General features: G+C 42.4%; 2 protein-coding genes across 6 annotated transcripts; one reads left to right on the top strand and one right to left on the bottom strand.

Moving 5' to 3' along the window:
* Positions 1-2,994: 2,994 nt before the first annotated feature.
* lins1 (lines homolog 1) lies at positions 2,995-13,033 on the bottom strand. Of its 2 annotated transcripts, none has more exons than XM_055660983.1 (7): positions 12,968-13,033; positions 11,832-12,263; positions 10,835-10,924; positions 10,119-10,260; positions 9,392-10,006; positions 6,860-7,052; positions 2,995-3,992 (listed from the first exon to the last, which is right to left on the bottom strand). In XM_055660983.1, exons 2-7 carry the CDS (start codon positions 12,216-12,218, stop codon positions 3,134-3,136), a joined length of 2,286 nt encoding a protein of 761 aa, XP_055516958.1. In that variant the 5' UTR covers positions 12,219-12,263; positions 12,968-13,033; the 3' UTR covers positions 2,995-3,133. The 2 variants fall into 2 exon arrangements, with proteins under 2 accessions (XP_055516958.1, XP_055516959.1); XM_055660984.1 differs by lacking the exon at positions 12,968-13,033 and adding an exon at positions 12,658-12,676.
* Positions 13,034-13,096: 63 nt separating this feature from the next.
* Positions 13,097-38,351, top strand: asb7 (ankyrin repeat and SOCS box containing 7). Of its 4 annotated transcripts, none has more exons than XM_055660986.1 (5): positions 13,118-13,388; positions 20,692-20,768; positions 21,167-21,437; positions 28,438-29,043; positions 34,631-38,351. In XM_055660986.1, the coding sequence occupies exons 3-5, from the start codon at positions 21,227-21,229 to the stop codon at positions 34,768-34,770; spliced, it is 957 nt and encodes a 318-aa protein (XP_055516961.1). In that variant the 5' UTR covers positions 13,118-13,388; positions 20,692-20,768; positions 21,167-21,226; the 3' UTR covers positions 34,771-38,351. The 4 variants fall into 4 exon arrangements, 3 of the variants coding, with proteins under 3 accessions (XP_055516960.1, XP_055516961.1, XP_055516962.1); XM_055660987.1 differs by lacking the exon at positions 20,692-20,768 and adding an exon at positions 15,604-15,668; XM_055660985.1 differs by lacking the exon at positions 20,692-20,768 and having other exon boundaries at positions 13,097-13,388.
* Positions 38,352-56,953: the final 18,602 nt, after the last annotated feature.

The following is a 56,953-nucleotide window of genomic DNA, read 5'->3' as shown; positions in this document are numbered from 1 at the left end:
AATGTAAGTCTACAGGTGAGTCAGAAACAGCGCACATTCCTTGTATGTATACATACTTGGTTCTGTCCAAGTAAACCTTCACGCCACCCATGGGTCCAACGCAGTCTTATGATTCCAACCTACAGACAAAGCAGCTCAATTTCAAGATTCAATTTAATTGTCATTTGGACCCCTTGAGGTCCAAACGAAATGCCGTTTCTGCAGCCATATATTACAAACAAATAGACCCCAGACACAACATAATTTACATAAACATCCATCACATCGCTGTGATGGAAGGCCAAAAAAACGTATCTCTCCACTGCACTGGTTCAGTTTATTGTCACGTGTAATGAGATGCAATGAAAAGCTTTTGTTGTGTGCTAACCAGTCAGCAGAAAGACAAGACATGATTACAATCGAGCATGAACGAAGCAGCCACTACAAATGGGAGGCACTTTGTTGGAACTGCGTGTTTTATTGAGATCTTGGAGTACCACCGCTTCATCAGCCACTGCTGTAAGTTGGGTGCCTTCCATCAGATAGTTTGCAGGTAGCTACACCTATTCCATGTGCCTTATTAAGCAGAGTTATCGCCCACAGAACGTACAAACGCCACAGTATCTGTGGCTGCTAAACTTATTAGGCACAGTTGGTTCCCTTAGATAGCAGAACAGCAAAGAGAGTTTAGTCATGATGTGGGCTGGGGGCAGAGATGGTGATGCAGACATTCTTAATCCAGTGTCTGGAAAGACAGGCTGGACCTGGCATTCCAGGACTTCATACATTGTGGATGGGAACCTAGGTATTCCTGAGAGAAACAATGGGAAGGCAGACATTCCCAAGGCTGAGGCTGGAAACACAGACATTCCCACGCTGGAAACACAGACATTCCCAAGGCTGGGAACATGGACATTCCCAAGGCTGGGAACATGGGACATTCCCAAGGCTGGGAACATGGGACATTCCCAAGGCTGGGAACACAAACATTGCCAAGGCCAAGATTAGGAGCAGAGATTCGACGGGCTTAGTTAAGTGACACAGCCATTTCTGGGGCTGAGATTGGATTCCTGGAGCTGATCTTGGGCACATGGCTTTTTTGGGACTGACTTTGGGAACACAACCATCCCCAAGGTTGGCACAGGTGTTGGTGGGGCCAAGACTAAATTCCTGGATGGAGTTTAGGAACAGAAGCAGAGAGGTTGGTGAGATTGCAAGCTCTGGCCCAACCCCACTCTGATATCCATGACAAAGCAGAAAATGCTGTTGCAGTACTCTCACTTCCTGATTTATATATTTACTTTCTGAGTTCCAATATCCACTTTGCTTAATGTTTGACTTTCTTATCTGCTCTTATGTTGAATTTTTTTACGTGCTTGTTGCTTTTCCCCAACTATTTTAGGTACACAATAATTAATCACCATGACAACTAAATGAAGCAGTGCCTCATGTTTTGATTAAAGAGAGATTAATTTCTGAATCAGTTCCAGATATTTTCTTGATGGCTTTACATAATATGTTTGTTCTAAACTGTTGTGTGATATTTAAAATCACCCATTACTAGTTGCATTCATAGATTCACATAGCATAGAAACAGGCCCTTCGGCCCAACTTGCCCATGCCAACCAAGATGCTCCATCTACACTAGTCCCTCCCGCTCACATTCGACCCTCCAAACCTTTCCTATCCATGCACCTGTCCAAATGTCTTCAATGTTATTATATCTGGACCAGGGCGCCTGCTCATTTTAAACTCTCTAAACTTCTCTTTCTGCTCTTTTTAAACTCTCTGTGCCTCTTCTCCCAACCCTTTTAATCTCCAATACTAAAATGAAAAAATCTGTTGTAAAAATAATTAATTTGCAGTTAATTATACTTAAAGAGAGCATTAGATTAAGAGGAATTTATAATCTGCACAAGATCAGGACAATGAAAACATTGAAAAAAATAGAAAAGATAACTTAGCAAAAAGTACAGACATATAATGTAAAAGCCTCTACAGATGTAATAAAAATAGATCAGCAAAGATATCAATGCCTTTGAAACTGAGAGAGGAAGAGGTATCAAGTGGTATAAGGACATTGTTAAAAAGTTAATTAAATATTTTGTATTTGTTTTCACCTTAAAGGGAATCGAGTAAAAAATATACGGGGGTTCTCAAAAGGCATTATCATAAGGTCATGTGATAGGAGCAGAATAAGGCCATTTGGCCCATTAAGTCTCTGCCATTCAATCATGGCTGATCTATCTCTCCCTCAGAACCCCATTCTCCTGCCTTCTCCCCATACAATACAATACCTTTTATTTGTCATTTGAACCTCACATGAGGTTCAAACGAAATTTGGTTTCTGCGGCCATACAAGAAAAGAACCAAGACACACACCAACACAATTCACACAAACATCCATCAGTGAGTCTCTTCCTCACTGTGATGGAAGGCAAAGTCTTGTCTCTCCCCTGCTCTCCATTCCTCTCCCGAAGTCGAGGTCAAAGCCCCCGAATTTAACCCCTGCATTCTATAAGGGTGGTCACTGGAGGAGATTCTGTGAGACAGGATATCTCTGTATTAACGAAGGCAAGGGACTGATCATCCAGGTACAGGAACAGCTTCTTCCCTACAGCCATCACGCTATTAAACACTACAACCTCAAATAAGCTCTGCACCACATAGACTATTATTATTGCACTACTGTTTGTTTTATGTGTGTACATATGTGTGCGTGTATGTGTGTGTGTGTGTATGTATATATGTTAGTGTACTTGTGAGTTTGTGTGTATATATATCCACACTGAACATTTTTTTCTCTCTCGTTTATTATATTGTTTACAGTGTACTATGTTTCCATATTGTGTAGTGCTGCAGCAAGTAAGAATGTCATTGTTGTGTCTAGGACTCTCTTGACTGTCGTGGGTAGTCAGCATGTGTGTGTGTGTGCGTGTGCGTGTGCCATCAGATTCTCATGAATTGATTTGAGATTTTTGACCACCATGACACATTATGTTTTGAGACTGTAAACAATTTAATAAAGGGTGAATTTATTAATTTGCTCCCAAAACTAGATAAAACACAAACACAATGCAATATGGTACAAATATTACAGAACCTTTTGACAAGTGTGCAGTTTCGTGATATAAAAGGCAAGTTTTTGCAGGGATTAAAGACTGTTGCCTGAATCATGTGTGATATTTCCTTCATTGATGGCAATGCTGAGCTTGCATTGGTTGCATGTCTCAATATCCAACAGCAGTTTTAGCAGCGGCGTTGCATTGTATGGAAACAGACCCCTTCCTTGCAATCGCCCAATGGTTTTCCTCAACTCACGCAAACACCCCATGAATTTCTTCAACATTCCTTCCAAGGATAATTCCATTTCTGGATTCTTTTCACAACTATATGTATTTACATTTTTGATGTTCCCCATTGTTTGTGCCTTCTGCAGCACTATCTTATCGGCTGTTCCGGTGTTACTCATTTCAACATCACCTTTACTGCCAATATTCAAGCAGGTGGTCTCCCCGTCATCACTATCAGAGTTGTCCGAGGTGTTATAATCCACCAGCCTCAGTAACTGGGTCATTTTACTGTTCACCACGAGGTCAGGATCACAGCTGGAGCCAGGCTCTTCCTTGGGTGGAGAAGGCCATGGTATCTGAGGGCTCACAAATGTGTTTCTTGAACCTTCGTCAAGAGTTTCACTGTCTCGCTCGATCTTAGCAGTGAAAACATGGTTCTTGCAAACTTCATTATCATGTGGTGGACAAAATGGTTCTGAGGAAGCATCAAACTGAGCACAAATGCAACAGAAGGATTGCCAGTCCTTCCGGAGTAGACGCAAATATTTCACCAAGTACTTCAGGAAACAAGTTTCACAGGAAATCAGAAAATCCAGCAAGACATGATGATCAAACGCTAAACTCTTCAACAACAGCAGGAAGATACAATGTGGATTGAACCATTGTCCATGGGCTTCTTGAGAGGTTGCTGCATTTTCCTGAGCATCTGTTTCCAAAAATCTGGAGAGAGAAAAGGGATATGAAATCCTTCAAATAAATTACTGCATAGTTCAAACTTTCCAATCATATTTCAGTTATCAAAATATGATAAACATTAGTGATTGGAATCGTGGTCTGAATGGTGGAACACTGGTGGTCCATAATGGTGGAGTATAGATCATTTGGGTTTATGATGATACTGCATTATTAAAAGCACTTTCACTAACTCAGAAATAAAAATAGCAAATGCTCAGCAGGTCAGGATAGGCTGATGGAAATTGCACCAGCCAATCTGTTACATGTGGCTGAAGGGTTGGAAAGCCTGGACCAGGGGAACTCCATCCTGTCTAAGAAGAGAAGGAGAGATGCAGCGGTGCAAGCAGGGGGTTTGGCAACTCTGCTAGAGGGAAATCCAAGGTTCAGGAAGACCTGCGTGGATTGTCTCATCACTGGACCAACATATAAGTCAAGTTGATTAGATTAGATCCTTTATTTGTCATTCAGATCTTTCGGTCTGAACGAAATGTCGTTGCCTGCAGCCATACAAATAATAATAAACAACAAAACACACAATAAACACAAATTAACATCCACCACAGTGAGTTCACCAGGCACCTCCTCACTGTGATGGGAGGCAAAAGTCTTAAAGTTACTGTCTCTTCCCTCCTCATTCTCCCTCTGCGCTGAGGCGATATGTTGTTACCCCACCAGGCGATGGTAGTCAGTCCCGCGGCTCAACCGAGCTCCGTGAACGGGCCGATTCAAGCTCCGCGGCCCAGGGTGGTCGAAGCTGCCGCCCTCCAGTCCAGAGGATGCAGCTGTTGCCGCGGGAGCTCCGGAAAACAGGCACCAACCTGTGACCTGCGAGCTCCCGACGATGTCGTCCACTGGCCCGCGGCCGAGCCCCGGATTCAGATCGTTGCCGCCTCAGTCACCGGAGCACCATCTCAGCCCCGAGCCGGGCCGCCCTCACAGGAGCACCGTCTCGGCCCCGAGTTGTGCCGCTGCCACTGGAACGCCGCCGCAGCTCGAAGATGGACAGCCTCGCGTTGTAAGTCCTGGCTGACTCTGCTTCCAGAGCCTCGAGGTCGGTTGCAGTTGGAGGCCACCAGCTCCGCCATTAGGCCTCAGCGCAGACGGAGGCAGAGAAGGGGGGATACGACAGAAAAAGTCGCTTTCCCCTGAAGGGAGAGACAGAAAACCATGTTTTAGCCCCCCCCCCCCCCCCACACATAACACAACCTAATAACTAAAATTTGATTAAAACAAGACAACAACAAAAACAACAACAAAAAAAGTAAAGACAGACGGACTGCAGATGAGCCACAGCCGTTCAACAGCGCCGCCACTTCCGGAGTCAACTTTATTTGTCATATACAAGATGTACAGTGAAATGAAAGTTGCAATGCCTGCGGGATTGTGCAAAACAACAGAACAGAACAGAACCAGTATTTACATTAAAAAAAAGACACAACAGTAAGATGGAGACAAAGGAAATGGGAGAATGGGATGGATCCTTGTAGGAGTAAGGTTGGGAGGAAGTATAATTAAGATAGCTGTGTGTTTGTAGGTTGTAATGGATGTTTGTGGCTAATGTGTTCCTTGAAAGGAAGAATAAACCACTTTCACAAACTCAGAGCTTCATACTGCAGAGTTGCAAAGGAATTGCTGCCCTATCTATGAAAATAAATTATCCATGACCAGCACACAGCATGCAGGTACAGCAGGCAGTGAAGCTAATGGCATGTTGCCCTTCATAACAGGAGGAGTTGAGTATAGGAGCAAAGAGGTCCATCTGCAATTGTACAGACCACACCTGAAGTATTGTGTGAAGTTTTGGTCTCCAAATTTGAGGAAGGACATTCTTGCTATTGAGGTAGGTTCATGAGGTTAAGTCCCGGGATGGCGGGACTGACATATGATGAAAGAATGGGTCGACTGGGCTTGTATTCACTGAAATTTAGAAGGATGAGAGGATATCTTATAGAGACATATAAAATTCTTTAAGGATTGGACAGGCTAGATGCAGAAAAAAAAGTTCCCGATGTTGGGGGAGTCAAGAACCCGGGGTCACAGTTTAAGAATAAGGGGTAGGTCATTTAGGACTGAGATGAGGAAAAACTTCTTCACCCGGATAGTTGTGAATCTGTGGAATTCTCTGCCGCAGAAGGCAGTTGAGGCCACTTTACTAGATGTTTTCAAGAGAGAGTTAGATTTAGCTCTTAGGGCTAAAGGAATCAAGGGATATGGGGAAAAAGCAGGAATCAGGATACTGATTGGGGATGATCAGCCATGATCATGTTGAATGGCGGTGCTGGCTCTAAGGGCCAAATGGCCTACTCCTGCACCTATTTTTCCATGTTTCTATGAGAGAATTTCATATTGAATATATGGGGAAGTAAATTGTCCAAAACTAGGGCATTAAGGTCCAAACAATAATTTGGGTTTGGGTTGGGCTGGAAGGAAAACATGTATGGATTACTGCTGCTCCTTTTTCTTAGCTTTTGAAATCATTAGTAGAGAAGCACGTGGACTTGGCTAAAGTCATTGGGCAACTGCAATAAGAGAATAATGACTGATGATGGTAAACATTTACAAACAGACATGTTTTCATAATATGGTTGTCACTAACATGACTGGTATTTAATGTCAAAGTCAAAGCCTCCCCATATGTGCAGCGTGACACTTACTCTGGGGAAGGACCCATTCTGCAGTTAGTTACAGTGAACACAACATCGAAGCAGCGTGTCCATGGGTGCCTGACATTCCGCAGCAGACGGACATCCGGCTTAATACACCAACACAACACAACTTTCAGTCAATGAGGGGAATAATAAACTGATAACGTTTGAGTTTGCAGTGTGGTTAACACAAGAGGAGATACCAACCCTCGGCAGTGTGTATAGATGGTTAGTAGTGCACTGGCAACCTCTACTAGATCATCATCCTGCTCCACAAAGACAAAAGAAACCCAGGCACATGGATGAGGCAGCTGCTGGAACTGTGCACAGCCCTGGAGATGCATCTTCAGAAACAGCATCAGCTGAGACAGACATGATTGGAGTTCATTCTTCAGGCAGCCTGGAAACATCAAGGTATACTTACTACTACTTCAAATCCTGCCATGTTACATTACAGAGATCTGTAAAATAAATGCAATGTTTCTTGGGCGACTATACTAAATTAAAGAATGAAGAAGGCAAGATGATCCATAGTTGTAAGGATTTGAGTATCTGGTTTCAACCTTTGTACAGCAATCTAATACACTGCAGTTGCAGGTATGTCAGACAAACTTTTACTGTTTAGACAGACACAGCGCAGAAACAGACCCTTTGGCCCACCGAGTCTGTGCCAACCAGCGATCCCCGCACACTAACACTATCCTACACACACTAGGGACAATTTTACCAAAGCCAATTATCCTACAACCTGTACATCTTTGGAGTGTGAGGGGAAACTGGAGCACCCGGAGAAAACCCACGCAGGCGACGGGGAGAAGGTACAACCCTGGGTCTCAGGCACTGTAAGACAGCAACTCTACCACTGTGACACTCCTACTTCACGGGTTGATACTTGGGATAAAGGTGTTATTATATGGAGAAAGGTTGAATTGGCTGGAATTATACCCAAGAAGTTTAGGAGAATGAGTGATGATTTCATTGAAACATTAAAAATTCTGATGGGCAGTGGCGGCAGATATGAAGAGCATAGTTACAGAACAAAATAAATAAGATGACAAGAAAATTGTGAACCCTTGAACTTCTGTACCGTAGAGTTGTACAAAGACGGGGTAAATGAGTATGGCATAATCATACAGACACATTTTTATTAAAAACAATGGAGCGGCTACTCATTCGTCTCCTGAGACCACAAGTCCAGCACGCACTCGACCCACTACAGTTTGTATACCAGGAGAACATTGGGGTGGATGTCGCAGTCCTCTACATGCTGCACCGGATCTACTCCTTTTTGGACAAACCCGGTGGCTATGTGAGGATTATGTTCTTCGACTTCTCAAGTGCGTTCAACACCATCCAACCCCTGATTCTGAATGACAAGCTTAAGAAGATGGGGGTGGATTCCACATTTATCTCCTGGATATACGACTACCTGACGGGTCGACCACAGTTTGTCAAGCTGGGGGACAGTGTCTCTGGCACAGTGGTGTGTAATGTTGGTGCCCCACAGGGAACGGTTCTGGCCCCGTTCCTCTTCACCCTGTATACAGCAGACTTTAACTATAAGTCTGACATATGCCACGTACAGAAATATTCAGATGATACAGCGATTGTGGCATGTGTAAGGAACGGGCAGGAGGAGGAATACAGGAACTTGACCAGTTCCTTTTGTGCCTGGAGTGAAGAGAACTGTCTCATCCTGAACACAACTAAGACTAAAGAGATGGTGGTTAACTTTGGCAGGTCCAAGCTCCCCCTTCAGCCGGTCAACGCTGCTGGGGCTGACATTGAGGTGGTGCAGACATATAAATACCTTGGAGTGCACCTTGATAACAAACTGGACTGGTCTGTCAACTCTGACTCTCTCTACAAAAAAGGCCAGAGCAGACTCTTGTTCCTCAGAAGGCTCAAATCCTTCAATGTGTGTAATGACATGCTGCACATGTTTTACAACACTGTGGTTGCAAGTGTTATTTTCTACGCTGTTGGCTGCTGGGGCAACAGCATTAGTGCAAAAAACAACAAGAAGCTGGTCAAACTGGTTAAACGAGCTAGCTCAGTGCTGGAGGGGAGAGTAGACTCTGGGATGGATGTGCTTGAGAGGCGTATGAGGCACAAGGTGCAGGTCATCCTGAAAAACCCCGGGCATCCCCTCCATGTAATTCTGGAGAGTCAAAAGAGCACTCGGAACAACAACCGGCTCCTCTCCCTGCCCTGTAGAACGGAGCGGTTCAGGAGATCTTTCACCCCTGCAGCCATTAGATTTTATAATTCGGACCGCTAGGCTGTAGGGGGATGCATTTTTGCAATTTTTAATTGTTAATTATTGGTCTTTTTAAGTATTTATTGCTCTCAGGTCGTGTCCACAGTGTATTCTATGTATTTTCTGTCTGCGTTCGTTTTGAATCTGTGGGTTTGTTGGTTGGGGGCTTCTGGACATCTGAATTTCCCTGAGGGGATCAATAAAGTATTTATTATTATTATTATTATTATTATTATTATTATTATTATTAATACCTGTAGTGACTGCTGATTGTTTGCTGTAGCAGTGTGGTCCAACTCAGTGATTTAAAATAATTTCCCTTATTGCAACTCTCTCAAGTTTCCTGAAGCCTTCATATTATCTCTAAATTACAATTACCTTTTTTTCATTTACTCTGTAATAATGTCAGACATCAGCACACAGCAAATGATATACTTAAAGTTTCCAAGTAATTTAAAGAATAAGAAGTAATGTATTACCTTTATCTTTCACTGCGTCCATTGTATTCTTCAGATTAATCTCCATGGCTTTGATTAATATAAGGCTTACAGTCCTCAACATTACCATGTCTGGACCAGGAGTATTATTTTCTACATCGAGTATCTCACTGCCTCCAAAGAGACATGGCCTGGGATTCACAGGAATCCGCTTTAACCACCCCAAACTCACAGCCTGTAGCAACGTGAAAGATACCTCCAGTAAGTCACCGTGTAAGTGGCTATCTTGCTGAGGACTTGCATGGCAGGGATTGCAGGCATCATCACTTGCCTGGCCAAGCATACACATTTTAAGCAGCAAAATCAGCTTCTTCTTAATGAAGTATTGAGCAGAGGAAGTGACAAAATCAAGTACTAGTGGGGTATGCAGATATAATGTCTTTAGGCAAGACAGGTTTAGTTCCAGATGGTTTTGAATCCCAACCATAACTTCAAGCAAATGTACAACAGCAAGCTGGCTGATTGTGGCAACACTTTCATCATCAGGTTGTGTAAAATCTCCACTTGTTTGGCTGCCACCACGACATGAGGAAAAGGTGAAGAGATACAGGTTATGGAGTGCTGTATCCATCGGGATGAGCAGCTTCTGTAAAGTACCTAGGAGAATGAAAACATTTCAGAGACTATAGTGAAGACCGTGCATTGCCCTAAACATAACACATATAATTTACTGGGTTGATTTTTTGTATTGCCACAAGGATTTACTAACCTGTCTTGTCCTGAGATTTCCCCTTCAAGATGTCTTTGACTATCACTGTAACAGTTTGGACCCAATGAGCTGATTGCTGACTTCCAGGCTCTTTGGACAGAATGTCCAGGCAGCTGTTCATCCAACTATCAATGGGCAGCTTCTAAAAGTATTACAAATGAACCCTATTGTTAATATTTACTAGCATAATAAACCTAAACCTAAACAGCATGGTGGACACATTCTCAGGCTGCATTGTTGCACCGTTCCTACTTAATTTAAGATAGCGAAAGATAGGCCTGCCTACGTTGCCATGTAATGTTCCATTCTGATGGACCTTGCTGCTCCACCTAGCCCTACATTAAAAAACCTCCTGCTGTAACATCCCTTACACCACAAATCCACCAGGCTATAAGCGACGTTTCAGGTCGAGACCACTTCTTCAGTTCAACAAAACACTCGGAAACTATACATAGAAACCCAAGTCAGTATTTCAGATCATAAATTATTCAAGTAATGACAATATAATACATAATATTTAAAAGAACTGTGTTCAGTCTGAAACGTTGCCTATTCTTTCACTCCATAGATGCTGTCTTACCCGTTGAGTTTTTCCAGCATTTTTGTCGACATTCGATTTTTCCAGCATCTACAGTTCTTTCTTAAACATGTATATCAAGGTGATGTGCAATTCAACCATGTCTTATAGCAAAATGCTCCTGTCATTATAAACTCACCGTAAATAAAATCTGAACCAGAATCAAAGATGCAATACATTTCATTGCCATGTGAGACAACAACTTATCTTGGCAGCCAAACAAGAGAGCCTAGGGAAAGAATATATCAGAATTTAGATTATTCCAAGAATGCAATAATAAAAAAATGTGCAAATCTATAGCACAATTCACTTTTTACATTATTTTGACACTTTTTCTGTTTTCATTCTTGATTAATTCTTAATTCATAACCTAATTAATTTTCAACGGAATTATCTTTTCATTTAAAATCTCTCATGCTTCTACGATCCTTAACTGGGCCCAATCTTCTTGCAAGGATTTAGATTGATGATTGTAAATAAAATAAAGGGAGCAGCTTTTTAATAAAGGACAAACTTCAGGCATATGATAGTGAAGATAGAGATTCAAACAGCTGGAGATAACATCTCTGGAGAGAAGGAATGAGTGACTTTTTGATTCGAGACCCTTCTTCAGGTTAACAAAACACTCAGAAACTATACATAGAAACTGGTCAGCATTTCAGATCATAAATTATTCAAGTAATTACAATTATAATACATAATATTTAAAAGTACTGTATTCAGCTCTGGCCTCCATACTACAAGGAGAAAGTGCAGGAAGATTTATAAGCAGAATTGAAATGGTGTAGCTATCTACAAAGACTGAACAGCCTGTCACCCTTAAGAAAAGGTATCAAGTATAATGCACTGGAAATCTTTAAGATCAAGGTGTTTTATGATAGCTGGAGAGATATTGGCAAATCCAAAATTAGGGGCAGTGAATATAAGAAAGTAACCGATGAGTTCAGGAGAAATGTGGCCTTTTATTTATGACGCTTAGAAAATCAAACAAGATGTGATGAAGGTTGAAATAGCATTTAAGCAGAAACTAAACAGTCACAGGATAAAGGAGCTTTATTGTAATTAATTTGACCGAAAGCCTTATTTCTGTGCTACAAAGAGAAAGAGATCAATATTAAGTATCGATCAACACTCACCAATTTAGGTATAATTTCCATATCTTCTAATAGTATTGTTATGGTCTTCAAATACGTTTCTCTGACATCTTCTCTTGGTATTTCAGAATACAGCTTGGAACTCAGCAGGTGAATCATGTTCATTTGAAGCAACAACATTTCATTCTGACCTTCAGTTGTTGATGAATGGTGATCTAGTAGCGTGCCATGACTGTCTACAGACACTGAGTCCCCATGGAAATTATATACCTGGTTACTTTTCTTAATTTCTATGGAAAAGATGGAGTCTTTCTCACACACATCAGGATAAAGGAACACTGCTAGTTCATGACTGCTTTTACTGGGCTTTTCTCCAGCCAACATCTCACTGTAGAATTGACGGTGGTATATCAGGCATTTCTCCATCATTCTTTATCATTGGAGGACCATCGCAAAATAGGATTCAATCTGGAACTATGAACAGAAAAGATAAAGGAAGTGTAACATCAAAACAAACAAGAGTATTGATGATGTAGGAGGTCATTGATTAGACTTGTTATTTCTGATTTACTTGTGATAAAGAGTCAAGAGTCAGGAGTGTTTTATTGTCCTATGTCCCAGATAGAACAATGAGATTCTTACTTGCTGCAGCCCAACAGAATATGTAATCATAATAAATAATATGATAAACGAGACAGAGAAAAACCCAGAGATTGAAATAATATGTATGTTTGTTACATCATTTGACAACACAAAGATAGAGGTAAAACAAATGTGGTCCATGCTGACCGATATGCCCCATCTCCACTAGTCCCACCTGCCCACGTTTGGCCAACATCTCCCTAAACAACCTGTGCTGTGCGTGTACCTGGCTGCAGCACTGACTTGGTGTTTGGCTCCAGATCCCAGCGCCTGCAGTTGCTTGTGTCTCCCCATTTGACAACCTCATCACCTCCCTCATCACCCCTCACCCTCCCCGTCTATCCCCCCTCATCTCCCTTCCACCCTTCCCCCCATCCCCCCCTCTCCATCCCCCCCCTCACCTCCCTCCCTCCCCCCATCACCCCTCCCCTCATCACCAATCTCCCCCCCCCCTGCCCTCATCACCCTCCATCAACCCCCTCACCTCACCCCCCCTCTCCCTCCCCTCCCCCCGCCTCACGGACGCGCGCACTCACCTTCCCGCCGCCGCTCTCCCGGAACAGCGCATGCGTGGCCCTGGCCGGGTGGCGCATGCGCAGGGCAGGCGGGGCGGGTGGCGCATGCGTGGTCCTGGCCGGGTGGCGCATGCGCGGTGGGCCTGTCATGGCTCCGCAGCAACAGGTTGCCCAGGATATCGCTGTAGCCGCCGTCACCGCCGCTGCCCGCCCGCCCGCTAGGGCCCAGCACAGCCCAGCCCAGGCCTCGCCTCGCCACCACACCACGGCCTAGTCTAGTCTAGGCCAGGTCAGGCCAGCCCAGGCCTCGCTGCCAGCCGCGCCGCGCTGGACCAGGACCAGGACCAGGACCAGGGCCGGGGCGAGGAGCGGCGCCGGTGCGGACTGTGGACATGGTGCGGGGCGGCGCGGCGCGGCGGGGAGGCCGGCCCACTGCAGGAATGTGAGTGTGGGGTGGAGGCTCTGTCGCTGTGTGTGTCTGTCTGGGTGGGTGTGTGTCTGTCTGGGTGTGTGTGTGTCTGTCTGTCTGTCTGGGTGTGTGTCTGTCTGGGGTGTGTGTGTCTGTGTGTGTGTGTCTGTCTGGGTGTGTGTCTGGGTGTGTGTGCGTGTGTGCGTGTCTGTGCGTGTGTGTGCGTGAGCGTGTGTGTCTGTCTGGGTGTGTGTGTGTGTGGGTGTGTGTCTGTCTGTTTGTGTGTCTGTCTGGGTGTGTGTCTGTCTGTCTGGGTGTGTGTCTGTCTGTCTGGGTGTGTGTCTGTCTGTCTGGGTGTGTGTCTGTCTGTCTGGGTGTGTGTCTGTCTGTCTGAGTGTGTGTGTGTCTGTCTGGGTGTGTCTGTCTGGGTGTCTGTCTGTCTGTGTGTCTGTCTGCTTGTCTGTCTGTCTGTCTGTGTGTGTGTGTCTGTCTGGGTGTGTCTGTGTCTGTCTGTGTGTGTGTCTGTTTGGGTGTGTGTCTGTCTGTCTGGGTGTGTGTCTGTCTGTCTGGGTGTGTGTCCGTGTCTGGGTGTGTGGGTGGCAGGGGGACCCGCTCATCCGCCGCAACGTGGAGAGGGAGGGCAGCCGCACCTGGGAGGCCTTGTCCCTGTCCCCCTGCCTTACCTTCCCCCCCCCCCCCTGTGTTTCACCCTCACCCCTGGCCCTTCTCTAACCATTGCTGTCACTCAGACAATGTTCCCTTCACTCTTTTTTTAAATCAACCCCATGTTCCTGTTTGAGTGCAAGGTTATCTTCAGAATCAGTGATAAAATAACTAATTTTGAATAATCAGGTAAAGCTGCACTTTCAAACAAAAATAGTACTGGTATCCATGATCAGTGGAGTACATCATGAGAATCAATCTGGGACCTTTTACTGCTGTCTGCATCAATGCTTTGGTTATGAATGTAGGCAGTATGATTAGTAAACTTGCAGATAAGTGTGATGATAGGAGGGAAGTTTTGGGCTGCAGTATTTTGATGATCAATTAGTAAGATGGGCAGAGCAATGACAAATGGAATTTAATTCTGATAAGTAATGCATTTGGGGGTAAAGGATTACACAATAAAGGGTTTTATGGTTAAATTAAAATTAATGTTTATTATTGTCACGTACTGAAGTGCAGTGAAAGGTTTTGTTTTGTATGATATCAAATCAGATAATACTGTACATATTACAATCAAATCAAACATGTACAAAGATAGAGCAAAGGGGAAGATACAGAGTGCAGAATATGGTTTTCAGCATTGTAGCGCTTCAGTTCCATAGACAAAGCCCAATGTCTGCAATGGGGTAGAGGTGAATCAGACTGTACCCTAGCTTGTGTTCAGAAGCCTACAGTGGAAGAAGCTGTTCCTGAGTCTGGCGCTTTCAAGCTTCTGTACCTTCTGCCAGATGGGAGCAAGAAGAAGGCATGATTGGGGTGGGATGAGTCTTTGATTATGTTGACTGCTTTTCCGAGGCAGTGTGAATTGTGGATGAAGTCAACGGCAAGAGGTCTGGTCTGTGATGATGGGTTACATGTACAACACTGCAATTTCTTGCGGTCTTGGGCAGAGCTGTTCCTAAACCAAGCAGTGATGCAACCCAACAGTATGCTTTCTGGTACATCTGCAGAAGTTTGTAAGAGTCAGAGACATGTTGAATTTCCTCGATCTTCCAAGGTGCTGCTTTGCTTGACACATCAGCATTGTTGGTCCATGACAGTCTTCAGCCTCAGAATCTAGAGAAGTAAAGGAATCTCAGTGTGTGTGTCCAGACATCTCTCAAGTTGACAGTGCAGGTGGATAAGGTAATGAAGATGGCATATGGAATACTTGCCCTCAATAGTTGGGCTATCGAATATACAACTTTACAAAACATTAGTTAACCACTGCTGAGACATTGTGTGCAGTTCTGGTCACCAAGCAAGAAAGATGTAAGTAGCCACGCCAATGTGCATGACATTGACCACAGTGTTCCCAGGTATAGAGCATTTAATTTGCCAGGATAGTGCGGTTAGGTTGGGTTGGTTTGGAACAGATGAAGCTGAGTGGGGTCCGGATGTAAAGAAAACCACGAGGGACATAAATCGGATAGGTAGTAAGAAACCTTTCCCCATAGCAGTCGTGTCTCAAACCAAGAGGGCACAGGTGGAAGAGGAGAGCAGGAGATTTACAGAGGATCCAAGGAGGTTTTATTTCACCTAGATGGTGGTTGAAATCTGGAACGTACTGCCTGATTGTGTGGTGGAGGCAGAGACATTTGTATCTAGGTAAGTTCTTTATTGACAAGGCATGGAAGACTATGGACCAAATACTGGTGCATGGGATGATTGTAAACGGCTGCTCGGTGGGTGAAGGGCTTGCTTCTGCCCTGCATGAATCTGTCAGGCCTATATATGACTCGAGCAAAACACAATGCTATAGGAACTCAGCAGGTCAGATACCATCTGGGGAGAGAATGAGCAAGCGACATTGCGGGTCGGGACCATTCTACAGACTGGTCAGGCCCCATCAGTCTGAAAAAGAGTCTCGACCCACAACACTGCACATCTATTTATTTCCCAGCTACTGTCTGACCCGCTGTGTTCCTCCACCATTGTGTTTTGCACAAGATTCCAACTCCTGCAGTTTCTTATCTCTATATGACTAGTTTGGTTAGTGTTGACTTAACTGCCTTTCCAGTTCGAGGGTAGTTTAAGATGGACATTAAATGCTGGCAAAGCTATTGATGTGCATAAATAGTGAAAAATAAATAAAACAAAATAATTTTAAATTTCCTTGCTTAACACATATATATTGGGGTTGAGGTTTAAATGCTGCAAATGTCCAGAAGCCTGCACTCTATTGAGAGGAAATAATTTCAGATTTTGTTTTACATATGAAAATATAATTTCTGATTTACCTATTAATTAGCTTAGTTTAAAATTAATGATATCCCTTCATTCTGGATAATCCACCAGTGCATCTAATTTATTTGTCGTTTCAAGATTTTCTAAAGTCTTAAACTCAGTTATGCCTTAATGTTCTATTTTTGAAAGAATACGAACTAAATATATGCAGCCATTCCTTGTATGTTAAACCGTGGTCCCAGTGTTCACTGGCACTGCATTCACTTCAAGGCATGAACTATATTTTCAAATGCATTTTTGATTTAACATAGAAACATAGAAAATAGGTGCAGGAGGCCATTCGGCCCTTCGAGCCAGCACCGCAATTCATTGTGATCATGGCTGATCGTCCCCAATCAATAACCCGTGGCTGCCTTCTCCCCATATCCCTTGATTCCACTAGCCCCAAGAGCTCTATCTAACTCTCTCTTAAATCCATCCCGTGATTTGGCCTCCACTGCCCTCTGTGGCAGGGAATTCAACAAATTCACAACTCTCTGGGTGAAAACATTTTTTCTCACCTCAGTCTTAAATTGCCTCCCCTTTATTCTAAGACTGTGGCCCCTGGTTCTGGACTCACCCAACATTGGTAACATTTTTCCTGCATCTAGCTTGTCCAGTCATTTTATAATGTTATATGTTTCTATAAGATCCCCCTCATCCTTCTAAACTCCAGTGAATACATCTTGTGTGTGCTTTTTATGCAATTAAATTTTTGACCAAAAATAGTTTATGTAATTTTTGACATAGCTAGAATATGAAGTAGCAGAGCAGTAGGAAATTGAATCATGGGATGTTTATGATAACTCTTTGAAAAAAATGTTTATTCAAGTTCTTTACCCAAAACCTCATGATTTTTCCATTTGAAGTTTTCTCTTCGTAAGTTATTTTCGAATAAGGAAGGAAATGTTAAGGCATGCCAATTGGATTTGTAACGGGCAAATTGATTTTACCCAATTTGATAATGTTATTTGATGAGATAATAGAGTTGATGAGGATAATGCAGTTGATGTGGTGTTCGTAGACTTCCAGAAGGCTTTTGACAAGATGCTGCACATCAGCCTCCTTCACAAAGTCTGAAGAAGGGTCTCAACCCAAAACGTCACCAATTTCTTCTCTTCATAGATGCTGCCTGTCCCGCTGAGTTACTCTAGCATTTTGTGTCTATCTTCAGACTCCTTCAGAACATTGCAGCATGTGGCATAAAAGGGATGTTGATAACACGGATGTGAAGTTGGCTAAGTAATAGTCAACAGAATGGTTGTCTTTCTGCTTTGGAGCAAGCTGAATAGTCACATTTCCAGGGATCAGTGTTATAGCCAATTTAAATAAATAATAATAACTTGGATATGGGACAGCTAGCTGCAATTTTTAAACTTGCAGAAGATACAATGGAACAGTACGGTGAAACAAAAGGCAAACTACTGAAGGAACAGATCAAACAGCATCTGTGATGAAAGGATGGTGATGCAGGGTCTTCAGCTGAAATTTCAACCTTCTCTTTACCTCTTCAGATGCTGCTTGATCTAGAGTTCCTCCAGCAGTTAGTTTTTTTTTTGCTACAGATTCCAGTATCTGAAGTCTGGAAGTAATTTGAGCTCTTCATAAAGCCTGGTATCCCATATGCCTTTATAGATAGCTTTGCCTACTTAGCATACTGCCTAGGTTTAGGTTTATTATTATCGTACTGAGATGCAGTGAAAAGCTTTGTTCAACTTATAATCTCAGATCTCTCTTTCTGAGCGTTCAAGGTATGTCATTTATTTCTTATTTCATATTTTAATTCCCTGCGTAATACAGTATTTGATATTTCTGTGAAATGTCTGTATACTGCACCCTCTGATATCGCGTAGTTTGTTCCCATGATCTTCAATGTTTACTTTGATTCTGAGTTTTGTCATCTGCAAGGTTATAGCCTCTCGGTTGTTAATGATCATATGTACCGACAATGGGTCTCTTACTTGCAGCAGCATAGCAGGCCTGTAAATGCAATGCACAGATATAATATTTTATAAAATAATACAAACAAGTCAATAAATGAATACTATGAAACCATAATAGAGTTGGCCGGTACAGTTGAAGCCTGACTGCAGCTCTATGCAGCTCAGACAATTGTTTTTAATGGGAATTATCAGTTGGAGCCACTGGCAGCTGTTGGGAGGACCCTATGGGGATGGATTCGCCAATGATAAGAGCACGCCCTATTTGGGGGTTGAGCGGGGTATTGGGCATTTGTGAGACTAACGCGATGAATGGGGATGGATTTGCTGTCTGCTGCAGAGCTGCAGGCATCTTCTGCTGGATGGCATCAGCATCACCTTCTCCCCCCTTCCGTGCAGCACAACAATTGGCTGGGTCAAGCTAAACAGTCTGGCTCACTCACTGAGCCAGGGAGGCCAACAAGCAGCTGTTCTTCCCACACCTGCTTGCTGTCCCATCACAGCAGTTTCTGTCATCCACCCTCACTCCCAATTTTTGTTCACTTCTAACGTACAAATATTTTGGGTTACAAACCATTCTCAGGAACAGAATCCTTTTGTAACCTAGTGACGGCCTGCAGTGGATGGCTCCTATTGGAAACTCAAATATCGCAGATAGTGAAATCAAGATTTAAAAACAATATGCTGGAAATACTGGGCTCATTCAGCATTTTCTATTTTATCATTATTCTCACTGTACATGCCAGGTGTGGGTGTGCTTTGAGTGTGGGTGTATTGGATGCCAGTACAACTTGTAACATCTTGTTGTTTAGACTCCTGTGGTCTGCTGGTGTTCATTAAGATGCACTGGGAAGAATCAATGCATCTGTCTTAAGTCTGAAGAAGGGTTTCGGCCCGAAACGTTGCCTATTTCCTTCGCTCCATAGTTGCTGCTGCACCCGCTGAGTTTCTCCAGCATTTTTGTGTACCATCTGTCTTAAATGATAGTTGGCACTAAAAAGTATAATCAAGCAATAAAACTTACATTAATTGTAATTCCCTGCAGCCTTACTTCATCATTTTCCACTTCAAACTGTTCATAAATGTTATCAAAAATGGTAAAATTATGCATGTTGTTTCTTTGCAGAGAAAATAGAGGTCCATTGCAATCGACCCTTTGTAAATTCATTTACACTTTACTGATTCACTCAATTCAAGAGCCTCTGTCAGTATTATCTCAAATAACAAAACCCTTTTGAAATTGAAATTGCGGCAGCACTATAGTTAACAGATTTTTAAAAATTTTCTTCAGCTATTAAGTGTGTTCTTGACTATATATTTCTGCTTTTTGCCAGTCTTTCTAACTAATTGTGGACATTATACACACAGTTCTAAATCCCTGTCCATCCTTACCTCAATGTGATCTTACTTTTCCCACTGTTGGCTGTGTCCAGCATTTCTTTATACTGTACAACCACAGGCCTAGCCTCTCGAGACGCCTGGACATTAGCGTGCATTGATCATTTCCTACCTGCATCTGAGATCTTGTCAAATTCTAGGCAACGTAGCTGTGGATATTGATTTATAAAAATTATAGTTTCTAACAACAACCAGTAGAGCAAGACTAAAACTCAACCCATCAGACTTTTCACTCTGTGTCACAGCTCACTGCTTTGCCAAACATTCCGCATCCCATCTCTACACTATCAAAGGTTGACATTTTATGCAGTAATCTGTCAGATGGAACACTGTCAAATACTTTACCTGAAATCCAAGATGTGTTAAAACTTATTTTACTAGCTATGCAATCCTCAAATCTAACAAATTTATTAAATGTGATGTCTGTCTCAGAATAGTGTCACCTATTTGTAGTTAACTGTCCCTTGAGTTTTATAATAATATTTGTCATATAGTGCCAAACTCTTTTTCAAAATTAAGACATTTATAGAGCTGTAATTTGACAGTTCTGTTTCAGTTTCTTGTTATGTTTATGGTTTTCTAATGATCCATTCTGGGATCTCATTCACTAAGTTCTGCATGTATTCTCCAGGCCTTGCCTGCTGGTTGTCACTGGGTCAAGTTGGAGAATGTGCCTTTAGTTTACGTCTGACTGGAGTGACTGTCTGTTCCAATTGAGGTTTTATGGAATCTAAACTTTAATGTTAGTACTCGACCAAAAACAGAAAACAATCAATACATTCCATTTTTAAATGTATGATTTTAAAGTTGATACCATTATTATAGATGTTAAATCCTTTAGTAAATGTACTGCAATTTTAAAATTTACAATTTTGAGTTGACTAGAGAGGAATAAAGCAGCATTCTTTTTCTCCTCTCCACAAGCCCCCCCCCCAATAATTAGAGCCTGTAGGTACCAGAGATGGGGGCACAACAAAGCCTGGAAAGTGATAGGTGGATACAGGTGGAGGGGAGAGGGTTTGATTGGCAAAAGGGTGGATAAAAATACAAATGTGTCTTGTCAACAGATATGTAAAGACAAAAGGCTGTGAGAAGAGGAGTGAAATGTGAAACCAGTTATAAATGCAGCTGGTTTTGAAGTGAGGTATTTATTGATGGACTGCCTTCAATTGGTAACTTTTGAGAAGGGCGCATGGGTTGTAAAATCCTGGAAAATTCTTCAAACATGAAGATTGCTTTAAACTGCTTGAAATTAGTCTTCAAATGGAAAAATTGACACTTTATGTCATTTTAAGATTTTATTGGCACTTTAAGATTTTATGTCACTTGAAGGTCCTTTTCAAATTTTTTTTTTTAGTACCTGATTTGAGTAAAACCTGCAGTCCTGAAACAGGTTTGGGAACATTGACACCCGTTGTTGTGCTTTGATTGATGGATTTACCACTATTTTAGTTAAGTGCACATTATGTTAGTGGATTTAATTTTTCAAGTTGATATGAAGCTTGTCATTACAATGAACTAATTTGTGCATCCTTGTTGAAGCTTGATGAAGGTTTACGACATTGACCTCATGCATCTATAGTGCTGGCGTGACTCACTAGCATGTTCCATCACCACTGTAGAAGAAATCCAGAACTGCAGCAAGAACTGCAAATCCAAAATGCTGTGGCAGCTGGCGATGTTCATACAGTGCGCAAGATGTTGGAGCAAGGCTATTCTCCTAATGGTCGAGATGCTAATGGATGGACACTACTGCACTTCTCTGCAGCCAGAGGCAAGGAACGTTGTGTTCGAGTCTTCTTAGAGCACGGAGGTAAGTGAAAGAAGCACATGAAATCTGTTATAACAAGGAACTGCAGTTGCTGGTTTATGCCAGAGTATTCTAAAAAATGTACTGTATTACAAAAAGTTTATCCCAAAGAATTGTTTTTGTTTTGGTATTTGAAATTATTATCATATTTGTTGGCAATTTTTTTTGAAGCAACCTTACAATTTACTTTAAGGATTGTATTGAATGATATGGAAGTATGGGGATTTTAAGTCTTATTAAAAAATATAGCAAACTTTCTCAATTTGTGAAGGTACTATTAATCAATTCTTGCGTAATACCATTTACTGTAATCATTGGGTAAGTGGTGTCAATTCATGCGTCTTTTTTGCTATAACAGTGCATCACTCTCCACTCAAGAATACACTGTACCAAAAATCTCCGATGAACTTCATCCAGCCTTTTCAATTTTGAAAAATTTTGTTAATAAATCAATCTCCCAGGAATGTATCCCTTTTGTTAATCGAGGGTATTTGTAGATAACATGGGTGATTTTATACTACATTATAATTGTATCATTAGTCTAACTGGTAGTTATTATACACCTTCTCAAGTGGTCAATTTGATTTGGTGCCAAAGCAAACATCTCTTGTCTTGCCTGGATTTTGTTTCAGTTCTGTGCGGTCTGTGCACTATATGGTAGCAAAATACTTGCTTTGGCGTGACAATATGCGAATGATGCAATGTAAGGCCTTAGAATGGAGTGGAATAGTACAAGAGTATTGTTGCTAAATTGTTTGGCAAGTATCTGAGTTGCAGTTGTGTGTTCAATGTCGCCAATGCAGCTGGGAAATTTAAATTCAAGTAACTAAATAGACATTGTTTTTTTTTTAAAACCCTAATCTCCGTATCAGTAAGCGAGACATAACCAGAGTGATGAAAAATATCTCTGGTTCAGCAATGTGCTGCATGACAGAAATATGCTGCCCTTGTGCAATCCTGTCCTGCATGAGACTCGGGTCAGCAGAGCGCTGTTTAGTTCAGGGAGATCGGTTGACAATGAACTTTGCATTTGCCATTGATACTCATCCTATGAATGGATAAGATGTTGAGAGGCAGCTTACAAATTGAATGAGAAAGATGGAAATTAATTTTCTTCCCAACTAAACTTCTTGATATTTAGAGTGGGAAGTAAAATTCCCTTATTGAGTATCCATCACATATGGTAGGTTATCGTGCTTAGTGTAGACTTTGCAGATTTGATTGTTATACAATGTATTCAAGATCATCCGCAACCCTTTACTTCTGTGGTTTGAGGTTCCCATCTGCTTCAAAAGGTCATCTCTGATATCAGTGCCCAAGAAGAGAACAGTTACTGAATCCATGACTGTAAGCACTTGCATCCACCGTAATGAAATGCCATGCCGCCAATCAACTCCTGCCTCAGAAATGACCTGGACTGCTTCAACGTGCCTATCACCACAACCGCTGATGTTATCTCACTGGCTTTTCTCCACTCTGCTCTAGACCAACTGGATATCAGGGATACACACATCCATCAACTATAGCTCAGTGTTCAACACTATCATCCCCTCCACGCTCTGACACCTGGGCCTCTGTAGCTCTCTTTGCAGCTGGGTTATTGACTTCCTCATCTCACTCCTCAATCAGTGTGACAACATCCTCTCCACACTGGCCATTTATGCAGGTGCACCTGCATCGTATGCTTAGCCCTTTGCTCAACTCTCTTTAAACCCTTGGCTATGTGACCAAGCACTGCTCCAATGGCAGCTATAAATTCACTGATGACACTTAGAGGACTTTGCATATACAAAGTTATGAGGGTATGGCAGAGGTGTCCAAGACCTGAGGGCATTGGTTTAAGCATAGGAACGAGACATTTCGAGATCTGAGCAAGAATGTTTTCCTACCCAGAAGATGGTTGCAATGTGGGACATTGTTCATGAAGGTGGTCGAGGTAGATACCCTCACAGTGTATAAACCAAGATGAGTCATGATCTAAAAGGCAAAGGACCAAGTGCTAGTAAATGGGATTCATATAATAAGATCTTGTTGGCTGGCATACACATGGTGGGCTGAAGGGTTTGCTTCTATGAGACTCTGTGCTCTTTCTAATGCTTGTGCAGTTCCCCTTTTAAATAACAAATCAAATAGTTCACCACCTGACAGTGTTACAAGTCTTCACTTGTTTAGGTATTTAAAAAAAAAACTCAGTCCAATTTTTGTTTTTCATTGAAAGATACACCATGGAAATATTCTCCTACCAAGTCCATGCTGATCAATCAGCCATTCACATCAGTTTTATGTTATCCCACATTCATGTCCACTCCCTGTACACTAGATGGAATTTACAGAGGCCGATTAGCTTACAAACCTGCATCACTTTGGAATGTGGGAGGAAATAATAAGAATTAAGAATTTAATAAGAATTTAAATCTTAACATGTATTTGGTGACTCTACTTTGATGGAGATTGCCACGAGTGCACTCATCAACCAAGCAGCTGTGCAGCTGCAAGGGGAGCCGCTCAGCCGTTATAGAAGTGGGGAGCATGATTAGTCTCCTCACATGATGTTGCCTTCATCAGCTTGGGGCACCCTGCAGTGCACGTTAAGGAGATGTGGAGACCTTGCTGTGACTGCTACGGTGCTGCACAATGTGACAAGCCAAGGTCTACAGCTGGTCCAGAGCAAGCAATGCAAAGACTGAAGCGCTCCAACCAAGAGCGAGATAGTTAGAAGGAAGAAGACTGGCAGGGAAATATCCCTCCTTGGCATTCACTGTTCATCTCACAGCTGACTGTATAAGGGGAGCATTGTTAGCACTTAGGAGATGGTGAACTATTCCAGCAGAAAGATGCATATCCTCAGGAGCAGTGAAATCATAATTACCACTGTAATCCATGGCATTGTGATCTCTACCAAGTGCACAATACTTCAGCAGTGAGATGGGAAATACTGACTATGCATAAAATATGTTTCCCACCCTGTTTTTCAGATCCTTGTGCAATGATTATAGCACATGATTGAAATGCAGCTCTGATTACTTAAACTTTCAGCTGTACAGTGGTGGTCTGAACAAGGGTCTCGACCCAAAACGGCACCTGTTCCTTTTCTCCAGAGATGCTGCCTGACCCGCGGAGTTACTCCAGCACTCTGTGTAACGTCACCTATCCATGTTCTCCACAGATGTTGCCTGACCCGCTGAGTTACTCCAGCACTCTGTCTATCTGTGAGCAGATTACTTTGAGATACATTGTGTGGATATGAACCCGTTTGACTCAAATGTAGACTCAAAGAACTAAATGTTTTTACTGATAAATTTCAGTGAGCATTGAGCCAGAAACCTCGTACTTTTTACCAATGTATTCAGGATTTCTGCACTGTTTTTTGTTTTGTATATTTTTTATTCTGAATAAAGTTTACTTTTTGAAATATAAAATAATGGCTTTTCCTGTTCACATTTTCCAGATCATTAACGCTGCATTACTTAGTGACATTTTATGATTTTGTTTCAGCCTTCTAACATGTTACATAACCATGAAGTGTTATATGGTATTCCTGACTGATTTGTTTCCTTGCTCTTTTGATGGTTTTAACAATGCAACAGGTGGCAGAGTTACCCAGTGAAGAGGATGGTCACTTTGAGATCACTTTTCAAAATTCCTATGTGGTGCTATTCTTGATATATGTAATAATGTAATCATGGTTTACATGGTCTGAAATGAACGCCTTGTATTTTAAAGCTGATAATTTTGCACTGATTACTGCAACATCTCTGCAATGTATTTGTAAACAAATTTCAAGTAATAATAAAGAAAATAATATCAAGTATAAAAAAGAAAACTGCTTTTGTCTCAACTTTCTGATGTAGCAACTGTAAATTTATATAAATTGTGACCAATCGGGACTTTATTAAAAAAATTATTTTAACTTGCATGCCATGTGTAGGCAGCAAATTAGTTTCATCTAATTGCAAGTTTCCAAGTCAGAAACTTGTGGATTGGAGTCTTGTTCTATAAATTGGATATCTGCTTGAGGCAGATGCCTCAATGGTCACATTTTGCACTTTCAGGAGAGATGGTAAAGGTACGTCCCCTCTGCATTCTCAGAAGAACACTGAAGATTTGGGCCCATGCAAACGGTTCATCAATTCATTGGATGCTGCATTATCGATGTTATTTTGTTTCTATGAGAAACACGTCAGGACATTTGAGAAATAAAGTGTTATGCAAGTTTATGCCTTCGCAGTAAGGAATTCCCTATTTTTAAAATCTTGCTTTGAATAATTTTTTTTTATCGTTTCCTGGTGTGTTACACACTCGGTGATTATTGTTCATTTTTTGTTTTCATGAGAGTATTAGGTGGAGTGAAAGACAAGTGAATGCCCTGAGCACCTCAGGCAATGCATACATTCCCCTGGAGATAGTTGGGATTTCTACAAGAATAGAAAAGTTGTTGAGAGTTCAACACATTTTATGCTGCTAGTCCAAAAATCAATAGTTACCACTTAAAAATTGTGGCATTTTAAACTTTCAGTGCATTAAAGACCACTGCCATTATTGGTAGTTTATAGTATTTTTATGTTGTACATGAATGAAACTTTGTGGGCAAATACTTTAAAAACAAACACAGTGAGTCCTGTATATTACTCGTAACAGTAAATCACATGAAACAAATATCTTTAGAGTTAAAGGCTTTGGATAATGATATCTCGTACAGTAGAACACAGAATTCCTTCAGTTTGAAGAAAGATCCTGACCCGAAACATTGTCGATCCCTGTCCTCCAGCGATGCTGCCTGATCCGCTGTGTTATACGAGGTTGCAAGATTCCAGCATCTGCAGTTCCTTGTGTTACAACTAATAATGTTCAGAATAGAAATAACCAGTTTGATTTCTACTTGATGGTAAGTTGGCTGATATCAGTTAACTAAGCAATTGTGGTCACACTTGTGCTCAGCATCAATGGGCTAGATAGAATGAAAATTGCCTCCTGTAGTTGTTTCTATGGATCACAATCCAGCGGCCCTGGGGAATTGCGCAGGTACAGAGAGTAATGCAGGAATTGATCGGGTGCAGTTATAATTAGATTGTGACATCTGCTACAAGTTATCCGGTGTTACAAGAAGATTGGGACATGGAGAATGCTGTACCTACTGGTAGCAGATCACCATCATACAACATGCATTCATGTAACACTTTATTACACCAGTTTACCACAGCAAATCAATTACACTCAAAGTTCAATTACTTGCTATGAAATTTATCAGCTGATTTGCAAGTTGCAGGATTCCCACCAAATAAAATTCAACGAGTATTATGGCTAGGACTGCACCAAGAACACGGCTATTTCTTGTACAATGCCTTTTGATTTTTAACAATTACATTTATATTTGCCAAGATTATCCAGGACCTATACTGCAGAAACCTATTTTTTTTATGCTTCACCAGTCAGTGCTAGTCTTTGTGCACCACTAAAACCATTCAGTAGTTGTTTCAGTGCAGAGAAGGTTTACAAGGATAGTGCCAGGATTTTTGAAGGTCTGAGCTATATGGAGAGGTTGGGCAGGCTAGTACTTTATTGCTTGGAGTTCAGGAGGATGAGGGGTAATCTTATAGAGGTGTATAAGATCATGAGGAGGATAAATTAGGTAAATGCACTGAGTCTTTTACCCAGAATAGGGGAATCAAGAACCAAGGGACATGGGTTTAAGGTGCAAGGGAAAAGATTTAGTAGGAACCTGAGGGGTAACTTTTTTTTATACAGAAGGTGGTAAATATATGGAACGAGCTGCCTGAGGTGGTCGTTGAGGCAGGTAATCTTACAACATTTACAGACATTTTGACAGGTATGTGGATAGGAAATGTTTAGAGGGATATGGGCCAAATGCGGCAGGGGAGACTCGTGTAGGTGAAGTGTCTAGTTGCCCTAGACAAGTTGGGCTGAAGGGCCTGTTTCCATGCCACATGACTGACTATGACTAGCGCTTTATAATTAGCAAAAATCCTGATTATGTTCTATTTTGAAATGGCAATCACTTGCATCTGATGAAAATGCCATAAGCAGTACAATGCTGTTGTGCTACTACATGGTAAATACCGCATGTGTGGACTGTATGCCTAGTTGCTATCTTGTAGCTTTACTTTTGAAGTTCTGTTATTCAAGAGTGAAGAGCATGCATTTATGTCTTTCATAATCTCAGTGGCCCAATTGTTGTGCAGCTGTTAAAGCCATTCTCTGGCTGTGTACACAATGTGATAATTGGCTGATCATTAAGGGGTCTGCTATTTAGCTTTGAGATGAAAATAAATTTCTTCACAGGTGTTGAATCATTTACAACAAAACAGATATGAAACGATCAGGGGTTATGGAGATTTTCCTGCACTGTGGATGAAGTTTACGAACTCAAGCTCAAAGAGTTCATCTTCATCTGTTTTAGGTGTTGGGTGCGAGATAAATTTTCTTCATACATCCAGAAGTTACGCTTCAATTAGTCATGGATTTTTCTTGTGTCTAATAGAAAGGCCAGACAGGACTAAGTTCAACCTCGCAGTTGAGAAACGGCACCTCCAACGGCAGCTGTGTCTCAGTATTACAAGGAGATGTCAGCCTGGAGATTGAGCTTGAATCTGGTGTGGAAATTGAACATGCATGGTTCTGACACAAAGATGCGATTGTTACCTCTGTGGTTCAACAGATGAATCAATCCTACCACATTCAGTGTCACATGAACCTGTCACAGTATCAAGTTAACTTGACGCTTCAGATTAAATGAGGACTGATGTGTTTGTCACAGGCTGTGAAATAAGCTCAACCCATTCCCTGGACAAGTCAAATCAGCTAAAGATTGGCTGCAGAGGGCAAAGGCCACAAGATATTCAGAGAACATTTCTTTCATCTCTTGGAATCGCCTCATACCTCTGAAAGTTTTGATCATATAGTTTTACAATACATACAATTAATTAACTTTGTATATTAAAATTAGATAAGTACTGTCCTTTAAATTGTTTTTAATCTTTTTCAGCTGACCCCACTGTTAAAGATCTAATTGGAGGCTTCACTGCTCTGCATTATGCAGCCATGCATGGTCGAGCAAGGATAGCACGCTTGATGTTGGAATCGGAACACAGACCTGATATAATTAATGCTAAAAGCAATGATGGGTGGACCCCTCTCCATGTGGCTGCCCATTATGGCAGAGACTCGTTCGTCAAACTTTTGCTGGAGTTTAAAGCTGAAGTTGACCCTCTCAGCGACAAAGGCACTACCCCACTTCAGCTGGCCATTATCAGAGAACGATCAAGCTGTGTCAAGATTCTTTTGGACCACAATGCCAATATTGATATTCAGAATGGTTTCCTCTTGCGATATGCGGTGATCAAAAGCAACCACTCTTACTGTCGAATGTTCCTTCAAAGAGGGGCTGACACAAATCTCGGGCGGTTGGAGGACGGACAAACCCCGTTACATTTATCTGCGCTGAAAGATGATGTGCTTTGTGCAAGGATGTTACATAACTATGGTGCAGATTGTAATACCAGGAACTATGAGGGACAGACCCCTCTAACTGTCTCTGTAAGTCTATCTGGAACTAGCAGACCCTGCCTGGATTTCTTGCAGGAAGTTACAAGTAAGTCATTTTTATTTAAAATGTTTTCGGTTTGAAAATCAAATCTTCAGAAGCAGCTTTCCAGCAATTGCTTTAAGTGCACTTTTCAGCATGGAATCAAACCAATTTTAGGAAAACCAATTTGTCTTTTCAAAATCCTGATTGGAAGTTCACTATAAAAGTCGAAACAAAGCATCTTTTCAAATAATGGTATAAAGTATAATGAAAAGAAAGATTGTGTAAATGTAAAATGCTATTTTTATTCTCAGGGCATGTAAAGTTCTTCATACTTGATGAATTATTTTTGAGTCGCAGCGGACGATTAGTTAATCTTATTGTAAAGGATTATTATTAGCTGACTGGAGAGTCATTTCTTTTTCTGACTATTTCATATCCCAGAGTATAGAAGATCCCATAGGTCAGCATCTTCCAGGAAGGTAGACACAGAATGCTGGAGTTACTCAGCAGGCCAGGCAACATCTCTGGAGAGAAGGAATGGGTGATATTTCGGGTCGAGACCCTTCTTCAGACTTCCAGGAAGTCCACATAGTTGGAAGTGAGGATCTTTCCTTCTCCCACCTACACGTGTATACTTGCGTGGATCAAAATGGCTCACTGGTTACACCACTTCACTACTTGCTTGAAACCTCCCTTTGAGGTTATACTTTACACAACTTGCCCGCTGAAACAGCTGTGATTGTTATTGCTCCTGTTGCCAGATCTCACTGTTTGAACCCGAATCCTGCAGTAAATTCTTTAATTGTTTGCAGCCCTCATTTCTGCTCCTTGGTCCGCCCGTGTCGTAGAGTTTCTCCTTGATATTCTCAATCCTTTCGTCCCTTAGCCCCACCTAAAACAACTTTTCCCAATGACCTCACCTGCTATCGCAAGCCATCGTATTTTATAATTTATTGGCCTCCCCTATTATAAACATCCCTACCTTCATGGTCAATACCTGGCTATGAATCGATGTAATGTTTAATCACTTTAATTAAATAATTTATTTATATTTACTTCTGAATTCCAATCTTATGCAGCCTGAGTCCTACAATTCATGCTGCTGTTTAAAACTCTCTGCTGAACATGGCCATGATCTGAGACACTGTGCAACACATTCCCCACCTGTGCATTACACTTGAGATAAATCGTACATTAATCGGCATCTATGATTCAGGTCCTTTAAATGTTACAGAACCCTTGGCTGTTCCTCAATAACGTTTCTTTTTGGAATTGTGATCTTTCATTTCTTCTCATTGAATTCAACCTGCAGTCAAAGTGCATCATTTGTCCTCTGCCAACCCCTTCATAAATAACTCACATCACAGGATTACAGTAGAACACCGATAATCCACTCAAACTCTGATTTGTGCAGGAAATCCTGAAGGTTTATCACCTGTCTCACACATTAGTCTGTAGTGTGAGCTGGTGGTGGGTCCACAGTTGGTGTGTTTCATGTAGTTTGTTGGAAATTATTACACTGTACTGCATGCAAAAGCAGTAAAATAAAAATATGTTTGTTGTTGATAGGAGTAACATCCATTAGTCTGGGAAACCTAATACTGTTAATCTTGCCCAAATCCCTAGATAATTGGAGTTTTACTCTATTTGGAAATAGAGATGATTTGGCATCAATCTCACTTTATTTTACTGCGATGTAACATCTTAAACAAAAAAGTGAATAAATAGTATGTTGCGCATTAATTATATTAATATCCATCAGTCTGGAAAATCTGCCAATCTAGCAATACCAACGTTCCATGTGCCAGGTGATTGGTGGTTTACCATACGTCTAATATACTGTGCTTTCACTTTGTGTGACATTCTTCGCTGTGTGTTATTATGTACTTCTATCCAATGTATCAACGAAAGGTCTCCAAACATTCCGACATTCTATTCTTCATGCCTCTACACAGACTATATTTTGTTGACATTATTCCAGGTCATTTCCTTGGACCTGATTGCAAATTTATATTTATCAGTGCTGAGGTAAATAACTCCAAGTTAAATAACTGCTTTTTTTAATCCACAGGCACAGTTTCTGAAACTGGAAAACAGATTCATCATTTAATATGTTATATTCCCCATTACAGAAACAGTATGACAAGAGATTCTGTGACTGTTTGGCCCCGTGAGCCGTTTCCACCACTCGTTGTCTTTCTTGGAGCCGCCGCTCCCTCAGCCCTTGCACTGTGCACTCACTCCCTTCATTCTGTCCACTACATGCTCATTCTCTCTTGACATCTGGTGCATTATAAGTAAGTTGTAATAATACTCAGTCTGACAGTTCTCAATTATAAACACTGAGAAATAGTTGGATTAATAGTAATGGTAGATTTCCTTGTGTTGGACTGGAATTCTAGCAGGTGGGAGGTTCATATCAGCAGAATGTCAGATTTATTTTCACTGGGGAAGTTAAAGAAATTGGTTCTCTTAGTTGCTGGAGTTAAGGAGCACAACTGGTGAATAACTGCTAGAAGCTAAAGGGAGCACCCTGATCCATTCAGGGTAACACCACCCATCTACATACAGGATCCAACATGGAGGAGACTTTGTAAAATATGTTACTAAGTGTCATTTACACATCATAGTTCCAGCATTCAGTTTTTTTTCATTCTAGATAATTATCCATCCACACCTCAACTGTGCTTCATTTCGTAAGTCAATAATGTCTCAACCAACATCTTCACATTGATTTATTACAGGTAGTTCTACCATACGATAGCTGCATTCCTCAAACCCTTATGTTATATATAAATCGTGTTATTCAAACAATTGTGTCAATGGGGAAAAGGTGATTAGGGGCTAGAGTGTTTCAGACTCACAATGACCAAGTTATTTTTCCTGCAGGATTTTAAATAATGAAGGTGTTTTTTATAGTTATAAATGTTTTGTCTACTTAAAATCAAGGCACACTGCATAAAATAAAAAACATGGAATAAATGAGTGAAATGAATAACTTTATTTTAGAGTTACGGCAGTGTTATGGTGAGTAGGTTGGGGGGTCATCAATATCACATGAAAGTTGAGCTCTTGGCACTAGAGATGTCATGATGGATTATGTCACCAAGTCTAGAAAATCATCAGTGTCAACAAACTAAATACAGTTTAGATTACAGTTTACAGGCTCATTTATTGTCAGAATTACCAGGGTAGAATGAAGTACTTGTTCACATGAACTCAGAGTAAACAATATAGATGCAGTAATGGTAAATGCAATATAACAAGTATAAAATGTAGGACAGTAGGACAAGATTCTAGTGGAAATAAAACAATGAATAGTGCAAATGAATACCAAAATACACTAATGAATAACCATTGGGTTGAGTTAAGAGTATATGGCAACACATCTGTGAACAGGCTGTACAACAAATGATTGGTACAGGAGGCAGATATGAGTTGGGGAAAAAGCTGTTCTTTAGTCTGGGCATCTGAGCTTTCAAGCTCCTTAACCTTCTCTTAGAAGGTGGAAGAGAAAGGGGATAGACACAAAATGCTGGAGTAACTCAATGAGACAGGCAGCATCTCTGGAGAGAAGGAATCGGTGATGTTTCGAGTCGAGACCTTTCTTCAGATTGGTGTTAAACCAGCATCTGCAGTTTCACCACAGGAGAAAGGGGAATTGCTAAGGTAGCAGGCATCCTTGATGGTGCTGATGCAATGTGTGTGAAGCTGGAATGGATTGAAGTGTAAGACAAGCCTGTGATGGACTGGACTGTCTTCACACTCTGCAGGTTAAAGCGGTCAAGACCAGAGCATTTGCCAAACCAGGCTGAGATGCATCCTGTCAGAATACCTTCTGTTGCGTTGAAGTTCAGGGAAATCCTTGTGGGTATGCTGAATCTTCTCTGATGCTTAAGAATGTAAATACGCTGATGCACATTCTTGATCGCTGCACGAGTGTGAAGGGGTCAGGTTGTTGCTGCTAATGCCTTTATACTTGCAGCTGTCGGCCATCTCCACAGCAGCTCTATTCAACAGCTTCTAGATGAAAGTGGGGAATGTACAAAATTGAAATTATTTCTTCCAGAAAATAAAAGACAATTGTTAGCCTTTTTAGATTTTCCAGAGGGCACAATATTGTTTTGATAAAACCTTTGAGAAGTGGAACAAAAGAACAGATTTTAAAAGTCAAACATCAGTTATGTGTTTTTATAGCATTATTGTTGAGATCCATTGCCTGGAGAATTGGTATCCACAGACTATCGATTTAATGTAACCGGCTAAATATTCAGGGAAAGAGAATACTTTTTATTTGGTAAGGAACTATGATCTGGATTATACTGGAACGTGACGGGTAAATCTTTTCAGAAGGTTAAGGATATAAAGGGCTGTGTGGATAAAGGCACTTCTAAATTGTAGGGCAGTTTTCAGAAAAGTTGTTTAAAGTGATCCATTGAAATTAGATATTGAACTATGTTCAGTATTATTCTGTCACGTTGAATTAAACAAAATGAATATGTCCAAATGCTTTTGTTAGAGATTCCCAGGCATCTGGACCACATTTCAGCAGACTTTTGTTGTCTCATTCTTGGCTAATATTGTTTTTTGAATCATCTACCATAGACTGAGTGTTTGACATCATTGACCTTGCAGAAGTATCTAGAGCACGATTGAGTTTATGACAATATTTTATTGTCACACTAGTGACAGGCGTGTGTCTTTATGTTCACTTTGGACAACTTCAGGTTGATGCACTGTCCATGTCTTGGTTATAATAGTATAAGTTTTCCAAACCTGCTCATTGGTCTTGCATTCTTTTCAAAGCAAAGGACTATTAGCATACCAGAACAGACTACTTTACGACAAACCTTTTGAAACTAGCTTCCACTTGTGCATTTTCCTGAAAATGTAGCATTGTGTACTGCTACTCTTTATGTGGATATTGAACCACTCAGTTCTGATTGTCTACCATTTGGACGTTGTACATATGTAAATTAGCTTCACCCCCTGCAATAGCTGTAAACAGTCTTCTTTCAAACACATCCTACACCCATTAATTTTCTACTGAGGAATCTGCTTCAATATGGTTGTAATCAACCTGGTAAAATATAACTCATTAACAGAAGTTTTAATAAGGTAAACATATCACAGAATCAATCAGGGGTTAGTAAATCACTGGTTTGAAGACATTTTATTACGATCTACCTATTCTTACAGAATTAATTAACTTGTGCCACCCTTTCCAATATGGAGTTAAAATAATTAAGAGAACAAGTTGACTTCTATTGACTACATTTGTAATGGAAAATGGAGCTTTTAAAAGTCTGCAGGCAAAATCAAGTATTAAATTAAATGTAATCCCAAGGCTGTGTCTAATTGTTTTGATCTAGGACTTGGCTGTTAATGTAATGGTTTGAGATGATTAAATATCTGCTGAGTGAATGTACAATCCTGACCAACGTGACATGACCATCAAGCTTCAAGGCTTCCTCAGCATCACGCCAGCAACAAGAAAATTCTTGACAGCAAATAATTTATCTTTGGGGAAAGCCCTTATTAGCTGAAGTTTGCTTGACTTGTGTCTATTGTACGCCTAGCAGTACTTGATATAAATCTAATGTTATAGTCATGAAACATTAATGCTTCTTGTATTTTCTTCCTCCTTTAGGACAGCCTAGAAATTTACAGGATCTGTGCCGAATTAAAATCCGACAATGTATAGGCTTGCAGAATTTGAAAGGACTGGAGGCACTCCCTCTTGCAAAAGTCATGAAAGACTATTTGAAGCACAAGTTTGATGACATCTGAATGTAAAAAATTGAAGTCTTGAGAGATTTGTAGTAGGCATGGCCTTGCCCCAAGTACATTCTATGCAATTCCCAATTTGATGACATTTAAAGTCAATGCGGGCGTCCATACCTCTCTCAACTTGTCATAATAGATCCACTCCAGGAGAACCTCTGATCACTTCTAAACAAAAGTTCTAAACTAACATACTTAACTGTTTAAGTTGGCTATGTTCATTATTTCCTCACTCCCAATTTAACCTTTTCAACAAATGCTTATTATTTTAATGCTGAGATGATAGAATTTACTCAACTGGAACAGGTGACATTTGAATGATAGAGGTCATGAAATTAAAAAAATAAGTATTGCTAAATTTTTGGTGCACCTGCAAGTTTCTATCATATTGATCTAAATCAAATTTGAGATCTAAGGCAGAGGCGGAATAAAGGTAATTCAGCATCTGCATTAAAAATGTACATGACATTTGTTGCGAAAAAGATAAAATTGAGAGGGAAATCAACAAACTTGAGGAAATAGTGCATTGAATGATGCATCAGATCATTTCTCATTCAAAAAAAAACTTGAAGGCTGCATCAATAACTGAGGCAGTTGGGAAGCTAAGGAAAAAGTTATGAAAGGTATCACTTGACCAAGATAATGTGCTTCATCATCCAACCATATTATTCTCTTTGCCCTTCCCTTCTATCCTCAACCCGACCTTTAGTATTGAAATGTTTTATTCCATTCATTTGTTTTCTGTTCTTTAAAAATGGAGCTCAAATTGTTGCAGTGTGCTTTCCACAGATGCACACTGCCATGGTATGTCTTCTGTTACTATAACAGATTATTGTTTTTACATAAGCAAAAAAATTAAAGGTGCCATTGCAATTTGAAGTTTTATTGCAATACTTTCCATACCTTTTTTTCTTTTAGACTGATCCCAAAACTGCTTATGTTCTTCACTTCTCTGTTATAAAGTGTGTGCTTTAGCATTACTGGTCACATGCTGGAATACGGTAGAATATTGAGGGATGACAGACACGTGAGTGTATCATAACCAGATTCTCATATAATAAATATGTCTTCATTCAGTGTTGTTCTGTCCTTAGTGCCCTCTCATCACTTTGTGCTGTTATCTAGTCTACCTGTATCTTACCCTCAAGTCACGATGCACTGGAATTGGCTCCTCCAGTTATGTCCATGACAGGGACTCATTAACTTGACCTACATTGGAGGGTCGCCTATTCCATCATTTTTCATATTTAATTTTACTCTGATATGTCCAGTTCATTATTTTAGTTTCCCAAGCATATGGCCACCTGGAGTTGTTTCAGCACTAAAGACAGAGGTGTCAGTGGATAGTATCACCTGTGTGTCTGCCCAGTCATATTTGTACCTACAAGGGATGTTTCAGAAAAATAAATCCTTAAAAATCATACAACTTGTTAATGCATGTTGTCCAGTCTAAAATTAGATGTTACCATATTTTTCATGTCAAATTCTCAGCAGAACAAGTGTGAGTGTTTCTCATTTAAAATTCTGAACAGAGCCTGGATATTGGATTTCTAACTAAATTAAATTATAAACTGTTGTAAAGAATTATAATTTAATATTTGATTGCTTTTAAATGAAACACTTTTAAATGTACACCTTGCTTCTAGTTTGTCTTGTCGTTTTTATAGAGGGGAATAATGTTCTTCATGTTAACATGAATGATGTCCCTGGTAGCAGGGAATGGCTCAGACTGGTGTCAAATGTTCAGCACTTCAATGGTAAATGGTTGGGAATCCAAGCCTTACGAGACGATTGATGGGCCCTGATCTATTCTTTGCCCTATTTCTCCTTTGCCTCTACACACACTAATGAGCAGGAACATTGGGGCTTGTAAACACAGAGAAAATAAGACCAAGGTTTTCTCCCTGTGTGCCAGAATATTGAAAACAATGATGCTAGTACTACAGCTGGCACTGAGCAAATGGCCCTGTTTGTTGTTGACTTGTTGCGTTGTTCCCATCTATAGGAAAGTTGTTCACTTGTGAAGTAAGGAGTTTTACCTGGTGAGGGAACTGGACTGTTTCTCAGCAAAGGTCTTAGGAACAGAAGTCACTGATGCACCACTTCCCTCCTTGATCTTTCTTCAATGTACCCCCAGCCTAAGTAAAGTAAATAGACAATAAGCAGTGGGATCCACTCAGTTTCCACACTCGGTAAAATCGCTAGGAATCAAAAGTAAAGGTAAGAATATGCTTTAGCCACTGAGACAAGAGAGATTCATTCTAGTTTTTGTTTGCAGGTTTTGTGGTTTGAGTCTATTTTATAGCAGGTGGGGATGTTAGTTCAACTAGGAGTGTTCAAAGTTACTACCATCAGTATGCTCCCTTTCTGACTTGGGTGGAAACAGGACTAGAGGCAGTGGCTGCATGTTTGCATGTCCCATACCGTAACATTCTTATTTACAAATGTAAATAAGTTTCAAAGACCCATGCTTGTTTTCACATCAGTGGCAATGTAACGTGTTCCACTAAAGAAGTTAGTGACTGATTGATTCAGTTGAGTATGATGCCTTTGCAAAACGCAACAAGTAAAACTATAATTAAGTGTCTACATGTTGGAACACTGGCACTGATGTTGTACGAAACACTGGTGTTTACTTTGCAAATATGAAATGCCTTATACACTGGTCTAACACTGGATTGCTCTCACTGCAATGACATATCAAACTAAAGAAATAACGAGGAGAATGTCGGAGCTTCAGCATTCTAGAAATCATCATTTTTAATTTTCTCACCTTAAAGAAATAAATTTATAATAATTGAAGCTTGAGCTGTTTCTGGCTTTTTTTCAGGTAACACTGTATTTGATAGGAATACAAGGACTCAGGAGCATTTAACTGCATATAATCCTCTTATGAGTTTCGGTGGTGGCTCATCTATATTTTGCTGACCCCTTGGCACTAAAACGTTTTTCTTCTTCTGCTAGCAGTTTGTTCACTGCTGATCCTAAATGTTATAATGGTGGGCTGTGAAACTAGTGATGTACAGGGTTTATATGATCCCAAGAAGTATGATGTAATGACAGTTTATTGAGATGTCAAGGTATATTGGGGAACTACTGTCTTGAAAACTCAAACTATTTTGCTTTAACTGTAACAATCAAAAGGAGATTCAGTAAGAGGCCTTTGGAATATTTAAAAAAAACGAATTGGGGGAGTTAAACAGCTTTGATGACCAAATGTTATTCTGCATCATTTCTAGACTTGATGGGTTGGGATCCAATCCTTCAGTAAATACAGAAATGTATGAACAATTTGTTTGTGGACAAATGCTATGATGCATAGGGTCATAGATTTTTTTTTAAATGTTTTTTTTTGTACGTTTTCTTCTTAACTTGAAATACCAAAGAGAAACAAATCTTCAAGAATTCATTGGATGAATTTTTTTGTACAGTTTTATAACTGGTAATGTACCAACGGAACTATTTAATGTTTGAAGAAATGGACCACTAATTTTTGTAAATGTTTTGTGTTCTAAATGTAAAAAGATTAATACATTTTTGGAGTATTTAAAGGACGCAATTCAATAAAATATTTAAGTGTTATGTTATATTGTTTGTGTTCAGCTACTTTGAATGTGTATAAGGGTACATGTCACATATAATAATAATAATAATAATAAATGTTATTTGGGGGCGCCTTTCAAAAATCTCAAGGACACCTTACAGAGATTAACAAGAATAATAAAACATACAATCGGAATAAAATAAATAATAAGGACATCACCAAAACACAAATTAAAAACAATTCAATTCAAAGACAAAAAATCAAAAACACAATGTGAAGAGAGAGCAGCGCAGCTAAAGCGCGCCAGCGTCCACTCTCCCTTCCGACAGCCATCTTGGACACAGACTAACATGTTTACTTACACCCAAAAAAAATCATCCCCCCACAATGGTTACCACTGTGGTGGAAGGCACAATGTCCAGTCCCCATCTCCAGTTCACCCAAAGTCTGGTCTATTGAGGCCACCGCTATTGCCTCTACGGAGGCCCGATGTTCCTGGCCGTTCTCACCGGGTGGTGTTGCCCCGGCGTCGGGAGAGTCCTCTCAGCGGCTGGGCCACCTGGAACGGCCGCTTCCTGTCTGGGGACCGCGGCTTCCGAAGCCGACAAGGCCGCGCCGGTTTGGAGCTCGCAGGCTCCCGATGTTAGAGTCGGCGCCGCCCGCTCCGCTCCGCAGACCCGCAGCCCGGAGGTGTTGATCTCGGCGGTCACAGCTCACCGGAGCTCCAGCGCGGCGACCCAGGCAAGGCATCGCCCGCTCCGCTCCGCGATAGCGCCCCAGCGCTGTGCCGCCACCGAAGCCGAGGTGCTGGGCGGTCCCTGCCAGGAAACGGTGCTCCACGCCTGCTGTTAGGCCACGAGGACGGGTCGACGGGGCAGCCCGGAGAAAAAGCTGCCTCACCGACCAGGTAGGGACCTAGAAGTATAATTACCCCCTTCCCCCCACATTAAAAATTCCATTCTCCAACAGACAAAGGACAGGACTCACTAAAACTCCAAAAAAAAAGTAAGTTAAACGGACGGCTGCTGGTTAGCAGCCGTTCCCCAAGATGGCTCCTCCCTTCATCTGCATTTGTGCCCAAGATGAGGTGTTCCATATCAGGACATCCGAGATGTTCTCATTTTTAGGTGAACAGGGATTCCCCTCTCCCATCATAGATGAGGCCCTCACCCGTGTCTCCTCCGTACCCACAGCTCCGCCCTTGCTCCCCCTCCCCTTAGTCCTTACCTTTCATCCCATCAGCCGTCGCATACAACACAATCCTCAGAGATTTCCTCCACCTCCAACAGGATCCCAACACTCATCACATCTTCCCATCTCCACCCCTTTCTGCCATCCACAGATACCGTTCTCTCTGCAACTCCCTGGTAAACTCATCCCTTCCCACCCGAACCACCCCCTCCCCAGGTACCTTCCCCTGCAACCGCAGAAGATGCAACACCTGTCCCTATACCTCCTCCCTTGACTCTCTCCACGGACTCCGACAGTCCTTTCTGCTTAGGCAGAGGTTCATCTGCACCACCTCCAACCTCATCTACTGTATCTGTTGTTCAAGATGTGGACTCTTGTACATCGGCAAGACCAAACACAGACTGGACGATCGTTTCACTGAACACCTTTGCTCAGTCCACCTGAACCTACCTGGTTTCCCAGTTGCTAAACACTTTAATTCCCCTTCCCATTCCCACACAGATCTTTCTGTCTTGGGCCTCCTCCATTGTCAGAGTGAGGCTAAACTCTAATTGAAGGAACAGCATCTCATATTTTGCTTGGGCAGCTTACAGCCCAGTGATATGAATATTGACCAAGTAAGCATGGTATTTCCTCTCTATCCCTCCCTCACCCATCTTGTTTTCACCCAACAAACTGCTAACAATGGCCTTTTTCCTTTATCATCCGAGCTTTTTTGCATATCTTTTATTCATTGTTCTTTATCTCTCTAGGTTATCATCTATATCTCTCATTTCCCTTATCCCTAACTAGTCTGAAGAAGGGTCTCGACCTGAAACGTCACCCATTGATTCTCTTCAGGGATGCTGCCTGTCCCGCTGAGTTACTCCAGCATTTTGTGTCTGTCTTCATTTATAAAGGTGATACGGTATCTACATCTCCATGTTGCATTTTTGGGTAGAAAATGCAAAATATCTTCAAATTCAGGATTAAATTAGGTCCCATTTTAATTCACTACCCCCAAATATTCAGGAAATCAACCAAGAAGTGTCCCTTCACAGTCCACATGATCTCCAGCCACAGATCCATTCCTGGTACCACGACTATTCACCGGTGTTTTGTGTATCTCTGTCAAGCTGCAGCAGCAGTATTGTGTTTCTCCTTATGCATGTCCTCGCATTCCTCTGCTCTCCCGGAGCCTCAACTATGGCATGCACCCCAAGTACAACTCTGCACATCCCCTCATTGGGGCAAATGGCTGAGTTTGATCGTACCTTTCTAATTCTCTAATGTATCAGTCACATCCAACGCCTGCCATCCTTCGAACGGCTCCAAACAAACACGCAGTGCTGGAGTAACTCAGCGGGTCAGGCAGCATCTGTGGAGAACATGGATAGGTGAAGTTTCACAGAGTGCTGGAGTAACTCAGCGGGTCAGGCAGCATCTGTGGAGAACATGGATAGGTGACGTTTCTTCAAATTCTTCAAATGTCACCTATCCATGCTGCTGCCTGACTGCTGAGTTAATCCAGCACTTTGTGTCATCTTGTGTATTAACCGGTATCTGCAACTCCATGTTTCTACACTCCTGTTCCTCTTGAAGAAACCTGTACTCTGTTTAATGCACTCAGTTCCCTGCTCTCTCAAACAGCAACACCACAAATTCAATAACACTAATGTTTATGCTTTGTTATTGCATGCATAAGTGAAAATGAGGTCACGCTATGAATGGACCATCCTTAATCAAACATACACTACACCACCAGTTTTCTTATCTTCTTTTGCCTTCAGTAAGCAATGAAATAAATGTTGAATGCCTGGAGATAATTCGCTATCCTTGTAATAAAGTTTCCCCAGTTCTTTCTTGAAGTCTGTCTCATTCTCACAGCTCCTCATTCAACCAGGTAAAAGTCCACACCCCCCAAATCCCCATAACCTCAATTATTTCTGCCAACATCCTGTATTCTGCACTTTTATGGATGTTAATTTCTATACTAATTAATTTTTTAGTAATGGTGTTGAAGGAAAACTAATGTTTTGTGATGTTATTTTCTATAACTGTTGATTGGTATGAAACTGTATGATGTTGGCAGTAGTAGCCAGTAGATGGCGATGTCCATTGCTGCTAATCACTCCAGGAATAGATCAGAACAGCACAGGAACCGCTGGATACAGAGTGCTGGAGTAACTCAGCGGGTCAGGCAGCATCTGTGGAGAACATGGATAGGTGACGTTTCACAGAGTGCTGGAGTAACTCAGAGGGTCAGGCAGCATCTGTGGAGGACATGGATAGGTGACGTTTCACAGAGTGCTGGAGTAACTCAGCGGGTCAGGCAGCATCTGTGGAGGACATGGATAGGTGACGTTTCACAGAGTGCTGGAGTAACTCAGTGGGTCAGGCAGCATCTGTGGAGAACATGGATAGGTGACGTTTCACAAAGTGCTGGAGTAACTCAGCGGGTCAGGCAGCATCTGTGGAGAACATGGATAGGTGACGTTTCACAGAGTGCTGGAGTAACTCAGAGGGTCAGGCAGCATCTGTGGAGGACATGGATAGGTGACGTTTCACAGAGTGCTGGAGTAACTCAGCGGGTCAGGCAGCATCTGTGGAGAACATGGATAGGTGACGTTTCGGGTCAGGACCCTCTTTCAGATTGACTTGAAACGTCACCTATCCATGTTCTCCACAGATGCTGCCTCACCCGCTGAGTTACTCCAGCACTCTGTGCCCTTTTGTGTAAACCTACTTGTTTTTACAGCACATAAGCCCAGTGATTATCAGCAGCCACAGTAAAACTTGCCTACTCTGAGACCTGAGGTTATTTTAGTTTCCAAAAAGAAGTGCTTCAAGTTATTAGTCAATATTATGGAAACATATACCTGTAATTTTCATGCTGAATAACTCTGCCTTTAATCACTGCTGGGCATTATTAATTCCATTGCCATTGCACATTGGTGTCTAGTGTCCAGCCGTGAACACCCTGTTCCTGCTGAATGATCTCCATTTCAACTGTGCCTTCACTTCATGAAAGCACTTCGACTATAACATGATCATGGGGCACACTGTGAGCTCAGGAATATGTTGCTCCTTCTCCCTTTAAGAAAAAAAAAATATTTTCATCCACATTTTTGTCCTGCTTCTCTGATTCATTCTTAATATATTTAATGACTTTGAGGAAGTAATACTCTGCTACATAGTGTGTTCCTATTATCTGAGCTCAGCAAGATGCCTCTCAGTAATCTGCCATCATCTTTGTTGCCCCAAGCATCAGCTTGACCCGTGAGCCTGAGCTAGGGAATGGTGTGCCCAAGATTGAATTCCGTTTTGAGATTGTGAGCAGAATTGATGGGCTGTCGTGTTGTCGAGAGTTTATTGGTATTTCAACGCGAAGATGGAACAGTGCAGCCGGTACAGGAACAGGTGTCCACAATGCCCACACTAATCTTCTCTGTATATCCATCTGCCTATTAAACCCCTTGAATGCCACTAATGTTTCTGCCTCCACCATTGCCCCTGGCTGCGTGTTCTAAGCACCCACCCTTCTCTGTGGGGGGGGGGGGGGGGGGGGGGGGGGGGGGGGGGGGGAAATTGCCCCACACACCTGCTTTAAACTTTGACCCTCTCATCTTCAAGCAAGGACATTTCCACCCCTGGGGAAAAGGTCCTGAATGACTGTCCTATCTGTGCCTCATAGTTTTACATATTTCTATCACGTCCTCCCTCCGCCTCGGACAATCCAGAAAAAAACAATATGTTTATAGCTAATACCCTCTAATGTTTCCAAATCTGCATTGTTTACACACATTCAGCTTTGTGGTCATCCTTGTGCAAAGGATGCATTATATATCATAACAAGTACTTTAATTAGAATACATACAGAGACCATCGCAATGAGTACTGTAGGTTCCGAGAGGTAAGTTGCACTAACTAACATGGCTGCCATCATGCCACCAGGTGGTGATGTGGAAAACTTAACATTGATTATGAATCAGGTCATCAGCAGCAAAACCAGACACAGATCAAATTAAAACAGCAATAATGTTTGATCTACAATCCCTTGGTGAAGAATGTGGCAGAACAAGGTTGCCATGCGTTGTTGAGAGTGAGAACATTTGGTCATGACACGAGCAGGTTGGGATCACAATGGGATTCTCTCACTCCTGTTACTGGAAGCACCAGGGTCTGTGATTCACCAAAGGACACAGTGCTGGAGTAACTCAGCTGGCCGGGTTGCAGCTGGAGAACATGGATAGGTGACTGGGCTTGAACCTCAATGAATGAGTTACAGCTAGAAGGAAGAGAGAAGCTTTCCATCTGTGTCGCCACCCAACGGAATGATTGGCTTCCCCACCATTCAGCCTCTGACAGGCTTGAATGGAAACCATGACGAGGTCTCCTTTCCCAGTTTCTATTTCCGTGCATTAGCTGGTGAACAAGCACAACACTCAGCTTGGCTGAGGAATGGAGGCCAGAGATACTTGGGTAAGAATGTGGAGGTTGACGTTGACTCTAACTCTCCAACCTGTGTTCTCAATAGTTGAGAAAAAGTCATCAATGTAACGGACTCTCCAGTTGCAACCCTGCCTGTGATGTCCCTGCACCATGGTGTGGCAGCTTGCATTTGCCACAAGGTACTGTTTGTTACTTTGGGATTTCCAGGGCATGAATGTTGCTGGTAATGTCAACATGTGTTGACAATTCTTAATTACCCATTGATACATAGATACATAGACAATAGGTGCAGGAGTAGGAGTAGGCCATTCAGCCCTTCGAGCCAGCACCGCCATTCAATGTGATCATGGATGATCATCTTGCAAGTCCCTATATACCTCCAATTTCTGGATTCTCTCCCATTTAGAAAATAGTTTACGCCTTTATTCCTGGTCCTAAATTCATATTGACTCCACCCAACTCTATTATTTCCCAGTTTCTCACTATTACAAGCTACAAATGAGCAACGGGAGGAACTCAGCTGGTCTGGTGGCATCTGTGGTGGCAGAGTTTGGTCCTTGCATTGGGACTGAGAGTGCAGAGGGGAGATGGTCAGAATGAAGAGATGAGAGAGGACTGGCAGGTGACAGGTGGAACCAGGTGAAGAGGAGGATTAAGGGCGGATGGAGGAGGTGTAGATGGTGGATGATAGATGAGGAGTGGGATAGGGTGAGGAGATACAGACATTTGGGGGGAAGTAGAGGGGGATCTTGAAACAGAAGAACATGTTTGCTGTCTTTATATCTCAGTAATGGTGTTACATTTGTACCATCCACATCTGTGGGAAACATTCTTGAATCCATGGAATTTGGAAGATGATAACCTAGTATCAATAGGAACCTCCTTAAGCCATAGGAAGCCGTGTGAGATGCTGGGCATTTACTGCCTCCCAATCCCATTAATATTCCCATTAGTAGATATTTGCTAACCCTCATCCTCCACTGTCAAGGAGATATTCTTTCTCCTCTCCCCTGAAGGCAAACACACAATATTTGTTTAATTTCTTTGCCTTACTGTATTCACAAGTAAAATTTCTCTTGTCTAAGTTTCTTAGGGTCCCACTTCTGTTGATCATTTCCTCTACAAATATGCAGAAACTCTTACAATCTTTTATGGTTTTTGCAAATATCTTATATTCTTCTCCCTTTTGCTAAATTCTGAACTTTCCCAATTCTCACTTTTTCTTAACAACATTCTAAGTCTTTACCTTTGATTTAAAATTGCTTTTAACTTACTTTGATAACAATAGTTGAAACATTATTCCTATGACTATGCTCTGGCTTTATGTTATATATGTAAAACGTTGCAAGTTAGTCATTGCTTCTTTCCTGAAATAGCTTTTAACGTAGTTTCCAACTTACCTGAGCCAGTGTCCTCCTGACTTACTTTATTCAGACAAGGCCTGGTTTCAGATTGCACTAAATTGCTTTCAATCTTTATATAAAATTCCACCACTTTTTGATCACTATTCCCTTAAGGCACCTTAGTTACCAGAAAATAGCCAGTTCCCTTATTGGTACCTCAATATAGTGAGCCATCTATTTTACACTCAGTGAATGTGCCGCTGGTATTCTGCTTGTCTTTATATATCCTTTCCCATGATTATTGGATTACTTTAGGTGCATCTCAACTTTCCTGACATATTTGGGGGCCTGCATGTAACTCCCACCAATGTGATCATTACATGGCTCCACCCAAACTGATTTTACTTTAGATTTTTGTACACCTTCCTCTGTTGCCTTGATTCCATTCTTTAGTCAAGGGCACCAGTTGCCTCATAAAAGAGTATATTTTAAAGGATATTAAAAGATATTTGGACAAATAAATGCATAGGAAAAGTTTAGAGGGATATGGGCCAAACGCGAGCAGGTGGGACTAGATGTAGATGGGGCATAAAGTGCTGGGGCAACTTAATGGGTCAGGCTGCATCTCTGGACAAAAAGGATGGGTGAAGTTTTCGATCTCCCAATATAATTGTCATTAGAATGTGCCCCTTTATTTCCATTTGTGCCATTAATTCACCTCGCTTGTTGTAAATGCTGCAAATATTCACATAGAACCTTCAGTGTTGTATTCACAGCATTTTTCCCTGTCCTAACTCTAACTCTATCTCCTATTACAGAGATGCACTCGGATTTTGTATACAACGTAACATCCTGACTGACTTTGGTTATCGTTACTCATTTTGAACCCAACATTATTGCGTTTTCTCTCTGACTTCCAAAATACATTCATCAGCAGAACTCAGCCCAACCTACCTCAACAAACAACTTAATCCAAAGCTAATATATACCCCTAGTTATCCAGTTCACTGGAGTACTGGTCTCAGCTAATTCAAGTTATATCTGTACCTTTTGCCTGATACCTTTACCTAATCAATCTTTGAGGCACGCATTCAAGTGTCTGATCTATTGACATCATGACAACTTGCTCAAGATTTGGAGGGTAATACAGAGGTTATCATTTTGAAATTATGTTTTTTAATTGGCCGATGCTGCTGCCAATTCCCTGATTAGAGCCACCTCCTGCATTGGTTTCCACGGACAAATAGATCACACTGCTCTTGCTGCCAGCTTCCCTGCACTCAACTAAGGCAAACACGTCTTGAATTGGTTCCTTCATCCCCAGGGGACATTTGAATCTGTCCCAGGCTTTAGAGCAGGTTAATGTTGTTGCTTGTTTGATTTTTATCAGACTCCACTGTCCATTTTGCGGTCAGATTGTTAAACGGGCAGCTAATCCAAGACCATCAGTTTCCCAGCAGGAGAGCAGAATTAATGTACATCATCAAACTGAAAGTCCAAGTCTGATTCAAGCTTTGCACATGAAACCATTAACTATTCCGGGACTGTGGAGCTGCTGATGAATCTGCTGTATATTTGCAGCAAAACTTCAGGCTGGTAAACCCTGGTTTTAATTTGGAACTGTGGCCCTGTGACTGGTCACCTTAGCTCCTTGAGATTGTAAATCCTTCACCTCAGCCCATCAGCAGATCAGGTCTCTCCTATGCCAGCAGAACTGCCTGCTGCTAGCTGGACGGAGTGTGAGACCAGCGGTCGGGGAGAGGACCCCTGACCCTCGTCTTGAAGGAATTCCTTGTTGAATCTCCCTATTCACGCTCAGTGGCTGGAAAATCTGCTCTTGTTTTTGTGTGGTCAACAAGTTTAAGCAGCTTACACGGACTGGTGTCCTTCACCCAGCAGTGTACGGGGGGGGGGCTTTCTAATCAGCAGCTCATCCAGCCTCTGATTCCCGGGGACTTTCCAATTAATGAGAGATTTTCCATGCGGAACTTTATGAAAATATTTCGGTAGGTTTAAATAAATTGTGGGAAATGTTACTGGAGGAGGTTGGAGGTTTGTCGGAGAGTGTTCTCCTTGCAAGTTCCCTGCTGACTGTCTCGTCCACTTATCCCCACACATCTTCCCCTCCAACCTCTGCCCTGCCACTGAATCATCGCCACTGATGTTTGGCTAATGGGCCTAATTGGACATTATGAAGAACTGGTAATGACTGTCGGATATCTTTCAGCACAATAAGGATGGGGTTAGTGCATCGCTGCTGCCTGTAAATTAAAAACCTTTAGAAGTAAAATTCAGATTGACTGTAGAAATTTACTGAACGTTTCATCAATGAAGCTACTTAGAAAAGTTAATACATTGTAAATTCTTGAATTTAATTATGGTAAATGATCCATACTCTAATTAAATCACATTCTTCAGAAACTAATATTGGCCAGGTGCACTGCTTGTAAGATTGGGGCTTAGGTTGTATATCCATTTTCCTACTTTATTGATTGGGCACTCTGCAGTTTGACAGGGTTAATTCCACCCAGTGCAAGGAATGTTGTTGCAATAGTTCAGGTTAAACTTCTGATCCCACTATTATTAGAGTAAATCCCCTCTCTTGCTGATGGGATCTTGCAAATAAGTGGCCATTTTACAATGCTTAATGGGTCTGGTCAGGTCACAACCAAACATCCCTTTACTAACAGAGTTTGGTGAAACAAGATGAAAAACGTAGAGAATTCTGGATTCAGCATTTGACATGTGTACTTGTAATGAGAGAGGGAAAGGAACTTTGATGATAAATTTGTGCAAGGTGATAATCGGAAAGGTTGAATCCAAAACAGGTCCATATTATTCAAGCATAACTTTATAGTTTAGTTTAGAGATACAGCATGGAAACAGACCTTTTGGGGCACCGAGTCCATACTGACCATCGATCAGCCATTCACACTAGTTCTACACATCTTTGGGATGTAGAAGGAAACGAGCACCCGGAGGAAACCCATGCGGTCACCAGGAGAACGTGCAAACTCCGCAAAGACAGCACCCGTAGTCATGATCAAACCCCGGTCTCTGGTGCTGTGAGGCAGCAACTCTACCACTGTGCCACTGTGCCACCACAAAGTATCTGACAGGTTTTTAAAATAGCAGCTTAAAATGTTTATCTGAAAGGAATTGGTGAGGAATTTATGATGTAAAAGTAATAATAATAATAATAATAATCTTTATTTATATAGCACTTTTCAACAAAACCAGTATTTGAACCAAAGTGCTTTACAGAGATTGATTAAATTAATTGAACAGATCAAATGTCAATATATCCATACAAAACAAAAAAGAGAAAAAAGAAAAAAGACACAGAACAGTACACTATAGAAATCAACATGAAACGTCCCCCCACAGCAGAATTCACTGTGAGGGAAGACACTAAAAATATCCAGTTCTCCCCCTCATAGTCCACCCGAGGTCGGGGTCTATATGTGGCCTCCTCAGCCAACTCGATGTTCTCAGGCCCTCTGCCGCGAAGCTGGATCATCAGCGTCGGGTGAACATTCTTCAGCGGCATAGTAACATAGTTTGGTCTTGGACATTGAAAGTAACACAACTTTCATCCAAAATATCACAGAAATCAATCTGGAGTGAGCGAATTAAAACGTTTAGAGCACGTAGCTAGATTGAGGTAGAGATCAGGATGCAATTAATTTAGATGTGGCTGCTATTGATGGCATTTCATTGACCCTCACGTAGCTGTCACCTCCACAATCTAATAACCAATATTATGCTTTCATAAATTAATAAATAGTTGAATATAATTTGTACCTACAGGATGCCCAATTAGAGAACTAAAGAAGAAAAACACTATTGTAGAAGAAATGTCTAAAGCTGCCTGGTAGTCTGGGGCCAGACCATCTCTGCTGCAAAGTTTGACCATTTGCTGAATTCATTTGTGGTCTACAGATGTTGAATTGGTTCTCTCGTGGCTTGTACTCGCTGGAGTTTAGGAGATTGAGGGGGGATCTTATAGAAACGTACAAAATTCTTAAGGGGTTGGACAGGCTAGATGCAGGAAGATTATTCCCGATGTTGGGGAAGTCCAGAACTAGGGGTCACAGTTTAAGGATAAGGGGGGAAGTCTTTTAGGACCGAGATGAGAAAATCATTTTTTACACAGAGTGGTGAATCTGGAATTCTCTGCCACAGAAGGTAGTTGAGGCCAGTTCATTGGCTATATTTAAGAGGGAGTTGGATGTGGCCCTTGTGGCTAAAGGGATCAGGGGGTATGGAGAGAAGGCAGGGATGGGATACTGAGTTGGTTGATCAGCCGTGATCATATTGAATGGCGGTGCAGGCTCAAAGGGCCGAATGGCCTACTCCTGCACCTAATTTCTATGTTTCTATTGGTTGCACAAGCATTCACTCTTCTGGTGTGAGTGGTGCCAGGCGATAAAATAATGTGGGTGTTAGTTTGTCCAGAAGGAACATTTATTGGAAGAAGTCAGAGCGGGCAGATTATGGAGTTACAGTTTGACAGCAGCGCTGTCAGTTTGGACCTTTCCTATAACTAACCAGGGGTACTCCACCTGTACTGACCAGGGGTACTCCACCTGTACTGACCAGGGGTACTCCACCTGTACTGACCAGGGGTACTCCACCTGTACTGACCAGGGGTACTCCACCACCTATCTTCACCTGTCTGAGCAGAAGCAATTACCCCAGCTCCTTATTTCCAGTCCATCAACCAACCCTCTGTCTCCAAATTGCACTAAACCAAGAGAACTGAGACGAAGCTTTTATTTCTCTTCATAAAAGTTGTTCATCTGTGAACATTTAAATCAAACCATAAAGGGCTGACTATTCCAGAAGTGACAGAGACGATGCATTCCAGCAAATTATATTTGTGCTTTGAAATGGGATATTGGGCCTCTGAATATTTAAAAAGATGCAGTCATGCATGGAATTGAAGATTAAAAGTGCAGTAATACTTATTGAGAATGTGGTCTGCACTCTGAATAACATAGCTAAGACAAGACACAATAGCATGACATGCACTACACTGTAAATGCTTAGAATGCCATGTCTTTTCTGTCACAACTGCAAAACAAAATTACAGAGAATCGTCCCGTTTAGCCAGCAGTGAGGACAATTGGTCTCACTAATAAAGTTTCTGCTTTATATAATCCAAGTTGGCTGTCTCTGTCTTTGTTGCGATGTTAATAGTGATTGGTGTTTCCCACACAGACAGATCTGCAGTTAGTGAAGGGCTGACACAAAATGCTGGAGTAACACAGCGGGACAGGCAGCATCTCTGGAGAGAAGGAATGGCTGCCGTTTCTGATGGAGATTCAAGACTCCACACCCATTATCCCGCTTGTTACAACCTTAAAAATGTCTGAACAGAGTTATCAGCTCAGCCTTGTCTTTCGTAGATCCCTGTTGCACTGACCAGTTACTGTTTACCCTGTCATCTCTTCCTTCATAATGGATTGCAGTGTTACCACTACAGCTGGCTTCAGGCTGATTTCTCCTCCTTTTGTCTGAATCGTGCAATTACATTTGCTAACGTCCAGTGGCAACCATTCCAGAATACAATGGTTTAGAAGATGGCATCTTTAGTCCAGAACTGTTGCTGTCATATTCACCAGTGGTCACTAGGCCCACTTGACCGCCCCAGCCCCAATCATTTCCCCAGCCCAGTTTTCTACTACTGCTAATTCTCACTCTTAGGTTATTACAGACCCATTGCTCTCTCCAGCAGTGGTGGACTGGGTCTAAATATATTGGTTGCCAGGAGACAAAGGGGGCCCACTTCATCAGGGGCCCACATGCCATTGGGCAAGCTGGGACTCTGGCCAATCCGCTACTGCTCTCTCCAGTGCATGTGAGGGATTTTTGTGCTTTCAGCAAAGACGGTCACAAAGAAATGTGTTTAATTGTCTAAGGTAGACAAAAATGCTGGAGAAACTCAGCGGGTGCAGCAGCATCTATGGAGCGAAGGAAATAGGCGACGTTTCGGGCCGAAACCCCGGTATAATTTCTCCTGCCTCCACATGAACAATTGTGAATCTTCACCCTCATAGTTTAGATGATCTTACAATCATTCATGTGCTTCATGTGAGATCACTCTCATATTCTGTTCCCAACTCTTTGGTCCTTCTTTCCTAAACTCTGGACTTTCCCAAAATGTCAAGCCATTATTTTGCTGCTCATGTATTCAAACTTTGATCCAATCCTATCTTTAACTTGGACACCCACAGCTGGGCCATTTTTCCTGTGTGGGAATGTTCTATCCTACACACACTAGGGACAGTTTCCATTTATAAAAAAACAATTAACCTACAAACCTGTACATCTTTGGAGTGTGGGAGGAAACCGATGATCTCAGAGGAAACCCACGGGGAGAACGTGCAAACTCCGTACAGACAGCACCCATAGTCGGGATCGAACCCGGGTCTCACGAACGTCACCCATTCCTTCTCTCCAGAGATGCTGCTTCTCCCACTGAGTTACTCCAGCACTTTGTGGCTATCTCCAGCGTAAACCAAGCGCCTGCAGTTCCTTCCTACTCCTTTCCCTCACTGCCAGGTTGAAGCATCACCAGATGGAGCCCATTGTTGTACCACAGTGTCGCACATCACTGCCGCATGTCCTGAGCCCACAGTGTGCCATCACTCCGCACGTCTCTAAAGAACAAGGTGCAGCGTTGTCATTCATTATTAGATGAACAATTATCTGGTGGTGTGTAATGAAAAGAGCACCTATCCTGCTACCCTCCGGACAAACTGTCTCACACAATGTAACATTGCCGGGTATTTGCATTAAACGCCATTTGATGAACTAGGTGCTGGCAAATAGTTTGCCATGAGTCCCAGTGACAGCACATCATAAGTATTTCAGTGACAGCAAAGCATTCCACAGCCCAAGGCCATGTCAGTATCATAGAGATATAAATAACTTTATTAATCGACAAGTGCATGTGTGTGGATGCACATGTGTGTGGATGCAGGCGTGTTCATGTGTGTGGATGCAGGCATGTACATGTGTGTGGATGAACATGTGTGTGGATGCAGTTCTCCACAGATGTGCCAGACCCACTGAGTTACTCCAGTGGATGCATGTCCATGTTCTCCACAGATGCTGCCTGACCCACTGAGTTACTCCAGCACTATGTGAAACGTCACCTATCCATGTTCTCCACAGATGCTGCCTGACCCACTGAGTTAATCCAGCACTCTGTTTCTTTCTAAGGGTCAAAGCTACTCAGGGACAGGGATTCATTGCCCAATCCTCAGCTCACAGGCTCCTCAGAGGGAAAGTCTATTGGTATCAAGAACAGTGAGACATGACATCTATTTTATTTCAATATGTACTGGACAATCTTCAGGTCATTTTTGGCTCTAATATTTGAATGGTATAACTGAGCTGTGTGTAAAATCATCAGCTCCAGAAACAAAACACCCTGTGTGGTTAAAAAAACTTTGTATTTACAAATCTAATTATTAAACCATGTTGGAATTTAAAATTTCCTAAAATAATCAGTCCTTTATGAGTCTTTGCTTCCTGGAATTCTCTGACAACTTCTGTATCATCAGCATTCTCCATCAGTCGTTTGTTTTCACAAAATTAGATTTGTTCCATCTGTCTGGAAGGAGTTTTGGGGGAAAGTCCAGGCAGTGAAATAAAGATCTGATCCAATGGAGGCATTATTCAGAATGTCACTGCCTTTTGCTCAATCCTTGTACACGAACAAACACTCTGTCTCTTTGGAATCCCCAGATCTGCTCATCCTTTCTCCTAGATCTGATTATTCCACCGAGGACATGAAATTCCATTTCTATATATCTTGGATGAAGGCCAGGTAGGGGTTTTTAGCTCATGTTTACACATTTTACAATAACCAGAAAGTGACATAAATCTGCAGTTGCTCAAGCCTTTCATTTTTGCAATGACCAACTTTGAGCTCAAGACAAATTCATTAGATTAGCCTTTATGTATTTACTTGCGGTTTCAGAATACATCAGTCAGACATCAGTGTGTGTGTGCCAAAGTCTCTCCCTCCAGCCTTTCCTGGAAATCTATGCTCTACAGAATTCCGGTAGTACAAATGTTTTATTTAGAATTCAGTAATGTCATTCAGAACCCCATTGTCTCACACAATGCTCTTGCCATAACAGCACAGAATAAATACTGCTTCATATTGTACCCAGGGGTGCCTGCAGGTCAGGGCAGACTCAATGGGCTGAAGGGCCTGTTTCCATGCTGTACGAGTCTATGGCACACTTAATGGTCCTTCTGCAGTCAATATGCCGCGTTTAATCCTAATAAAACATAAGAAGCAGCCACTGCTCGTGGCCTGTTCAGTCCAAGAAGCCCACACAATGTCAGGAGAAGATTGGCTGCACAGGGGTGATGTGTAAAGGTAGCGACTTTGTACCTATCCATGCTCTCCAGAGATGCTGCCTGCCTGACCCGCTGAGTTACTCCAGCAGCATTCTGTGTCCTTTTGCGTATAAACCATCATCTGCAGTTCTTTGTTTCTACAATGTAGCGCAGTTTGTCAGGCAAGGTGCTGATAATGTTCACTAACTAATGCACAAAACAGTGGTCAGTATCTGTGGGCTTCATGGATTCTTGGAAATATGGGGCTATTCGAAATGTGGCACATTTTTCAGATACCTTGGGACTAATTATTAAATTTTACTTTTTAAATTGGAATCGTTCTTTTCAGCTGTTAGCAACAGAAACAATTGTTTTATTGTCAGTGTAATAGTGACTTGAAATGTAGATGTAACCATTGGTATCAATTAGCAGGTTGGGAGGCAGCCAGGTCTTGCTAACAATACATTGATTCTTTACTCTGAGCCACAGGCTCCACTGCTCTGGGCTTTATTTCAACGTAACATGTGGATCCAGTTTCAGTTCAGTTGTATAGTTTAATCTGAAAAATATCCAACTACCTTCAGCTTCAATCACAACAAATATGGGTAGAGCAGTTTAAAAAAACCAAGAGCAGGTTTTATAACAACTAGGAAAAGGTTCACATTTCTACTCTACTCATTAATCGGATGTGTAACTGGTCTCTTAGAAGAGCTGACGAGGGAAAGTCACGATGCAAGACTTCACTGGGAAGGAGTGAGATTCTCCTTGGGAAAGTTTATCAGGGATGGCTGAAGGGACGAGATTTTCCCATTCCATGACCTGGGTGTCAAAGGCTGGACACAGAGTGCTGGAGTAACTCAGCGGGTCAGGCAGCATCTGTGGAGAACATGGATAGGTGACGTTTCAGGTTCAGGTCCGATATAACCATATAACAATGACAGCACGGAAACAGGCCATCTCGGCCCTTCTAGTCCGTGCCGAACACGTATTCTCCCCCCGAACCGAAAGGGGGGAAAGATTTAATAGGATTCTGAGGGGTAACTTTTCCACACAAAGGGCGGGTGGTGCATGGAACCCGCTGCCGGAGTTGAGGCTGGTACTATCGAAACATTTAGACAGATACATGGATAGGACATGTTTAGAGGGATATGGACCAAATGCAGGCAGGTGGGACTAGTGTAGATGTGACATGTTGGTTGATGTGGGCATATTGTGCTTCCACGCCGTATGACTATGAAAGAGAGAAAACAAATGAATTGCAGAGAATGTGGGGGAGAGGGATGGAAAAGTCAAGGGAAATGTCTGTGCTGGGAAGGGCAGGATGAGTATGGTGATAATTGTGGAGGGCATCATGTTGATAGGTTAATGCGGGGAGTTAGAGAGGAAGGAAATGGAAGAGAAATAGAGATGAGTGCAGAGAGTGAGAATGCAACAAAAGGAAGTGGAATTGTGAAACGCAGAAGGTCAGACTGAACAAATGGAGAGCAAAAACAGGGCCAAACTGACAGGAGATAACCCTTAGTGCAACTGGCCAGATGCAATTAGCTGACCATTGGAAATGGAACCTTATGCATACAGAATTAATCATTAAACTTGTTCCACACTAGTATGATAAAAATAATTTCAAAGCATTTTGAATCCATATTAAATATTACATGTATGCTTATTATAATTTAGGTTTATTATTATTATTAATGTTTAATATTGACCCCCCCACACTGACCCAGGTGTACCAAGGTACGGTGACCCCCCCCACACCGATCCCCCCACACATGCCCCCCCACACTGACATAATACAACGACCCCCCCACACTGACCCCCCCCACACTGACCCCCCCCCCCCCACACCGACTCCCCCCACACTGACCCCCCCACAACCCCCCCCACACCGACCCCCCCAACTGACCCCCCCCCACACCGACTCCCCCCCACACCGACCCCCCCCACACTGACCCCCCCACACTGACACACTGACCCCCCCCCACACCGGCTCCCCCACACCGACCCCCCCACACACGACCCCCCCACACTGACCCCCCCACACCGACCCCCCCACACCGACCCCCCCCCCCCCCGACCCCCCACACCGACCCCCCCACACCCGACCCCCCCACACCGACCCCCCCCACACTGACCCCCCCCACACTGACCCCCCCCCACCGACCCCCCCACACCTGACCCCCCCACACCGACCCCCCCCACACCGACCCCCCCCACACCGCCCCCCCCACACCGACCCCCCCCACACTGACCCCCCCCACACCGACCCCCCCCCACACTGACCCCCCCCACCCCCACACTGACCCCCCCCACTGACCCCCCCCCACACTGACCCCCCCACACGACCCCCCCCACACCGACCCCCCCCCACACTGACCCCCCCACACTGACCCCCCCCCCCCCACACACCGACCCCCCCACACCGACCCCCCCCCCACACCCCGACCCCCCACACCCGACCCCCCCACACCGACCCCCCCCACACCCCCCCCCCCCACACCGACCCCCCCCCCCCCCCGACCCCCCCCACACCGACCCCCCCCACACCGACCCCCCCCCCACACACACCGACCCCCCCCCACACCGACCCCCCCCCCACACCGACCCCCCCACACCGACCCCCCCCACCGACCCCCCCACACCGACCCCCCCCCCCACTGACCGCACTGATCCAGATCGACCCCCGCACTGACCGCACTGACCACACTGCCCAAGCTCCTCACATTTCCACAAACATTTGCGTGTCTCATTTTCCAGGCACTCTCTCTGGAAATCCTCACAGCTCCCACAGAGACTCTGGTTCTAGTGACTGTGTACCATGCTCACAGCTCCCACAGAGACTCTGGTTCTAGTGACTGTGTACCATGCTCACAGCTCCCACAGAGGGGAATCTGCCAATGTTCAGTTCTTCTGCTTCTCAGCGTGGCTTACGTTATTAAATAATGTTCAAGTATTGATGACAAAGAGGAGGCATTTGACATCTACTTGGGAAGCCCTGCATTAACTACTGCAATAACCAGCCACGCATACAGCTCTGCATCCATGCACCATCGCATTGGTTTCTGCATTGGATCTGAGTCCATGATCTGATTCAGAAACAGGAATGTCCCCAATGGTGAAGGAGCTCAGTAGGGCAAGTCAATCCCAGAGAGTCAAAGATCCAACCTCAACCTCAACCCCAACCCTGCAAATACTTTCTTCAATTCTCTGCTAATAATCCTCAAACGCAGTTACAACTGATGATAGAAACATAGACATGTACTCCATTAGTCATGTATTGAACATACACATGTATTCTACGGGCTCTATCAGCCCACCT

The sequence above is a fragment of the Leucoraja erinacea genome, chromosome 33 (assembly GCF_028641065.1).
Source record: "Leucoraja erinacea ecotype New England chromosome 33, Leri_hhj_1, whole genome shotgun sequence".
NCBI classification, from domain to species: domain Eukaryota; kingdom Metazoa; phylum Chordata; class Chondrichthyes; order Rajiformes; family Rajidae; genus Leucoraja; species Leucoraja erinaceus.
The sequence above is the reverse complement of the archived record's forward strand: the minus strand, read 5'-3'. Positions and strand labels throughout refer to the sequence as shown.

What these genes read in the sequence shown, in the direction of transcription:
- lins1 (XM_055660983.1), bottom strand. Translation starts at nt 12,218, where the DNA reads ATGATGGAGAAATGCCTGATATACCACCGTCAATTCTACAGTGAGATG. An exon ending in GAAATCTCAGGACAAGACAG is followed by an intron (nt 10,007 to 10,118) that starts GTTAGTAAATCC and finishes TCATTCTCCTAG; the next exon opens with GTACTTTACAGAAGCTGCTC. An exon ending in GGACGCAGTGAAAGATAAAG is followed by an intron (nt 7,053 to 9,391) that starts GTAATACATTAC and finishes TGATGTTTCCAG; the next exon opens with GCTGCCTGAAGAATGAACTC.
- asb7 (XM_055660985.1), top strand. Translation starts at nt 21,227, where the DNA reads ATGTTCCATCACCACTGTAGAAGAAATCCAGAACTGCAGCAAGAACTG. An exon ending in AGTCTTCTTAGAGCACGGAG is followed by an intron (nt 21,438 to 28,437) that starts GTAAGTGAAAGA and finishes AATCTTTTTCAG; the next exon opens with CTGACCCCACTGTTAAAGAT. An exon ending in TTTCTTGCAGGAAGTTACAA is followed by an intron (nt 29,044 to 34,630) that starts GTAAGTCATTTT and finishes TTCCTCCTTTAG; the next exon opens with GACAGCCTAGAAATTTACAG.